Below are 72,089 nucleotides of genomic sequence, written 5' to 3' on the forward strand. Positions count from 1 at the left end.
AGAATGGAAGAAGGTGGTTAGTAGGAGGATAAATACCCCCTTGCATTAGTGATCTCCAGGAGGAAGAATGTCCTTATACCTTGTTGGTTGGTTGATTGAAGGATATATGCCACCATACATTGGTGGTCCCCGGGAAGAAGACTATCCCTATACCTTTTTGGTTAGTTGGAGGATACATGCCACCTTACATTGGTTGTCACCAGGAAGAAGACTGTCCCCTTACCTTGTTGGTTAGTTGCAGGATAAATGCCATCTCACATTGGTGCTCATCATAAGAATAATGCTCCCTTTCCATGGGGGTTAGTTGGAGGATAAATGCCCCGTTACATTGGTGGTCACCAGGAAGAATATTCTACACCTCCGTGGTTAGTTGGAGGATAAATGCCGCATTACAATGGTGGTCATCAGAAATAAGAAAGTCCCCTTACTTTGGTGGTTACTTGAAGGATAAAAGTCTCTTACATTCATCACTAGTAGATGATGCAAACCATTCATTGAAGAAGAAAAGAAAAGCTCTACTGATTCTGAGCAGCTCTGGTCCTGCTGAATGATGCCAGCTGTGGAACTATACAGATATCCTCAAGTGGGAGATCGATTGGCCCAACATTTGCACACATATAATTATACCTTCAATGTCTCCTAATTCTAAGGTGCAGCAACCCATAGAAACTAGTTGGATTTCATATTGTTCTGTCCTGATTTTAAGAAAGTGAATTCTAGTTGACTTTGCCCTAAAGAATCAATTATAATGAAAAAAAAAATCTTTATTATATAAAGTTGTATATCACACCATTCTAGCCATAACACTGACCTCCCCCATAGTGCAGACATTCAGAGCTATGGAAACCTTGTAAGTGATCTCTTGTAATAAACGCTTTAGGAAAACTGGTTGGGAAGATGAATGTCCCTATACCTTGAAAGATAAAAGCCATCTCACATTGGTGGTCATCATAAGAATAATGCTCCCTTTCCTTGGTGGTTAGTTGGAGGATAAATGCCCCCTTACATTGAAGATCACCAGGAAGAAGAATGTCCCTATACCTGTGTAGTGAGTTGGAGGATAAATGCCACCTTACAATGGTGGTTATCAGGAAGAAGAATGTCCCCTTACCTTGGTGGTTAGTTGAAGGATAAAAGTCCCCTTACATTGGGGGGTCATCAAGAAAAAGAATGTCCCCTTACCTTGGTGGTAACTGGGAGGATAAATGCCTCCTTACATTGGTGGTCATCACAAAGAAGAATGTCCCCTTACCTTGGTGGTTAGTTGAAGGATAAAAGTCCCCTTACATTGGGGGGGTCATCAAGAAAAAGAATGTCCCCTTACCTTGGTGGTTACTTGGAGGATAAATGCCTCCTTACATTGGTGGTCATCACAAAGAAGAATGTACCCTTACCTTGGTGGTTAGTTGAAGGATAAATGCCGCCTTACACTAGTCACTGGTAGATGATACAAACTGTTGATCACTGAAGAGGAAAGAAGAGGCTACTGATCTTGAGCTGCTCTGGTCCTGCCCAATGGTGCCAGCTGTGGAACTATGCAGATACCCTCAAGTGGGAGATCACTTGCCCCAACATCTGCACACATATTTATACCTTCAATGTCTCCTAATTCTAAGGAGCAGCAACCCACAGAAACTAGTTGGATTTCGTATTGTTCTGTCCTGATTTCAAGCAAGTGAATTCTAGTTGACTTTGCCCTAAAGAATCAATTCTAATGAAAAAAAAAATCTTTATTATATAAAGTTGTATATCACACCATTCTAGTCATAACACTGACCTCCCCCATAGTGCAGACATTCAGGGTTATGGAAACCTTGTAAGTGATCTCTTGTAATAAACGCTATAGGAAAAGTATTTCTTTTTCTTGGCACCATGTGCTGTGCCTCTCACTCGGTGTGTGTGATGCAAGATTTGTCAATATTACATGATAGCTTTATGGTACTCGGAGAGACCTGAGGATCACGTGCTGTTCAATGAGGCTTTAATGTCATCCCACGTGGCTTGGGTGGATGCAGCTCATTAAAGGATTAACAAAAGGGAACAGGAAAGTTTTCAGAACTCTGCTTATTCTGTATTGACATAACAAATGGATTGAGACACAACAGTCGCATTAGGAGAGAATTCTCTCTGTTCGGTTTAAATGAAGCACGTAAAAGCACAGACGTCTCCAGCGGCCATTTTGTTCATTTGAGACAAAGCAGTCTATTGGCTAGGTGACTATGACATCACTGAGGCTTCTTATAGACCAATTTTCAGGAGACTGCAGGTCGTGAAAGCAACTCTGTTGGCTACAAGTAAAGTAGAAAAGTAAACATAAACTAAACCGTGAAATCTAGCTATGTATTTCTTTTAATACAATTGAAATTCATCTGTTTTCTTTATTACCTTCCTGTAATGCCCTGCACAGCAGTGCTTAGACTGGTAGAGGTAATACCATTGTTCTGGGCCAGTCAGGCTCCACTGCTTTGCACAGTGTTGTCACTCAAACATAGGGAGTTTGCTGACAGGATAGGAATGCAGAGTGATGATCTTAGCAGTATGCTCCTCTTAGTTCATACTAGCAGCATGCCAAACACCAGGTTGTATTGCTTTACTGCAGTGAAGAAAAATGAGATTACCATTAAAGTTATATTAAAGTTTTTTTTTTTCTTTAAATAATAAACATGTTATACTTACCTGCTCTGTGTAATGGTTTTGCACAGGGCAGCCCATAGGTGTGCGCATCCTATTGCATTAGGGTGTGCACCCCAAAGTTCAAACAACAGAGGCAGTAGCTAGGCAGTGACAAATGCAAAGCACATGTGAATAAGTCCTCTTTTTTTTTTTTTTACATTTATTTTTTTTTACATTTTTTTAGATTTTTATTTATTTTTTTTAACATTTTTTAATTGCTCTTTGGGGGGGCTTTCGGAAAATATCAGGGTTCTAAACAGACCGCTGATGTCTTACATTAAAGACTGAAAAGGGGACTGAGGACAGGATGGAGGCGCAGATGCTAGAACCGATCCCCCTACAGCACAGCCGGAGGGAGGGAGAGGAGGAAAAGCCGGCAGCACTGCAGTGGGAGGAACAAGATCGATATCTGCAAAAAGGTAGTATAGCCAGTCCTCCTGCTTGGCAGGTGCTTGGGGCATGGGCCCAGTACAGGGGGGCAGGCTGTACTGCCTTATCATTGGCCCTGGGACACAGGATCATTAGGGTGTGCCCAGGCCTATGGAGCAGCCCCAATCCACTTCTGGGGGTCCCCCACTGGCACTTCTGGCTCCTCCCCCTTGACTAGTGCCCCACTTAGTAAGCCACTTGTCATGGGGGCACTGGTGCATGCTCATTCTTGAGCCCTGCTCTATGCATACATCAGACATAGAGCTGTGGCTCGGCCCGGCCTCCCGTTCTCTCCTCATTGGCTCACTGGCTGTGATCGACAATGGCTCCCGCTGCTGTGTCTCAGCCAATGAGAAGGGGGAGACCCGGGACAGCCGAGGCTTCCGTGCAGATCGAGAGGGGGCTCAGGTGGGTATTAGGCCGGGGGGAGCAACACACAAAAGGTTTTTTACCTTCAGCCTTTACAACCACTTTAGGTTGGACTGTCTAGTAGGGCTGAGGTGCTTAGATCACAAGATTGGCCAAACAGAATCTCATATTTTTGAACAGATGAGACCACACACATATTTGTGTTTTATATAGCTGTTTGCTTCTGCAATTAAAAAATGTGGACTTTAAAAGACAAGTGCGAGAATCAAACAAAACAAACCTACACGCTTACCTAGATGACTGATCGCTGAGTTCTCTGGTCCGGTCTGCTCCTCCAGCGCTCACTGGAGTGCGGGGCTGTGGAGGGGGAGGATGACGCTGGCTTAGTCTCCCAGCAGTGACCTGTGAGGATGAGTTGGCTGCTTGTAAGGCATCTGGGTGGATCCCGACAATATTGTCCGGGTGCCTGCAGAGCCTGGATCAGCTCTTTGACGCGAGCCAACAGCGGGTTTTAGCTGAATCTGGGTCACAGGAGTGCAAAACTAAGTGCACTCCTGTGACCCACACGAGAAGTAGGACCAAAAGGGCTTTGGTCCTACTTCTCCTTTAAGTGAAACTCTTTGTCAGCTAACTTAAGTTATTGCAAACTTTCGATATGCCTTGGAATTATTATTATACCTATTGAAGAAGGAATCTAATAGTGACAATACATGCTTCGATAAAGGATCGATTTATTTTCTGATGATTTTCTTCTGATTTGAGTAATTGATTCACAGTTGACAACCTATTTAATCGATATGTCACACGCAAGGAAGTAGATTTCGAATGATAGTTGGAAGAAAGAATTGTAGGTTATCTATTGCATTCTTGTTTCTACCTTGTTATCTCATAATGTGATTGATTAACATACGATTGTGTTCATGAAGAACGTATCTCAGTGACACCGATTGATGCAAAATGATCGATATTCTGCCCTGTCTGATCAGTTCAGTTTTAGTGAATGCAACCTAAATTGAGTCTAAATAGATTAGAAGTTAAGCCTTTTCTATTGTTTGCACATTTGATTGTTTTGATCTAATCATGCATCGATCATATAGAAACTTTGAAGCCATTAGTCATCCCAAAAGCTTGTATCTTTAATAATGTAAAGAAGAATTTCAGATGTTGTATTCATTTTATATGACGTCCCTGACCCACCCCTTCACCTTGTTCAATCACATTCATTGAGGTTGGTTTACTAAAGGAAAATAGACTGTGCACTTTGCAGGTGCAGTTGCACTCTACAAGGGCATTTGCTCCTGAGCTTAGTAAAAGAGGGGAAGCTTTGCCAACTTTAATCATCCAATCATGTGCAAGCAAAAATGTTGTTTTTTTTTCCTTGCATGTGATTGGGTATTCGTTGAAAAGTGAAGCTTTACCTCATTTACTAAGTTCTAGAGAAAATGCCCTTGCAGAGTGTAACTGTACTTGCAAAGTGCATAGTCCATTTGTCTTTATTATATTAACTCCAATTATTCTACTGCAGTGATTTCCAGATTCTAGAGCAGGGGTCTCCAAACTTTCTAAAGAAAGGGACTAATTACTGTCCTTCAGACTTAAGGGGGACCGGACTGAGGCCAATTGAAATAGAAAATTCCCAGTTGTTGGTGGTAGTAAGAAAACTACATAGTGCCTGTGTTTTCTTAGGTGTAGGAAGAAGAATAGTGCCCCATCGTTAATATCAGTGGGAGGAATAATGCCCCATCGTTGGTGTCAGTGGGAGGAATAGTGACACAATGTTGCTGTGAGTGAGAGGAACAATGCCCCAGTCAGTGGGAGTGGGAGGGTGTGTGTGGGAGGAATAGTGCTCCATCATTAGTGTCTGTGGAAGGAATTGTGTCCCGTCGTTGGTGTCAGTGGAAGGTATAATGCCCCATTGTTGGTATGGTGAAAGTGAATAGTGCCCTATTGCTGGCGTGAGAAGGGGGGAATAGTGCTCTGACCCTGGTATCAGTTAACCACTTGCTTACAGGGCACTTAAACCCCCCTCCTATCCAGACCAATTTTCAGCTTTCAGCGCTGACGCACTTTGAATGACAATTGCGCGGTCATACAACACTGTACCCAAATGAAGTTTTTATAATTTTTTCACCACAAATAGAGCTTTCTTTTGGTGGTATTTGATCACCTCTGCAGTTTTTACTTTTTGTTAAAAAAATGTAAAAACTGAATTTAAAAAATTTTTTTTTTAAATTTTTTTTATATTTTGTTATAAAAAATTTAAAACGGCTCATTTTTCTCCTTCATTAATGTACGCTGATGAGGCGGCAGTGATGGGCACTGATAGGCGGCAGTGATGGGCACTGATGGGTGGCAGTGATGGGCACTGATGGGTGGCAGTGATGGCCAGCACTGCCAGGTGGCACTGATTGGCACTACAGGTGGGCATTGATAGGTGGCACTTGTTGGCGTTGATAGGTGGCACTTGTGGGCACTGTTAGGTGGCACTGTGGGCACTGTTAGGTAGCACTGTGGGCACTGTTATATGGCACTATTAGGTGGCACTGATGAGGCAGATGTGCCTCTTCCACTTGGAGACCGATGTCCCTCACATCCGAGCCAGTGATCGGCTTTTTTTTCTGTCAGCGTGAGTAGAAAAAAAAAACGATTACCGATCTTTTGTTTACATCATGTGATCAGCTGTCATAAGGGGCCGGGACCGAGCCGAGTCGCAGTGACTCTGTGATCACAGCGCGCTCAGCACACGCGCGCAGGGAGCGTGCACAGGGAAGGCCGTCATATTACGGCCTCCCAGGAATTCAGGTCCGCACTGTGGCCGTCATTCGGCCATAGCGCAGATGTGTAGTGGTTAAAGGAAATGTGCCCAATTTTTTGTGTTAATGGAAGGAATGGTGCCACATTGTTTGGTGTCAGTGGAAGAAATGGTGCCCCATCGTTCGTGTCAGTGGAAGAAATAGTGCCTCATTGTTGGTGTCAGTAAAAGGAGTGGTGCCTCATTGTTGGTGTCAGTGGAAGGAATGGTGCCTCACTATTGGTGTCAGTGGGGGGCTGGTGCCTCATTGTTGGTGTCAGTGGAAGGAATGGTGCCTCATTGTTGGTGTCAATGGAAGGAATAGTGTCTCATTGTTCGTGTCAGTGGAAGGAATGGTGTCTCACTGTTGGTGTCAGTGAGGGGAATGATGCCTTATTGTTGGTGTCGGTGGAAGAAATAGTGCCTCACTGTTAGTGTCAGTGGGGGGGCTGGTGCCTCATTGTTGGTGTCAGTGGAAGGAATGGTGCCTCACTGTTGGTGTCAGTGGAAGAAATGGTGCCTCACTGTTGGTGTCAGTGGAAGGAATGGTGCCCCACTGTTGATGTCAGTGGGGGGGCTGGTGCTTCATTGTTGGTGTCTGTGGAAGGAATAATGCCTCATTGCTTATGTCAGTAGAAGGAATGGTGCCTCACTGTTGTTGTCAGTAGAAGGAATGGTGCCTCACTGTTGGTGTCAGTGGAAGGAATGGTGCCTCACTGTTGGTGTCAGTGGGGGGGGCTGGTGCCTCATTGTTGGTGTCAGTGGAAGGAATAGTGCCTCACTGTTGGTATCAGTGGGGGGGGGGGTGCCTCTTTGTTGGTGTCAGTGGAAGGAATGGTGCCTCATTCTTGGTGTCAGTGGGGGGCTGGTGCCTCATTTTTGGTGTCAGTGGAAGAAATGGTGCCTCATTGTTGGTGTCAGTGGGAGGAATAGTGCCCCACCCATCATTGGAGCACAGGTGTGTCAGGAGGAGGCTGTCTCTCTGGAGCTGCTGCAGATCCGTGTGAGAGGGGACTGGTGAGGAAATCTATCCCAGCTCTCCTGGCCCCTTTCTGGGGAAGCCATGGAGGCCAGCAGGGCCTCTCCTGCTGGAAGCTCACAGCCATCTCCTGGGCCGTCGGGTGACATGCCTGCCCCTGTACAAGCTGATCTCTCTACCCCTGGTGGGGATGAAGGTTCCGAAGCCATTCGGGAGCGAGTGGTGGCCGGGATTAAGGTCCTAAATAGGGAGAGGGATAAGCTTTACAAGCTACGAGCGGAGCTGAAGCGTCTGCGAAGGCAGCGTGAGGGCTTACACAGCCAGAAGCGTGGATCCATGGATCCGGAGATCCAGTTGGCCAAAGTCCGTGTGGACCATCAGGAGACCATTGTGGCCATGATGGAAGGCAGAGATGGGCCATTTAAGGAGAAGTTTGGAAATGACAGGAGGTTTGGAAGGATGACAAAGATGGAGGTGGAGGAGGAGACCCCCAGTTCTGACCCCCTGCCCCCTCAGGGAGAGGTAAGCAGCCCCATGCCTTCCCAGGACTCAGGAGGCATGCTCAGGGCCATCCAGGCAATGGAGTCTCCTATACGGGAAGATCAGTTGGTGTTCCATGAGGAGGACATTACTGATAACATGCCTGACAAGGTAAAGCCTGTCAAGCCCCATGTGGTGCATAAAACTGTTTTTGTGAACACTGTGACTGATACAGACAATGTGCCCAGTGACAATCAGGCTGCTAATCCCATTTGTAGCAATGCTGTACCTGCTGATGCTACAGTACAGCAAAGTTTGCATTTAAAAAATGACATTCCTGCAGATGAACTGCAGCATTCAGCAGAGCCAATTAACCCCCCTTCAGCTGAGTCTAATGCTGTTTGCCCCACAGCTGCTGAGGACTCTACAGCACAGCTTCAGGAGACAGCTGGTATTGCAGCAGAAACTGTGATTATTCCTGATGGGAATGTGAATGTTTGTGTGACTGATAAAAATCATCCCAGTACAAGTGTGATGAATAATGGTCCCAGTTCAAGTGTGATGGACAGTCCTACCAACTCCGTTCCAGCAGATAATAATAATTGTAATGTACAGACTAATGTAACATCAGTGTGGGGCCTTGGCCCTGATAAGCCTACATTTGCCCAGGTGGTACGTTCTGCTCCTGGTAGCTCCGCCCCCAAGAGGGTTTTCCCCCTGCGACCTACCACCTTGAGCACCCTGGGATCTGGTCTTGGGTCTCTGGCTTCTGCTGGGGGTCCAAGAAGAAATGTAGTGATTCTTAAATGGGAAGGTGGTGCAACCCCTCCAGCACGGCGTGCAGTGGTGGACATGATTTTGGAGATGGGTTTTGGGGCAAACGATCTGTATGCCCTAATACATGTTGCTGGGAGCCGGGAATATACTATTAGTTTCACCAGGCCAGAGGGTCTTGACCTGTTCTGGGAGAGATATGAGGCTCGGTGCAGGTCAAGACCCGAATGGGAAGGTCTGACTCCAGTTGCAGTTTCACAAAGGTCTACAGTGAAAAAAATCACAATTATTCTCACTAATGAGAGTGTTCCTGCTCGAGATCTAGAGGTCTGGTTAAAGAATTATGGTGAGGTATTGACTAAGCCCGATAAAATACTTGATGAGCGTAACATCTGGACTGGGGGTTGGTCGGTTACAGTCAGGTTGGCCAGGGATGGGAATGTTGTCCGTCACCTGCCCTCCTCAGCTTTTATAGGGAGGGATAGGATGACTATTTTCTACCCTGGTCAGCCGAAGCTGTGTCACCGCTGTGGAGAAAAGGGACATTTGAGCTCCTCCTGTTCAACATTGATATGTTCAGTGTGTCGGGGTCAGGGTCATATGGCCAAGGACTGCACCGAGATGATCAGGTGCAACCTGTGCCTGCGCCTTGGCCACCCCTATAGCAGATGTCCTGAAGCCTGGCACAATATGGAGAAGGAGGTAATTGATGACATGTCAAGGCTGGACAGGATGGAGGGTGATGCCCCTGGTGTACCATCCTCCTCTGTGGTGACCGACTCCCCTGGTCCTGCTCAGGATCCCTCTCCAGTTCCTGTGGCCACCCCTCCTGTGTCTGTAAGTATTCCTTCTGTATCTGTCTCTGTGTCCCCCCAGCCTACTGTATCCCCTCCTCTTGTGTCAGAACCTTCCAAGTCTGTGCCCCCCGAGTCAGTTACCCCCCAGGAGTCTACCCCTCCTAAGTCTGATTCAAAGGGAGCACCCCCCCCACCAGGAGTGGTAGCGGGTACTAAAAAGGTTGCTTCTTCCTCTATAAAGAAGTCTTCTGTAAAGACTTCACAGAAAAAAGTAAGAGATGAGGGCATCTCTGAAGCTGACCTGCAGTACCTGGAGGAGAGAAGGAAGGTTGGGAAGCGGAAGAAGCAGGTGGTGAGGACGGAACAGGCTCCAGTGCCTGTCTCCAACCGTTATAGGTCCTATAATTGGGAAATTTCTTCATCTGGAGCTTCTTCGGAGCGAAGTTCTGATTCTGAGATGGAGTTTGAGGCGGCCTCAAGAAAGAGAGAGGCTTCTGGTGATGAGCAGCAGAGGGGAGCTAAGAAGCAATCCACCCAATAACCCAAATGGCGGTTCCCCCTCCGTTAAAAGTGGTGACAATAAATGTCGCCAGCATTAAGTCAGTAAGAGCTCGTTCTATGGCCTTCTTTTTGTTCAGCCAATTAGATGCTGAAATTTTATTTTTGCAAGAGACTAGGCTCACCTCCTTGGCAGATATTCATATGGCCAAGAGAGAGTGGAGGTATGGTCCATCTTACTGGTCTCTTGCGGCCGAGCCTTACGGCGGTGTGGCGGTGTTGTTTAAAACCGGCATGGTAACTGTCCGGCGGGTTATTGAGGTGGAGATTGGGAGATGTATGGTCTTAGACGTCCTTGTGGGAGGGCAGGACCTGCGCCTAATTAATGTTTATGGGCCGCACACAAAGTGGGACAGGAAATGCCTTTTTACAAGGATCAAGCCATTTCTTTTTACATCCCGGCAAGTGGTCTTTGGAGGTGACTTTAATACAGTAACTAGGCCCAAGGACAGGAAGGACTTCAAGGACAGGCTGGGATATGATAGCGTTTTTTTAAATAGTATGGTTAGGGATGCTGGTCTTGTGGATGTGCACATTAAGCACCTCCCGGATGACACTGGGTTCACCTTTCATCGAGGTAATAGTCAGAGTAGAATAGATAGGTTTTTTTTGAAGGAGACCTCTGCTTTCTCACCCCCAGTGGTGCAGGCAGTGGAGTTCTCTGATCACTGTATGCTATCTGTGGTCCTGAATGCTTCAGACGCCCCTCAGAGGGGTAAGGGCATCTGGAGATTGAATTCGACTCTACTCAAGGAAGAACATGTTAGACAATCCTTTGAGGAATTCTTTCAGGCACAGGTGACCATCCTGGACTTTTGTAGCAGCAAAGCTGAGTGGTGGAAGCTGACCAAAAAGAGGATTGCTGGATTCTTCAGGGGCCTAGCCAATAGAAAGCAGTTTAATAAATACATGACCTACCAACGTTTACGGAGGAAGCTGGATATTCTTGTCTCGAGAGGAGGAGATCCTGGGGCAATCTCCGAAGTGAAACTCCTTCTCAGGAAGTGTCAATATGACCGGCATGCCTCTTTGGTTCTGGAGAGGGACTATGGGAAGTACCACTCGCCTGACCCTTACCAGAACTGCAAACAAGGTGTAGCTGTTAAAACGGTCGTTGGCCTTAAGGACAGTACAGGTTCCTTGACAAAGTCCAGGTCAGGGATTCTGGAGGTCGTGAGGTCCTTTTATGCTGACCTTCTTGGGAGGAAAGAGCTTGACCGTGACAAGATGGAAAGCTTTTTGGACTCTACTCCAGGTCTAAATGATGAAGATGTCCCATTGATGAATTTGACAGAGGAGATCACAGTTGAAGAGGTGATGAGGGCAATTGAACAGCTTGCCATCAAAAAGTCACCTGGACCGGATGGCTTGACGGCTGAGTTTTACAAAGCTTTTAAGCCTATTCTGGCCCCACATTTGGTAGAGGTTTTTAACAGTTGCCTTGCAGAGGGGGTACTTCCCCCTTCCATGAGGCACTCAGCTGTGATTCTTCTTTCAAAGGGTAAAGATCCTTCGATGATTGAGAATTGGCGCCCCATCAGCCTTCTTAATGTCGATAGAAAGATACTGGCAAAGATCATTTTCTGGCGCCTATCGTCAGTAGCAGAGTCTTTGCTTTCTCGTCATCAGCACTGTTCGGTCCAGGGTAGGTGCACCTTCACAGCAGTTTTAGCTGTCCGGGAGGCCTTGGAGCGATGCAGGGCTGCAGGCTGGGGAAAGTATTTGCTGACATTGGATCAGGCAAAAGCTTTTGATCGTGTTAACCACGAGTACCTGTGGTTGCTCCTTAGTAAGTACGGTCTGCCGGGTGGTTTTGTCAATTGGTTAAAAGTCTTGTATAAGGGGGCAGAAAGCTTTCCTCTTGTTAATGGTTGGGTTGGGCAGTCCTTTGAGGTTGGCTCCGGGGTGCGCCAGGGTTGTCCCCTGAGTCCCTTGCTCTATGTGTTTGCAATCGACCCCTTCATCAGGAGGCTAGAGAGCGGCATGTTGTGTGGGGTGCCAGTGGGGCTCCCAGGTGAGCAGCCTTTGAGGGTTGTTGCCTATGCGGACGATGTGTCCATGATTGTCACTGGGGCGGATGAAGCAGAGGAGGTGGTCTCTCTGACATCACGGTATTCTGAAGCATCAGGCTCCAAGATCAATCAGGAAAAGACTGAAGTTTTCTGGATGGGAAAGGAAGGTGAGGGTTTTGATCTCCCGGACACCTTTCCAGTGCCCCAGGAAAGAATTAAGATTCTAGGCATTGAATTTGGACCTGGTGATTATGGCCTCAAAAACTGGGAAGGCAGACTGGAAATTGCCAATACTAAGGTGGTCAGCTGGAAGAGATGGAAGTTATCTATGAGGGAAAGGGTTGATCTGATTAAGACTTACCTGATTCCGATCTTCTTGTATGTCAGCTTTGTCTGCATCTTGCCAGTGTCTCTCTATGCTAGGGTCAGTAGTGTGTTCTTCCAGATGTTGTGGGGGAACAGACTGAACCCCATCAAGAGGAATGTCACCTATCTATCCAGGAGGGAGGGTGGCTTAGGTATGGTCAACCCAGTTCTTTTCTTTTCACTGCTTTTTCTCAAGTTTAACATTGGTAATATGCTTGCAGTGGAACCTCCTGGATGGGTAGGCATCTTTAGATCTTGGTTTAGGCCTTTTCTGCGACTTTGGGAAGAGGGTGGCCAAGTGAAGAATCTCAGGGGTCATCGTGGTCAGCTACCAGCCTATGTCGCTCCGTGCCTGAAGTTACTACGGCAGTGGCGATTGTCGGCTGAAGATCTCAGATCGGTTCCGAGGAAAGTCCTTATGAGTCGAGTCTTGAGCGAAGTCTTTCATGACCCACTGGCCTTAAGGGATTGCCCAGGCCCAGTTTTGAGGGCAGGGTTAAGACTGATTAATTTGGACAGAGTACCTCCTAAATTTAGGGATCTGGCCTGGTTGTGCTTCCATGGGAGGCTCTATGTTAGGGGCAATTTGAAATTCCGCAGTGGGGTGGATCGTAGCTGTCCTCGGGAGGAGTGTGCAGGTGAGGAGGAGACTATGGACCATTTTCTGCTTCATTGCCCCTTTAACATAGAAGTGTACAAACAGGTGGGGCGGGCCCTCGGTGTCCCTTTCCTCTCCAGGCTGGGTTATGCTGAGTGGGTGTATGGAGCATTCAATACTGGTGGGCTTTTTTGTTTAGATACACTTTTTCTAGTTAGCCTAGTAGTCCGTTATTTCACTTGGAACGCACGGTGTCAGGTCTGCATTCGGCGTAAAATCCTTCCTGTTCAGGTGGTGGTGTATGACATTCTGCATGAGGTGGAGAAGATTCGGGTGCTCGAGAGAGACAAGCGGAGTCAGGGGGCTTGGTTGAAGGCGTGGAGGGGTTTCAAGCCTCCCTGACTGCCAGGAGTCTCTTTCCCGGGTGTGGCTGTCTGTCTCTTATCACCCTAGATTATTATTATTTGGATTTATTTTTTGATAAATGGCTGCGTACATAGGTGATGGGTTGTGCCTCTTAGGCCCTCTCTGCTGCTTTATGTAAATAATTTTGGTAGTGGATTATGTATATATTGTATATATTCTGAACATGGATGTGTATTCCTTGGATTTATGTTGAAGTTTTGTACTTTGGTTTTGTTTTTTACTTTTGTATAAAATTGGTTGCTTGATTCTTTTTAATAAAAGATCAATAGTGCCTCACTGTTGGTATCAGTGGGGGGGGGGGGGGGTGCCTCTTTGTTGGTGTCAGTGGAAGGAATGGTGCCTCATTCTTGGTGTCAGTGGGGGGCTGGTGCCTCATTTTTGGTGTCAGTGGAAGAAATGGTGCCTCATTGTTGGTGTCAGTGGGAGGAATAGTGCCCCACCCATCATTGGAGCACAGGTGTGTCAGGAGGAGGCTGTCTCTCTGGAGCTGCTGCAGATCCGTGTGAGAGGGGACTGGTGAGGAAATCTATCCCAGCTCTCCTGGCCCCTTTCTGGGGAAGCCATGGAGGCCAGCAGGGCCTCTCCTGCTGGAAGCTCACAGCCATCTCCTGGGCCGTCGGGTGACATGCCTGCCCCTGTACAAGCTGATCTCTCTACCCCTGGTGGGGATGAAGGTTCCGAAGCCATTCGGGAGCGAGTGGTGGCCGGGATTAAGGTCCTAAATAGGGAGAGGGATAAGCTTTACAAGCTACGAGCGGAGCTGAAGCGTCTGCGAAGGCAGCGTGAGGGCTTACACAGCCAGAAGCGTGGATCCATGGATCCGGAGATCCAGTTGGCCAAAGTCCGTGTGGACCATCAGGAGACCATTGTGGCCATGATGGAAGGCAGAGATGGGCCATTTAAGGAGAAGTTTGGAAATGACAGGAGGTTTGGAAGGATGACAAAGATGGAGGTGGAGGAGGAGACCCCCAGTTCTGACCCCCTGCCCCCTCAGGGAGAGGTAAGCAGCCCCATGCCTTCCCAGGACTCAGGAGGCATGCTCAGGGCCATCCAGGTAATGGAGTCTCCTATGCGGAGGAATCAGTTAATGTTTAATGAAGAGGACATTACTGATGATGTACCTGATAAGGTAAAGACTGCCAAGTCCCATGTTGTGGATAAGACTGTTTTTGTGCCTTTCAACACTGACAATGTGCCTAATGACAATCAGGCTGCTGATCCTGTGTGCAGCAATGTTGTGCCTGCTGATGCTGCAATGCAGCAAGAGTTACTTTTAAAAAATGTCATTTCTGTAGAACAGGGGTCTCAAATTGGCGGCCCCCCAGCTGTTGCGTAACTACAAGTCCCATCATGCCTCTGCCTGTTGGAGTCATGCTTGTAACTGTCAGCCTTGCAATGCCTCATGGGACTTGTAGTTTTGCAACAGCTGGAGGGCCACCAGTTTGAGACCCCTGCTGTAGAAGAACCACAGGTGTCAGCAGAGCCCATTAACCCTTCTTTAGGTGAGTCCAAAACTGTTTGCCCCACTGCTGCTGAGGACTCTACAGCGCAGCATCAGGAGACAGCTGGTATTGCAGCAGAAACTGTGACCTTTCCTGATGGGAAATTGAATATTGCTGTGACTGATAACAATCACCCCAGTATCAGTGTGATGGACAATCGTCCTGCTATGGATTCTGCCAGTTCAGTTCAGACAGTTGATAATGATGTACAGACTAATGTGACTTCAGTGTGGGGCCTTGGCCCTGATAAACCTACCTTTGCTCAGGTGGTACGCTCTGCTCCTGGTAGCTCTGCTCCCAAGCGGGGTTTTCCCCTACAGGCTACCACTTTGAGCACCCCAGGATCTGGTCTTGGGTCTCTGGCTTCTGCTGGGGGTCCCAGACGTAATGTTGTTATTCTGAAATGGGAAGGTGGTGCGATCCCTCCAGCACGGCGTGCAGTGGTGGATTTGATTTTGGAGATGGGTTTTGGGGCAAATGATCTGTATGCCTTTATACATGTAGCTGGGACACGGGATTATACAGTTAGCTTCACCAGGCCAGAGGGTCTTGACCTGTTCTGGGAGAGATATGAGGCTCGGTGCAGGTCAAGACCTGAATGGGAAGGTCTGGCCCCAGTTGCAGTTTCTCAGAGGTCTACAGTAAAAAAAATCACAATTATCCTCACTAATGAGAGTGTCCCTGCCCGGGATCTAGAGGTTTGGTTAAGGAACTATGGGGAGGTTTTGACCAAGCCCAATAAAATCCTTGATGAGCGTAACATCTGGACTGGGGGTTGGTCAGTTACAGTCAGGTTGGCCAGGGATGGGAATGTTGTCCGTCACCTGCCCTCCTCAGCTTTTATAGGGAGGGATAGGATGACTGTTTTTTACCCTGGTCAGCCGAAGCTGTGTCACCGCTGTGGAGAAAAGGGGCATTTGAGTTCCTCCTGTTCAGCCTTGATATGTTCAGTGTGTCGGGGTCAGGGTCATATGGCTAAGGACTGCACCGAAATGATCAGGTGCAACCTGTGCCTGCGCCTTGGCCACCCCTACAGCAGATGTCCTGAAGCCTTGCACAATATGGAGAAGGAGGTAATTGATGACATGTCAAGGCTGGACAGGATGGAGGGTGAGGCCCCTGGTGTACCATCCTCCTCTGCGGTGACCGACTCCCCTGGTCCTGCTCAGGATCCCTCTCCAGTTCCTGTGGCCACCCCTCATGTGTCTGTAAGTATTCCTTCTGTATCTGTATCTGTCTCCCCCCAGCCTACTGTACCCTCTCCTCTTGTGTCTGAACCTTCCAAGTTTGTGCCCCCTGAGTCAGTTACCCCCCAGGAGTCTACCCCTCCTAAGTCTGATTCAAAGGGAGCACCCCCCCCACCAGCAGTGGTAGTGGGTACTAAAAAGGTTGCTTCTTCCTCTGTAAAGAAGTCTTCTGTAAAGACTTCACAGAAAAAAGTAAGAGATGAGGGCATCTCTGAAGCTGACCTGCAGTACCTGGAGGAGAGAAGGAAGGTTGGGAAGCGGAAGAAGCAGGTGGTGAGGACAGAACAGGCTCCAGTGCCTGTCTCCAACCGGTATAGGTCCTCTAATTGGGATATCTCTTCATCTGGAGCTTCTTCGGAGCGAAGTTCTGATTCCGAAATGGAGTTTGAGGCGGCCTCAAGAAAGAGAGAGGCTTCTGGTGATGAGCAGCAGAGGGGAGCTAAGAAGCAAACCACCCAATAACCCAAATGGCGGTTCCCCCTCCGTTAAAAGTGGTGACAATAAATGTCGCCAGCATTAAGTCAGTAAGAGCTCGTTCTATGGCCTTCTTTTTGTTCAGCCAATTAGATGCTGAAATTTTATTTTTGCAAGAGACTAGGCTCACCTCCTTGGCAGATATTCATATGGCCAAGAGAGAGTGGAGGTATGGTCCATCTTACTGGTCTCTTGCGGCCGAGCCTTACGGCGGTGTGGCGGTGTTGTTTAAAACCGGCATGGTAACTGTCCGGCGGGTTATTGAGGTGGAGATTGGGAGATGTATGGTCTTAGACGTCCTTGTGGGAGGGCAGGACCTGCGCCTAATTAATGTTTATGGACCGCACACAAAGTGGGACAGGAAATGCCTTTTTACAAGGATCAAGCCATTTCTTTTTACATCCCGGCAAGTGGTCTTTGGAGGTGACTTTAATACAGTAACTAGGCCCAAGGACAGGAAGGACTTCAAGGACAGGCTGGGATATGATAGCGTTTTTTTAAATAGTATGGTTAGGGATGCTGGTCTTGTGGATGTGCACATTAAGCACCTCCCGGATGACACTGGGTTCACCTTTCATCGAGGTAATAGTCAGAGTAGAATAGATAGGTTTTTTTTGAAGGAGACCTCTGCTTTCTCACCCCCAGTGGTGCAGGCAGTAGAGTTCTCTGATCACTGTATGCTATCTGTGGTCCTGAATGCTTCAGACGCCCCTCAGAGGGGCAAGGGCATCTGGAGATTGAATTCGACTCTACTCAAGGAAGAACATGTTAGACAATCCTTTGAGGAATTCTTTCAGGCACAGGTGACCATCCTGGACTTTTGTAGCAGCAGGGCTGAGTGGTGGGAGCTGACCAAAAAGAGGATTGCTGGATTCTTCAGGGGCCTAGCCAATAGAAAGCAGTTTAATAAATACATGACCTACCAACGTTTACGGAGGAAGCTGGATATTCTTGTCTCGAGAGGAGGAGATCCTGGGGCAATCTCCGAAGTGAAACTCCTTCTCAGGAAGTGTCAATATGACCGGCATGCCTCTTTGGTTCTGGAGAGGGACTATGGGAAGTACCACTCGCCTGACCCTTACCAGAACTGCAAACAAGGTGTAGCTGTTAAAACGGTCGTTGGCCTTAAGGACAGTACAGGTTCCTTGACAAAGTCCAGGTCAGGGATTCTGGAGGTCGTGAGGTCCTTTTATGCTGACCTTCTTGGGAGGAAAGAGCTTGACCGTGACAAGATGGAAAGCTTTTTGGACTCTACTCCAGGTCTAAATGATGATGATGTCCCATTGATGAATTTGACAGAGGAGATCACAGTTGAAGAGGTGATAAGGGCAATTGAACAGCTTGCCATCAAAAAGTCACCTGGACCGGATGGCTTGACGGCTGAGTTTTACAAAGCTTTTAAGTCTATTCTGGCCCCACATTTGGTAGAGGTTTTTAACAGTTGCCTTGCTGAGGGGGTACTTCCCTCTTCCATGAGGCACTCAGCTGTGATTCTTCTTTCAAAGGGTAAAGATCCTTCGATGGTTGAGAATTGGCGCCCCATCAGCCTTCTTAATGTCGATAGAAAGATACTGGCAAAGATCATTTTCTGGCGCCTATCGTCAGTAGCAGAGTCTTTGCTTTCTCGCCATCAGCACTGTTCGGTCCAGGGTAGGTGCACCTTCACAGCAGTTTTAGCTGTCCGGGAGGCCTTGGAGCGGTGCAGGGCTGCAGGCTGGGGAAAGTATTTGCTGACATTGGATCAGGCAAAGGCTTTTGATCGTGTTAACCATGAGTACCTGTGGTTGCTCCTTAGTAGGGATGAGCTCCGGCGTGTTCGCATGGCGCACGTGCCGAGCCCGCCAGGAAGTCGGCACGGGGCAGCGCTAATCACAAGCAGTGAGACATTTCCCGATGTGCGGCTGCAGAGATCGGGAAATGTCTCACTGCTTGTGATTAGCGCTGCGCCGTGCCGACTTCCTGGCGGGCTCGGCACGTGCGCCATGCGAACACGCCGGAGCTCATCCCTACTCCTTAGTAAGTACGGTCTGCCGGGTGGTTTTGTCGATTGGTTAAAAGTCTTGTATGAGGGGGCAGAGAGCTTTCCTCTTGTTAATGGTTGGGTTGGGCAGTCCTTTGAGGTTGGCTCCGGGGTGCGCCAGGGTTGTCCCCTGAGTCCCCTGCTCTATGTGTTTGCAATCGACCCCTTCATCAGGAGGCTAGAGAGCGGCATGTTGTGTGGGGTGCCAGTGGGGCTTCCGGGTGAGCCGCCTTTGAGGGTTGTTGCCTATGCGGACGATGTGTCGGTGATTGTCACTGGGGCGGATGAAGCAGAGGAGGTGGTCTCTCTGACATCACGGTATTCTGAAGCATCAGGCTCCAAGATCAATCAGGAAAAGAGTGAAGTTTTCTGGATGGGAAAGGAAGGTGAGGGGTTTGATCTCCCGGACACCTTTCCAGTGCCCCAGGAAAGAATTAAGATTTTAGGCATTGAATTTGGACCTGGCGATTATGGCCTCAAAAACTGGGAAGGCAGACTGGAAATTGCCAATACTAAGGTGGTCAGCTGGAAGAGATGGAAGTTATCTATGAGGGAAAGGGTTGATCTGATTAAGACTTACCTGATTCCGATCTTCTTGTATGTCAGCTTTGTCTGCATCTTGCCAGTGTCTCTCTATGCTAGGGTCAGTAGTGTGTTCTTCCAGATGTTGTGGGGGAACAGACTGAACCCCATCAAGAGGAATGTCACCTATCTATCCAGGAGGGAGGGTGGCTTAGGTATGGTCAACCCAGTTCTTTTCTTTTCACTGCTTTTTCTCAAGTTTAATATTGGTAATATGCTTGCAGTGGAACCTCCTGGATGGGCAGGCATATTTAGATCTTGGTTTAGGCCTTTTCTACGACTTTGGGAAGAAGGTGGCCAAGTGAAGAATCTCAGGGGTCATCGTGGTCAGCTACCAGCCTATGTCGCTCCGTGCCTGAAGTTACTACGGCAGTGGCGATTGTCGGCTGAAGATCTCAGATCGGTTCCGAGGAAAGTCCTTATGAGTCGAGTCTTGAGCGAAGTCTTTCATGACCCACTGGCCTTAAGGGATTGCCCAGGCCCAGTTTTGAGGGCAGGGTTGAGACTTATTAATTTGGACAGAGTACCCCCTAAATTCAGGGATCTGGCCTGGTTGTGCTTCCATGGGAGACTCTATGTTAGGGGCAATTTGAAATTCCGCAGTGGGGTGGATCGTAGCTGTCCTCGGGAGGAGTGTGCAGGTGAGGAGGAGACTATGGACCATTTTCTGCTTCATTGCCCTTTTAACATAGAGGTGTACAAACAGGTGGGGCGGGCCCTCGGTGTCCCTTTCCTCTCCAGGCTGGGTTATGCTGAGTGGGTGTACGGAGCATTCAATACTGGTGGGGTTTTTTGTTTAGATACACTTTTTCTAGTTAGCCTAGTAGTCCGTTATTTCACTTGGAACGCACGGTGTCAGGTCTGCATTCGGCGTAAAATCCTTCCTGTTCAGGTGGTGGTGTATGACATTCTGCATGAGGTGGAGAAGATTCGGGTGCTCGAGAGAGACAAGCGGAGTCAGGGGGCTTGGTTGAAGGCGTGGAGGGGTTTCAAGCCTCCCTGACTGCCAGGAGTCTCTTTCCCGGGTGTGGCTGTCTGTCTCTTATCACCCTAGATTATTATTTTTTTGGATTAATTTTTGATAAATGGCTGCGTACATAGGTGATGGGTTGTGCCTCTTAGGCCCTCTCTGCTGCTTTATGTAAATCATTTTGGTAGTGGATTATGTATATATTGTATATATTCTGAACATGAATGTGTATTCCTTGGATTTCTGTTGAAGTTTTGTACTATGGTTTTGTTTTTTACTTTTGTATAAAATTGGTTGCTTGATTCTTTTAATAAAAGATCAATAGTGTCTCATTGTTGGTGTCAGTGGAAGGGATGGTGCCTCATTGTTGGTGTCAGTGGAAGGAATGGTGCCTCATTGTTGGTGTCAGTGGAAGGAATAGTGTCTCACTGTTGGTGTCAGTGGGGGGGCTAGTGCCTCATTGTTGATGTCAGTGGAAGGAATAATGCCTCATTGCTGGTGTCAGTAGAAGGAATGGTGCCTCACTGTTGGTGTCAGTGGAAGGAATGGTGCCTCACTGTTGGTGTCAGTGGAAGGAATGGTGCCTCACTGTTGGTGTCAGTGGAAGGAATGGTGCCTCACTGTTGGTGTCCGTGGAAGGAATAGTGCCCTAAAAGCAAGCAAAGACCCACTTTTGGACTGTGGGCCTCAGTTTGGAGACAACTGTTCTTGAGGGATCCCACATGTATGGTATATGCAGAGTTACATTGGTCCAAGATGTACCAGTGTAACTATGCAAACATATCTATACCTGGAATTCTTCTTGAAGTTAGTCAATAAAAAATATTGCCTAAAATCCAAGTTTGTGCACTAAAATCCATGTATCGTGCAATGGCTGGCATGATACAATACTCTTCTTCTTCCCCTCTACCAGGTCATTGTCCTAGAAGAGCAGGATTCAATAGCCGCTGAGATTGTGTGATAGAAAAGCTAACGAGCAGCGCAAACAAATTCATTTTTAATTTGGTGAACAAACAAGAGTCGTCCTCCCAGCTGTAATGATTCCTGTAGGAAGCTGTATTTCATTAAGTTGGCATGCTGCACTAAGCTCACCCCATTTCACCTTTGCCAGCACATTGCGACATTCCACCATTTGGTAACACAAAGCCTATTGTTCCAAAGCCTTCATTATGAAAGCAACTTCCGAGTCTCCGATTTAAGAATGACTCGCTCTGCTCCAGAACTTGCCCTTGGCAGAGTTTTATAGATATAAAATCATCAAACCGAGGGCAGATAAGGGCCAAGGGGCGCAGCCAGCCTGACAAGTCATTCATTTGTTACAGCTAACCTCCAGGTCAATATAGAAGAACCCACAATTTCATCTGGTTATGTATTTGGTAAAGAACAATTAACAACTGTATTGTCTCCCTTTACATTAGAAAGTGTTGTGCAAACTGTTGGTGCTATATAAATAATATGTTTTGGCTTGTTCCTAGGCCATGCCATCATTTTTTCAATTGCACCAGAGCTTAACTCTAGATGAGGGGGTCTCCAAACTATGGCCTGCTGTAAGATTTTATCCAGTCCTCTGATGTAGGAGGGGCCTCTGATAGGGACTCTTATGTAAGGGTGAACTCTGATGTAAGGGGGACTCTGATGTAAGGGGGCTCCGATTACGAATCTGATGTAAGGGGTACTCTGATAGGGACCCTGATATAAGGAGACTCTAGTGGGGACTCTAATCTAAGAGAGACACTGATGGGTACTATAATGTAAGGGGGACTCTGATGGAAGGGGCTTTAAAGGGGACTCTGATGGGTACCCTGATATAAGGGAGATTCTGTTAACTACCCTGATATAAGGGAGATTCTGTTGGGGACCCTAATGTAAGGGGGGATTCTGATGTGGACCCTGATGTAAGGGGGAACTTTGATGGGGACTATAATGTCATGGGGACTCTGAAGTAAGGAAAGACCCTGATGGGGCCCAATAAATAAGGAAGGACCCTGAGGGGACCATGAAGTAAGGAAGGACCCTGAAGAGGACCATGAAATAAGGAAGGACCTTGATGGGGACTATGAATTAAAGAAGCACTCTGATAAGTTGGAGACCATGAAGTAAGGAAGGACCCTGATGGGGACCATGAAGTAAGGAAGGATTTTGATGTAAGAAGAACCTGATGTAAGGGGGGACTCTGATGGAGATTCTGATGTAAGGGGTGACTCTGATTGGGGTTCTGATGTAAGGGGGGATTCTGATATGGACTCTGATTCCTCTTGTATTGAATTGTATTGTAACTGTACTGTCTGCTCTCAGATTCTAAAGTACTGTGCAAACTGTTGGCACTATAGAAATCCTGTATTATAATAATAATAATAATGTAAGAGGAGACTTTGATGTAAGGAGAACTCTGAGGTAAGGAGGACTCTGCTGGGGATTCTGATGTAAGGGGGGTTCTGATGGGGACTTTTATGTAGGGAGGATTCTGATATGGACTTAAGAGGATAATTTGATGTAAGTGTGAGGACTCTAATGGGTTGGGGACTATGAAGTAAGGAAGAACCCTAATGGGGACCATGAAGTAAGGAAGGACTCTGATGAGTTGGAGACCATGAAGGAAGGAAGTGTAGTGATATGAAGTATATAGTGGGTAATTAGTAGTTATTATAATGATGATGTAAGTACTCTTCCGCAGCAACCCAATTCTTCCAGAGAGATGCACTTTATTGACTTCCAACACAGAACAAGGTCCAATGTCCACAGATGACAAAAAATCCGACAGAGGAAATATAATTTAGAGTCCCATTTTTCCTAGGTCTGCACCTTCACAGTCATACACAGACAAGACGAAACTATAGACTGAACGCCATGTTATATTCACTAGACACTGAATGGCTGAGCAATTTGATTGGCCGTCTCCCTTCAGGCCTTTGATATACTTTAGTCTTTCAGACAGACAACAACCCCCAGCCGTGAACAGCTGCAGTCATAAACCGCCCCAATCTGCACTCCCGCATATCAACATCAACAAGTCCCCTTAGTTATGTGTAATTAGATTAGATTAACATATACCACCTGACATATTAGCACCCCAGGAGGGAGTTTCTGCTAGGTCAATATTGTACTGTATGTGTACATATATATAATAATATAATATCCCACATAAATCGGCGAACATATTACAACAGGAAGGACCTGATGGGGGCCATGAAGGACCTTGATGGGGATCATGAAGTAAGAAAGGACCCTGAAGGGGACCATAAAGTAAGGAAGAACCCTGATGGGGACCATGAAGTAAGGATGAACCCTGATGGGGACCATGAAGTAAGGATGGACCCTGATGGGGACCATGATGTAAGGAAGGACTCTGATGGGTTGGAGACCGTGAAGTAAGGAAGGACTCTGATGGGTTGGAGACCATGAAGTAAGATAGCACCCTGGTGGGGACCACGAAGTAAGGAAGGACCCTGAAGGGGGCCATGAAGTAAGGAAGTGGAAGAGCAGGGAGGGGGAGGCACCAACTAAGTGTGGTATAATGGTGAAAACGTTTAATACAGAAGATAAAAACACTTACAAATTGTAAGAGAAGTTCATGCCCATCATGGTGTACTCAGTCCTGGCAGCTTCTGTGCCGCTCTGCAGGCTCCACATGCGATCCTGGTGGCTGGTGGGGGAGAACGCCCAGTGAATGGCTGGATAGGAGTCCAGGTGTATCAGGAAGCTCCATGCTGACATGCTTGGAACGCGGATGCGACGTCCCCGGAACGGGGCAGGAAGTCAGAACTAGGGCTGTCAGTCTGGAAGGCAGGCTACGCGCTCGGAGCTCACAACTCCTTCTAATGTCCTACTGCTCACTGGAGGAGAGCAGCTTAAAAACCTTTACAACCAAGGGAAAAAAATATACCCTTTAAGGATTTGCACAATTGTTCCAGTATGTTTTATATTGCCTGACATGCCTCTGTGGCCTCTGGTATGTAGGGAGGACCACTCGCCCCCTGCACCAACGATTTGGTAAACATAGGTGATTTATCGAAAAAGGGTGTGATGGACAAAGTGTCCCCAGACACTTCTTGAGAGAACATCGAAAATCCACAGCGGGTCTCCAAGTTTGGGTCATTGAAGCCATCCCCAGGAGTCTTCCTGCTGCAGAACATTTTAAATGTTTATGTCAGCAGGAGACTTACTAGATATAGGACCCTGAAGGGGACCATCAAGTAAGGAAGGACCCTGATGGGGGCCATCAAGTAAGGAAGGACCCTGATGGGGAACATGAAGTAAGGAAAGACCCTGATGGGGACCATAAAGTAAGAAAGGACTCTGATGGGTTGGAGACCATGAATTAAGGAAGGACTCTGATGGGTTGGAGACCATGAAGTAAAGAAAGACCCTGATGGGGACCATGAAGTAAGGAAGGACCCTGAAGGGGACTATGAAGTAAGGAAGGACCCTGAAGGGGGCTATGAAGTAAGGAAGGACGCTGATGGGGACCATGAAGTAAGCAAGGACCCTGAAGGGGACCATGAAGGAAGGAAGGACCCTGTAGGGGACCATAAATGAAAGGAAAGGCCCTGATGGGGACCATGAATTAAGGAAGGACCCTGATGTGGACCATGAAGTAAGGAAGGACTCTACGGACCCTGATGGGGACTATGAAGCAAGGAAGGACCGCGATGGGGACCATGAAGTAAGGAAGTACCCCGATGGAGACCGTGATGTAAGGAAGGTCCCTGATGGGGACCGTGATGTAAGGAAGGACCCTGATGGGGACCATGAAGTAAGGAATTACCCTGATGGGGACCGTGATGTAAGGGGGTGATTGATGGGCTCAGGTTTATTTGGATTTCTTTGCTTCTGTTGCACTAAATTTATTGAAATTTGATTCTTTCATTTATAAAACTGATATTTTTCAGTCTGGGAATATTTGTAGAATGTAGGATGAGACCCTCATTCTGGAGAGTCTGGAGACCCCTGATATAGAGCATGAGATGAACTCCTTCCTATCGTCTGATTTTCTATACAATATAATCCTAATAGAAAACTCAGTAGTTTGCTGTAAGGTAACCTCCATGGGCTTTCTCCAATGATGACATTTCGGCTGGCGTTTTTTGTTTTTCGTGCGATAGCGGTAATATAAGGGCGGTGTGATGGCTGGAATGGCTGTAAGGAGATATGGAAGGACAGTGGAGGGGGGTCTCATAGCCGGCCCAGTTTCCCTTTAGTAAGTAAAAAAATATATATAAAATGTGATGATCATATGAACATAAGATCAGAGATTTTTGAGGCTTGGTCTGACTCATCCGGAGGGGATTAGACAGTTCATGTCAGGATAAGCGGCTGTTGTAAATTACAGATATAGAACGCAGTGCGCCACGGCCACTGTGTACCTCAAAATTAGCATGGTGCCCGCCGGTGACTCACTAGATAAGAGACTCATTCTGTTCTCATGGACACGTTGTGAAAGCAGCTGAATTATGGAAAAGGAATGGCTGAGATGTCACACCAGAACAAAGAAAACAGCATAGAGTACATGAATAATGACCTTTCATGTCAGGCAGTACTGTACTGTGTTCTCAGCCCACCTACACATTCACCTCATTTAAAGGGGGTCTATAGTGCTGAAAAAATATGATGTGCACAAGATCAGCTTAAATTTATTAATTGTAAAGATGAGCTTTCAATTAAATATATTCTTCTACAGCCACAATGGATATAAATCACTTTGTATGCACCATATGCCTTTGCAAGCCAAGTTATTACCTTGTAAAAAGTAGCTGTGACATCATCACTGTGCTGTACATAGTCTGTGCAGAGAGCAGAGCTGCGGGAGGGGCCAGCAGGCTCCACCTACTACAGACTGCCTGTGGAAAACTACAGGAGTGAGCGGAGACAAGACCAGTCACCCTGCACAAGGAGGGAGAACAGAGCTGTGGGAGGGGCCCATAAGGCTCCACCCACTACAAGCTGCCTGCAGAAAACTACAGGAAGGGGTGGAGACCAGGTCAGTTATCCTGTACAAGGAGAGAGAGCAGAGCTGTGGGAGGGGCCTAGCAGACTCCACCCACTACAAGCTGCCTGCAGAAAACAACAGAAGGGGGAGGAGACAAGACCAGTCACCCTGCACAAGGAGAGAGAGCAGCAGTGAGCGGTCTTTATTACAGGAAGTCTTACTGCACAGATCTGGAAGAAATACACACCGAGATTCCAGGAAGAATACACACGATGAATGGATTTAGACAATATTTGTTTAGCCCAGAGTTCAGCTTTAAAGCTGAGTTCTGGGGGGAAAAAACTTTTTTTTAAACATTTTTTATTTTTATTTTTTTACATTTCCCTTTTACAAATAAAAGACTACTAATGATGGGTGTCCCATGTTCTGCGTTAAGTAAAACATCATTTTACCTAAACACTACAGTAGGTAGGCGCTGAACTTCCAGCACTGAAAGTTTTAGGCACTGGCTCTAGTACCATGATGATAGAGGGTTGCTTGCTCTCCACCCCATCCATTCACAAAACACCTTGTATTCTTTTCACAGTATGCAGTACCTTGAAAAAGTATTTATACTTCTTGACATTTTACACATTTTGTCATGTTACAACCAAAAACGTAAATGTATTTTATTGGGATTTCCCCTTTCGTCTTTCAGGACAGCCACCATGAGAGATAGTCTCCTCCTCTTCCTCTTAGGAAACACTGCGCCAGCCCATAAATTCTCACTTCCCCCTGCCAGACCTCAGTATTAGTGTTTCCTCCGGTGGGGAGACACTGTGCAAGGAACCAGGCTTTTCAGTCAGGGGACTGTGGCTGTTATTTGTTTTTTTTTTTTTGAGCCTGTAAATGGGAGCAGGGGCTTCTTATGGGCATGGGGGGGACTTACCCCTCGATTCGGTGGCCACCACTTCCTTGCTGAGCGCAGCTTCAGGCTGTGGGGGTTCCCTATCGCGGTCACAGGGCTGCAGCAGGCTGGCGTCCGCCCTTCCTGTATACTTTACAGGCCGCTCTCTTTTTGGAGCTAGGCGGGCCGGACGACGGGCGACGTCATTTCCGGCGGAAGGGCGGGGGCTTGCCTTTGACCCGCGGCTTCCGGTTCCGGGTCGCAGGGCTGATAGGGAAGCCAGGCACAGGCTGGAGACGAGTCTGGGACGCGCACAGGCAGCGTTGGACTCGGTAGTAGCAACCACCTGCAAGTCATGTCGGAAGCGGATGCTCAACCAACGGACACTACCTCCAGCCTTCCTAAGGTAAGAGTGCCTTGGGGAAAAGTACTCTTTACCTAGGATTGTCCCTCCATGTATGGTTCCTGTCATGGGGGGGCAGATACCCTGGGTGGTCAGGGGAGGGAGGCTCAGATCCCCATAGATGATGGAGGGTCTAGTGCACTCCCAGGGTTGTATCCTTGTTTTTAAAAAAAAAAAAAAAAAGTGACAAAAATGTTTGTTTTTCCCTTCTTGTATTTCAGAAAGCTACAGAAAAATCTAAGTCTACCCATAGCTCTAAGAGGAGGTGTGCCTCTTGCAGGGACACATTAGGGGAGGCATGGACAAAGGTCTTGTGTAGGGAGTGCATAGACTCCCTTGTTAAGGAGAGGGACTCTGAACAGGAGTCAGGACTTGCAGCCTCAGTTAAAGAGCTCTCGTCCACCTTTTCTTCATTTAAAGCCTTATTTGAAAGGTTTCAACCTCCCATTAGTCCAGCTCCCCAGGATACAACCCCGCCTCAGGCGCAGGTCTCTGCTCCTGCCCAACCTGCAACTTCAGTTAGGGCAGAGGAAGCTCCAGGGCCTTCCGGAGTGGAACTAAGACAGCCAGATAGTTCCTCCTCCGATTCCCAGGATGGTTCAGAGGGGGAGGACCAGGACGGGGAGTCCAGGAGATCCTCCAGATATAAATTATCCCTAGAGGAGGTAGAGGACCTCTTAGGGGCTATTTATACAACCCTCGGTATTCAGGAGGACAGGAAACCCCTGACCCTTCATGACCAGATGTACAGAGGCTTGGGGGAACAAAAGAGAAAGGTTTTTCCAGTTCATGAAGTACTGGTTGAAACTATCAAAAAGGAGTGTCAGGATCCCGAAAGGAAATCCTTTTTTTCTAGATCCTTAAAGAGGAGATTTCCGTTTTCGGATGATCCTACATCTATCTGGAATAAAAATCCCAAGTTAGATGCTGCTTTCTCCCAGGTTTCCAGACACACTGACCTGGCTTTTGAGGACATGGGGGCCCTGGTGGATGTCATGGATAAGAGAATAGACTCTCTCCTTAAAAAGACGTGGGATTCAACAATTGGTAACTTGAAACCTGAGTTGGCTGTCACAGTAGTGGCTCGCAATCTGGAGCACTGGCTCTCTAAGATTCAAGAGCATATTGAGGCTGGAACGGCAAAAGAAACCATTCTGTCTTCCTTCCCTACGATTCTGCGGGGTATCGCCTACATAGCTGATGCCTCGGCAGAGTCAGTACGTATGACGGCCAGATCAGCGGCTCTGGCCAATTCGGCCAGGAGAGCCCTCTGGCTAAAAACCTGGCCGGGCGATAGCGCCTCTAAAGTCAAATTGCGCGGCATACCGTTAACGGGAGACCTTCTCTTCGGCCCAGGCTTAGAGACTGTCTTAGACCGCACAGCAGACAGGAAGAAATCCTTCCCGGTTAAGCGGAAAACCCCTGCACCTACAAAGAAGGGGTTTCGTCCGCAAAAGCGTAAAGAGACTCCAAAGCCGGAAGGGCAAAGGAAGTTCTGGGGTCAGAAAGGCAAGGGCAGAGGAGGGGCGATTTTTCGCCCTCCTGAACAGCCCCGTAAAAGTCAATGACTCCCCAACCATGGTGGGGGGAAGATTGGGGGCCTTCCTCCCACAGTGGGAGGCAATATCCCCCAATCGCTTTATCCTAGGGATTATAAGAAGGGGGTACCATATCGATTTCACGAATCTTCCTCCTCGGAGATTTTTGGTCACGCACCTACCCAGGTGTACGGCAAAAGCCGAGGCTCTGTTGGAAGCATTAAGAGATCTGGTAGATCAGAATGTGGTTCTAAAAGTTCCAAAAGCCGAGGAGGGAGAGGGGTTTTATTCACACATCTTTGTAGTGAAGAAACCCACAGGGAAATTCAGACTGATTCTGAATCTAAAGCCCCTGAACAAGTCAGTGACATACAGGAGATTCCGTATGGAAACAATTTTCACGGTGAGAACACTGTTGCCCCGCAACTGCTTTATGGTATCCCTGGACCTAAAGGACGCGTATCTACACGTTCCCATAGCAGAAGCCTCACAGAGGTTTCTCCGGCTAGCGGTAGATCTAGGTGGAACATCGGTACATCTACAGTTTCAGGCGCTGCCTTTCGGGCTATCCTCCTCGCCCCGCATCTTCACCAAGGTCTTGGCGGAGGTGATGGCCTTTCTTCGGCTCCAGGGAATATCAGTGATAGCATACCTGGACGACCTGCTCCTGTTTGCAGCGTGTCCACTGCAGTTAGTCAGGGATCTAGAGCTTACAAGAAGAGTTCTTACAGGTCTAGGGTGGCTAATGAACTTGGAGAAATCCAGTTTGATTCCCTCCCAGCGCATTACCTACTTGGGCTACCAGTTGGACTCAACACTTCTGAGAGTGTTTCTTCCAAGAGAAAAAATACTAAAGCTGGACAGGGCAGTGGCTGGTCTCCAGTGCAGCAGTCGGGTCTCTATAAGAGTTCTGATGTCGGCCCTGGGTCTTTTGACCGCGACCCTCCCAGCAGTGCAATGGGCAGGTCTGCACTTTCGTCCCTTACAGTCCTTTGTCCTAAGGGTGTGGGATCACAGCCAGAGAAGTCTGGATGCCTTGGTTCAGGTCCCATCCCAAGTAAAGAGATCCCTCTGGTGGTGGAGGAGGGTCTCAAACTTGTCGCAGGGTCGTCTGTGGTTCATCCCAGTCTCTCAGGTGTTAACCACAGACGCAAGCGGCAGAGGTTGGGGGGCGCACCTGGGTTCCCTTGTAGCACAGGACACCTGGGAGGGAAACGAACTCAGAAGGTCGTCCAATTGGAAGGAGCTGAAGGCAATCAGGCTAGCACTCAGGTTCTTCAAAAAGGAGCTACAGGGCCACCATGTACAGGTGCAGTCGGACAACTCGTCCGCCGTAGCTTATGTGAACAAGCAGGGAGGCACAAAGAGCGGAGTACTGCTGGCATTGGCATCAGACATTCTGAGCTGGGCCGAGACTCACACTCTCTCACTCTCAGCAGTCTACCTGAGAGGAGAAAAGAATGTGATAGCAGACTTTCTCAGCCGAACCAGGCTGAGAGAGGGCGACTGGATCCTCAACCAGGAGGTTTTCAATCTCATCTCAGAGAAGTGGGGTCCTCCAGAGGTAGATCTGTTCGCGTCAAGAAACAGCGCGAAAACCCCTTGTTTTTTCTCCCTAAACAGAGGGGAGGGAGCACGAGGGGTCGACGCATTGATCCAGGACTGGCATTTCAGAATCTGCTATGCCTTCCCGCCCCCAGCGTTATTACCAGCAGTTCTCAGGAAGTTTCAGATGGAAAACACGTCCCTGATTCTGGTAGCACCACATTGGCCAAAGAGGGCTTGGTTCTCAGTACTCAAGCAGCTAGCGGTCGAACCTCCCTTATTCCTGCCACCTCGAGAGGATCTCCTCTCACAGGGCCCAGTCCTCTGTCCACAGGTTCACCAATGGCAGTTAGCGGCCTGGCTACTGAGGAGGGTATGCTGAGAGCTAGGGGTTTTTCTGAGAAATTAATCTCCACCCTCCTCAATAGCAGGAAGAAGGAAACACGCCAGATATATAAAAAAATCTGGGTACGTTTCAATAAATGGTGTGCAGAAGGCTCCCTTGCGGTACATAGTCCCACAGCTGTGTTGGAATTCCTTCAGTGCGGGGCAGACAAGGGTTTATCCATAAGTACCCTTAAAGGTCAGGTGTCAGCACTTAGTACTTATTTAGAGAAACATCTGGCCACCAACCCCTGGGTGGTCAGATTCTTTAAGGCTCTGTCTAGACAAAGACCGGTTCAAGGTCCTCCCTTTCCCAAGTGGGACCTATCGTTAGTTTTGCAGGGCCTGACGGGAATCCCCTTTGAACCTTTAGAGGAATGTCTACTAAAGGATCTTACGCTAAAAACAGTTTTTTTGGTAGCAGTGACAACTGCCAGGAGAGTCAGCGAGATTGAGGCCTTATCTGTTAGACCTCCTTTTTGCGTTATTTTTCCAGATCGGATCATCTTTAAGACCGATCCAGCATTTTTACCTAAGGTTGCTTCTGGTTTCCACAGAAGTCAGGAGGTAGTTTTACCCTCATTTTGTCCCAACCCCTCGGGGGAAAGGGAATTAAAATTTCATTCTTTGGATGTAAGGAGATGTATCCTTAGATACCTAGAGCTGACCAAGATGTTTAGAAAGTCAGACTCTTTATTTGTTTTGTTTTCTGGGGCCAGAAAAGGATGCAAAGCGTCTCGACGCACTATTGCCAGATGGCTCAGAGTAGCCATTGGCCAGGCCTATACATTGGCAGGGAAAGAAATCCCAATGGGTATAAGAGCACACTCTACTAGAGCTATGGCAGCTTCGCAGGCAGAAAGGGCTGGAGCAACGCCAGAGCAAATATGCAGGGCTGCAACATGGTCCAGCTACTCCACTTTTGTAAAGCACTACAGAGTGGACCTGGTGTCGGCTAGTGAGCAAGCCTTTGGGCGAAAGGTATTGCAAGCGGTAGTCCCACCCTAAACTGGTAAGTGCTCGTTTATCCTCTCATGGTGGCTGTCCTGAAAGACGAAAGGGGAAAATTAGAGTTACGTACCGGTAACGTCTTTTCCAGTAGTCTTTCAGGACAGCCCTAGTTACCCACCCGAAATTTTTGGGGGGGTCTTACAAAAAACCAGAACGCAGCATGATAATGATATGGAATAGTATGTTATTAATGTGTTCTTGTGTCTCCCCAGCTGACCGGAGGTAATCTCGGAATATACTGAGGTCTGGCAGGGGGAAGTGAGAATTTATGGGCTGGCGCAGTGTTTCCTAAGAGGAAGAGGAGGAGACTATCTCTCATGGTGGCTGTCCTGAAAGACTACTGGAAAAGACGTTACCGGTACGTAACTCTAATTTTTATGTAATTGACTAACACAAAGTGACGCATAATTGTGAAGCGGAAGGAAAATGATAAATGGTTTTCAAATTTTTTTACAAATAAATATGTGAAAAGTGTGGCGTGCATTTATATTCAGCCCCCCTGAGTCAATACTTTGTAGAACCTCCTTTCACTGCAATTACAGCTGCAAGTCTTTTTGGGGATGTCTCTACCAGCTTTGCAGATCTAGAGAGGGACATTTTTCCCCATTCTTCTTTGCAAAATAGCTCAAGCTCTGTCAGATTGGATGGAGAGTGTCTGTGAACAGCAATTTTCAAGTCTTGCCACAGATTCTCATTTGGATTTAGGTCTGGACTTTGACTGGGCCATTCTAACACATGAATATGCTTTGATCCAAACCATTCCATTGTAGCTCTGGCTGTATGTTTAGGGTCGTTGTCCTGCTGGAGGGTGAACCTCCGCCCCAGTCTCAAGTCTTTGCAGACTCGAACGGGTTTTCTTCTAATGCTGCGTACACACGACCGGTTTTGCTGTCGGAATTAACTCCGAAGTTTTCTCCGACGGAATTCCATTCAAGCGGTCTTTTCTACACACGGTCAAACCAAAGTCCGACCGCCCAGAACACGGTGACGTACAACACTTACGACGGGACTAGAAAAAGGCAGTTCAATAGCCAGTAGCCAATAGCTTCCGTCTCGTACTTGCTTCACAGCATGCGTCGTTTTTGGTCCGTCGGAACAGCATACAGACGATCAGTTTTCCCGATAGGAATTGGTTCCGTCGGAAATATTTAGAACATGTTTCATTTCTAGGTCCGTCAGAATTTTCGAAAAAAGAAGTCCGATGAGGCCTACACACGATCGGAATAGACGATGAAAAGCTTCCGTCAGACTTTTTCTGTCGGACATTCCGCTTGTGTGTACAGGGCATAAGATTGCCATGTATTTGGCTCCATCCATCTTTCCATAAACTCTGACCAGCTTCCCTGTCCCTGCTGAAGAAAAGCATCCCCACAACATGATGCTGCCACCACCATGTTTCACAGTGGGGATGGTGTGTTCAGGGTGATGTGCAGTGTTAGTTTTCTGGCACACATAGCGTTTTGCTTTTAGGCCAAAATGTTTAATATTGGTCTCATCTGACCAGAGCACCTTCTTCCACATGTTTGCTGTGCCCCCCACATGGCTTCTTGCAAACTGCAAACGGGGCTTCTTATGGGTTTCTTTCAACAGTGGCTTTCTTCTTGCCACTCTTCCATAAAGGCCAGATTTGTGAAGTTCACGACTAATAGTTGTTCTGTGGACAGATTCTTCCACCTGAGCTGTGGATCTCTGCAGCTCCTCCAGAGTTACCATGGGCCTCTTGGCTGCTTCTCTGATTAATGCTCTCCATGCCCGGCCTGTCAGTTTAGGTGAACGGTCATGTCTTGGTAGGTTTGCAGCTGTGCCATACTCTTTCCATTTTTGGATGATGGATTGAACAGTGCTCTGTGAGATGTTCAAAGCTTGGGATATTTTTTATAACCTAACCCTGCTTTAGACTTCTCCACAACTTTATCCCTGACCTGTCTGGTGTGTTCCTTGGCCTTCATGATGCTGTTTGTTCACTAAAGCTCTCTAACAAACCTCTGAGGGCTTCACAGAACAGCTGTATTTATACTGAGATTAAATTACACACAGGTGTACTAATTAGGGGACTTCTTATATTGCCATGGGGCGGAGTCACCGGAGGCCCGCCCCTTATGATGTCATCGCCCATCATGCCCCGGGAGGTGACTGCATAAGGGGCGGGCCTCCGGATGTTGTCACTCGGTGACCCCCTCCCCATGCCAATATAAGTAGTGGCCAGGGGCGGACTGACCATTCGGCCACTTGGGCACTGCCCGAGGGCCCTGGGCCACTAGGGGGCCCCATCAGGGTTGCCAGCCTCAGTAAAACCAGGGACAGTATGTAAAAATCTGTGTTTTTTTTTTACACCTGTCTCTGAAATGTCCCTTACCGACATCTTTTTTGGTCTAAAAATCCAGAGATTATAGCTGCCCCACCTCTCCAGTACCTTCTTAGCCAATAGAAACATGTCTGTGTATACTGTGTGATTGTATACTGTGTGTGTGTATACTGTGTGTCCCCATAATCTTTGATTGCCTGGGGGCCCCATGAGTTGTCAGTCCGCCCCTGGTAGTGGCACACCGCGCACCCAGCATTAGAGCGTGAGAGAGCTTTGAGTCAACATCTGAAGAAGAACAGAAGGAGAAGACCCGGCAAAAGAGCAATAAGAGGGAGAAGAACCGGAGAGGGCTAGCAGACATCAGCGGAGAGCAGAGAAGACCCAGAGAGAGGAGAAGAACCGGCAGAGGCAGAAGACATCAGCGGAGGAGGCAGAAGATCCGGAGAGGGGAGAATAAATCGGAAGAGATGCCGGAGCTGCCTTAATAAATTACTTTAAAAACCTCTGTACTGCGTTTTATTTTTGACACTCTTTTTTTTTTAGGTGCATGGGTAGGGGTACAATGTACCCCATACTCATTCACATAGGGTGGGGGGCCCCCTTGTTAAAGGGGGCTTCTAGACTCTGATAAGACCCCGACAATCAATGACCAGGGTTTTCGGGAAGAGGCCCTTGTCCTCATCAACATGGAGACGAGGTAATTTGGGGTGAGGGCGCAGGGCACCCACCCCCCCATGTTGAGGGCGTGCGGCCTGGTACTGTTCAGGAGGAGGGAGGGGCGCTCACTCATCCCCACCCCCATTCCTGACCTGCTGGCTGTGTGCTTGGATAAGGGTCTGGTATGGATTATTGATTATTCCCCTAAATCCATACCAGATCCGAAGGGCCTGGTATGTCCCTTGAGGGGGAACCCATGACGTTTTTAAAAAAAAATTTGGCGTGGAGTTCCCCTTCAAGATTATCAGAGCACTAGTCGGATCACTTAAGACGGCGATCCGACTTAGATCCGACTTCAGTGATGTTCAATGGGCTGAAGTAGGATCAAAGTTGGAACAAAGTAGTACAGGGAGCATTATCAAAGTCGGACCGACTTGTGTCGGACCAGTTAAGTTGGCTCCCATAGGGAAACATTGATTTTCACACGTCATGCGACATGTGCTCCCAATGTCAGAGCGTTTGTTGTACCAGTGTGAACCCGGCCTAAATAAAAATAAAAGGTTTGCCTAATGCAGCAGCACATGTGACACTCATCATTAGCTGTGCAAACTTTGAATTTCAGGTTGTAATTTTATAAAAACATTTTTTGTGTAGATTTGACTTCCATGATTCAAACATGCTTGGAACAAACTTAAAGCAAGGTCCATAAAGACATGGATGAGTGAGTTTGGGGTGGAGGAACTTTACTGGCCTGCACAGAGTCCTGACCTCAACCCGATAGAACACCTTTGGAATCACACACTCTGCGAGCCAGGCCTGCGAGCCAGGCCTTCTCGTTCAACAGCACTTCTGGAAGAATGGTCAAACATTCCCATAGACACACTCCTAAACCTTGTGGACAGCCTTCCCGAAAGAGTTGAAGCTGTTAAAGATGCAAAGGGTGGGCCAACTCAATATTGAACCCTATGGACTAAGACTGAGATGCCATTAAAGTTCATGTGTGTATGAAGGCAGGCATCACAATACTTTTGACAATATAGTTTGTATACACTGTACAGTGCCTTGCAAAAGTATTCGCCCCCCTTGGCATTTTTCGTGTTTTGTTGACTCACAACCTGGAATTAAAATGGATTGTTTGAGGATTTGCATCATTTAATTTACAGAACATGCCCACAACTTTGAAGATGTTTTTTTTTTATTGTGAAGCAAACAACAAATAGGACAAAATAACAGAAAAAGTCAATGTGCATAACTATTCACCTCCCTAAAGTAAATACTTTGTAGAGCCACCTTTTGTGGCTATCACAGCTCCAAGTCGCTTTGGATAAGTCTCTATGAGCTTGCCACATCTTACCACAGGGATTTTTGCCCATTCCTCCTTGCAAAACTGCTCCAGCTCCTTCAAGTTGGATGGTTTTCACTTGTGAACAGCAATCTTTAAGTCTGACCACAGATTTTCTATTGGATTGAGGTCTGGGCTTTGACTAGGCCATTCCAACACATTTACATGTTTCCCCTTAACCCACTCAAGTGTTGCTTTAGCAGTGTGTTTGGGGTCATTGTCCTGCTGGAAGGTGAACCTCCTTCCTAGCCTCAAATCACACACAGAGTGGTACAGGTTTTGCTCAAGAAAATCCCTGTATTTAGCACCATCCATCTTTCCCTCAACTGTGAGCAGTTTCACAGTCCCGACTGGTGGATTGTGTTCTTTGGGTGATGTGATGTGTTGGGTTTGCGCCAGACATAGCGTTTTCTTTGGTCAAAAAGTTCAATTTTAGTCTCATCAGACCAGAGCACCTTCCTCCATACATTTTGGGAGTCTCCCACATGCCTTTTCGCAAACTTAAAAAGTGCTATTTTGTTTTTTGCTGAAAGTAATGGCTTTCTTCTGGCCACTCTGCCATAAAGCCCAACTCTATGGAGTGTACGGCTTATTGTCGTCCTATGTACAGATACTCCAGTCTCTGCTGTGGAACTCTGCAGCTCCTCCAGGGTTACCTTAGGTCTCTGTGCTCCTCTCTGATTAATGCCCTCCTTGCCCGGTCCGTGGGTTTTGGTGTGCGGCCGTCTCTTGGCAGGTTTGCTGTTGTGCCATGTTCTTTCCATTTGGTTATGATAGATTTGATGGTGCTCCTAGGGATCATCAAAGATTTGGATATTTTTTAATAACCTAACCCTGACTTGTACTTCTCAACAATATTGTCCCTTACTTGTTTGGAGAGTTCCTTGGTCTTCATGGCAGTGTTTGATTAGTGGTGCCTCTTGCTTAGGTGTTGCAGCCTCTGGGGCCTTTCAAAAAAGGTGTGTATATGTAATGACAGATCATGTGACACTTAGATTGCACACAGGTGGACATCATTTCACTAATTATGTGACTTCTGAAGGTAATTGGTTGCACCAGAGCTTTTTATGGGCTTCATAACAAAGGGGGTGAATACATACGCACATGTCAATTATCAGTTTTTAATTTCTGAAAAATAGTTTTATGTATATATTTTTCCAATTTTAATTCACCAACTTAGACTATTGTGTTCTGATCCATCACATATAATTCAGATAAAAAAAAAACATTGAACTAAAGGCTGTAATGTAACAAAATAGGTAAAAAGTCAAGGGGGTGAATACTTTTGCAAGGCACTGTTTATGGAAATTGGGGCAGACTCGATAAACCACTCGGGTCTTTTTTTCTGGTGTCACTCTTCTATCTTTCTGTGGGGAACAGTAAATTTTACTTTTAACTTTCAGTTTTGATCAGTTCACGCAGACTGATTCGAGTTATTTAAAATACCGATTACTCGTTTTTTTTCTCCATAATACACATGAGTGGTGTTCTATAGTCCACAGAGAAAGCTGGACCGATAACAGTTCAGCAGAAGCAGAGAACACAGGAAGATACCAGCTCACAAGATTTCTGGCAGGATCAACAGGTTTTTTTTTGCACTTGTCAAAGAGGTATAACACATCATTTTTAATTGTATATTTAGCAGTAGGGAGAACATTTTTAGCGTTAGATAAAATTTGAAACTGGTCTATGAAATAGGTTCAGAATGAACAAGCAAAATTATTATAGTATCATCAGCCAACTTCTTTCTTGTGCATATGCTGGAATTCATAATGAGTTTTTTGTGGGGGAATGCTTAATGTCTTTACTGTGGTTGGTGACCACAATGAGAGGTTTTTAGTTGAAGAATGGAGTCAGTAACCCTGGGAACACCGCGGCTGCTTTATTGCTCACTTATAAATGCTTCACCGCCATGCTTACAAGCTGTCTGCGGACTGTCTGTAGTCTGTTTTCCTCAATCATACATATTCATGATAATCTGCCTCCAAAGATACAAAAAATAAAGATATTTAAATAGAATATTGGGATGTCCTTCAACTGGCCCCCTCTGAAGGTCCCCGGTATATATATTACAAAGATAAAAAAATAAAAAATATTTAAATATATATATACATACACAGTGGGGACAGAAAGTATTCAGACCCCCTTAAATTTTTCACTCTTTGTTATATTGCAGCCATTTGCTAAAATCATTTAAGTTCATTTTTTCCCTCATTAATGTACACACAGCACCCCATATTGACAGAAAAACACAGAATTGTTGACATTTTTGCAGATTTATTAAAAAAGAAAAACTGAAATATCACATGGTCCTAAGTATTCAGACCCTTTGCTGTGACACTCATATATTTAACTCAGGTTCTGTCCATTTCTTCTGATCACCCTTGAGATGGTTCTACACCTTCGTTTGAGTCCAGCTGTGTTTGATTATACTGATTGGACTTGATTAGGAAATCCACACACCTGTCTATAGAAGACCTTAATGCTCACAGTGCATGTCAAAGCAAATGAGAATCATGAGGTCAAAGGAAATGCCTGAAGAGCTCAGAGACAGAATTGTGGCAAGGTACAGATCTGGCCAAGGTTACAAAAAAAATTTCTGCGGCACTTAAGGTTCCTAAGAGCACAGTGGCTTCCATAGTCCTTAAATGGAAGACATTTGGGAACGACCAGAACCCTTCCTAGAGCTGGCCGTCCAGCCAAACTGAGCCATCGGGGAGAAGAGCCTTTGTGAGAGAGGTAAAGAAGAACCCAAAGATCACTGTGGCTGAGCTCCAGAGATGCAGTCGGGAGATGGGAGAAAGTTGTAGAAAGTCAACCATCACTGCAGCCCTCCACCAGTCGGGGCTTTATGGCAGAGTGGCCCGACGGAAGCCTCTCCTCAGTGCAAGACACATGAAAGCCTGCATGGAGCTTGCTATAAAACACCTGAAGGACTCCAAGATGGTGAGAAATAAGATTCTCTGGTCTAATGAGAACAAGATAGAACTTTTTGGCCTTAATTCTAAGCAGTATGTGTGGAGAAAACCAGGCACTGCTCATCACCTGTTTTTCAGCTGCAGGGACAGGACGACTGGTTGAAATTGAGGGAAAGATGAATGCGGCCAAGTACAGGGATATCCTGGATGAAAACCTTCTCCAGAGTGCTCAGGACCTCAGACTGGGCCGAAGGTTTACCTTCCAACAAGACAATGACCCTAAGCACACAGCAAAAATAACAAAGGAGTGGCTTCACAACAACTCCATGACTGTTCTTGAATGGCCCAGCCAGAGCCCTGACTTAAACCCAATTGAGCATTTCTGGAGAGACCTAAAAATGGCCGTCCACCAACGTTTACCATCCAACCTGACAGAACTGGAGAGGATCTGCAAGGAGGAATGGCAGAGGATCCCCAAATCCAGGTGTGAAAAACTTGTTGCATCTTTCCCAAAAAGACTCATGACTGTATTAGATCAAAAGGGTGCTTCTACTAAATACTGAGCAAAGGGTCTGAATACTTAGGACCATGTGATATTTCAGTTTTTCTTTTTTAATAAATCTGCAAAAATGTCAACAATTCTGTGTTTTTCTGTCAATATGGGGTGCTGTGTGTACATTAATGAGGAAAAAAATGAACTTAAATGATTTTAGCAAATGGCTGCAATATAACAAAGAGTGAAAAATTTAAGGGGGTCTGAATACTTTCCGTCCCCACTGTATATACATACATATAGATACACTATATTACCAAAAGTATTGGGACGCCTGCCTTTACACACACATGAACTTTAATGGCATCCCAGTCTTAGTCCGTAGAGTTCAATATTGAGTTGGTCCACCCTTTGCAGCTATAACAGCTTCAAATCTTCTGGGAAGGCCGTCCACAGGGTTTAGGAGTGTGCCTATGGGAATGTGCATAGCTGAGAAAACCCCTCCTCCATGCCTTCAGATGAAGGGGAAAAAATGCCCATGAAGACCCGTGGGTTGTATGCCATTATATTGGCTTAGGCCAGAAACCAGGAAGCACTGAAGAAATGTATAAAAACATGTAAAACAAGTAAAAATAATATACCTTCCTATCTATTTACTAATGCTAGATTAAAATAGTTAATGTTGAATGAGAGTTTAGTTCCACTTTAAACCCTCAGTTTTCTGAAGTGGAACTACACAGCATCTGAGCACCACAAACCAAATACACGTTTTGGTTCATTTTTAATATTCAAAGCCAATCCCCCATCCAGCCATTTCTCCATGCTGTATTTTGTTGAGAAATCACCCCTCTAGCATTTATAGCTGTGGCCATCTTGAGTAAGGGCAGATGGTTCATGTAGCATTTACTTCCTGGAATCCATCTGCCCTTAGCTCAGGCATGCAGGCAGGAGGGTGTGCTTAGCTGAGAAAAACCCTCCTCCCCTCAAAGACTCCTGGGATTTATGACATCATTTTGGCCTAGGCAAGAAACCGGGAAGTAACCGAAGAAATGCAAAAAATGTTTTAAAACAAGTAAATATCATATACTTTCCTATCTACTGTATATATTACATGAGGATAAAAATAGTTGATGGTGTTATCTGAAACTGCATTACCATCTGATGACCTTTGTATATTATCCTCCCAGTATTGGAAAGTCTCTTGTTATACTTCGTTTTTTTTTTTTTAACTTGCATTTTTGAAGATGAATAAACATATTTAAAGTGTTACTAAACCCAGGACCCTGCATTCACTATATCTGGTCTCCCACAGTACACAGAGCATGGAAATGCAATTATTTTAGTAAATATAAACTGCTAAATACATTTTCTAATCAGCAGTATATAGCAGTCTTGCGACTTCTATCAGTGTCTGGTTAAAGCTTGTAGGAGGAGTTTTCATTCTCCTCTGACTGTCCTATGAGGCTGCATGACCCCTGACCCTCTGTCTGGACAGTGCTGATTGGCCCTGTGCTGATCACACACACACCATCCCTTAAAAAAAACTCTCTAGCGATACACACCAAACTGAGCATGTGCTACTTGCCCCCAATGCTCTGTTCTATCAGGAGATAGTTTGGGGACTGTGGAAAAAGGGGAGGATCAGAGAAGACAGAATCAAACAACCTTTTTACACAATGCACAGGATTAACCCCTTATTTTCCACAGTGAGTATAACAAGGAGGCTTTACTGCATATACAGACTGATTTTACTGTTGTGGGTTAAGTAACACTTTAAATACAAAAATAGTTCATGTTGACTGAGACTGTTTAGTTCCACTTTAAAATTGTTCATAGCCATGTGTATTTTCTGCTTTTTGAAACAAGTCTTAGCCTTTTTCTTAAAGCAGTCTACTGATATGGCTATAACTAGATCCGATGAAAATCTATTCCACATTCCACAGCTTGTGCAGTAAAGAACCCTTTCCATATGCAGACCTTTTTCTCATCACAAAGACTTTTTTGTGGTTATATTAACCACTTCAGCCCCAGAAGGATTTACCCCCTTCCTGACCAGAGCACTTTTTGTGATTCGGCACTGCGTCGCTTTAACTGACAATTGCGCGGTCGCGCGACGTTGTACCCAAACAAAATTGACGTCCTTTTTCCCCCCACAAATAGAGCTTTCTTTTGGTGGTATTTGATCACCTCTGCGGTTTTTATTTTTTGCGCTATAAACAAAAAAAGACTGACAATTTTGAAAAAAACGCAATATTTTTTACTTTTTGCTATAATAAATATCCCCCGAAAAATATATAAAAAAACTACTTTTTTTCCTCAGTTTAGGCCGATACGTATTCTGCTACATATTTTTGGTAAAAAAAAATCCCAATAAGTGTATATTGATTGGTTTGCACAAAATTTATAGCGTCTACAAATTAGGGGATAGATATATGCCGTTTTTATTATTCATTTTTTTTATTAGTAATGGCGGCGATCTGTGATTTTTATCGGGACTGCGACATTATGGTGGACACATCGGACACTTTTGACACTATTTTGATACCATTGTCATTTATACAGCGATCAGTGCTATAAAAATGCACTGATTACCGTGTAAATGGCAGTGAAGGGGTTAACCACTAGGGGGTGATGAAGGGGTTAAGTGTGTCCTAGGGAGTGATTCTAACTGTGGGGGGGGTGGGCTACAACACACATGACAGCGATCATTGCTCCCGATGACAGAGAGCAGTGATCTCTGTCCTGTCACTAGGCAGAATGGGGAAATGCCCGCAGCACTGCTTCTTAAAGGGGACGTACCTGTACGCCCTTTTGCCCACCAGTGCCATTCTGCTGACGTATATTGGCGTGCGCTGGTTGGGAAGCAGTTAAAGGAATCTACTTTGTACTCAGTTTAATATATAGGCTATTTATGTATTTATACAAGGCTGTCAAATCCCTACTTAAAGTATAACTAAAGGTAATTTTTTTTTTTTTGGATAGAGTGGAAAAGGATTAGAACCCCTGTCAGGTTTTATTGCTGTCTGTGTCCCCATTAGGGAGATTCACCCTCTCTGTTTATCCTATTTACCGTTATCACTGACAGTGAAAGGAAATCCCACATTTTGAGTCGTCACCAGCACAGGAATAGAGGGGAAATCTTCCAATGGGGACACCAGTTCTGGTGACAACCAGGGATTCCCTCATTTTGGAGGGATTTCCTTTCACTTCCAGTTTTGGCTATGGGATAGAAGGTGAATGGTAATCTCCCCAAATGGACAAAAAAAAAACAGGGGTCATAAACTTTTCTTTACTCTATCCAAAATGAAAAAAAAAAAAAAGTTGCGCCTTTAGTGCTACTTTAACTGCCTCTTTTCAAGGGTAGATACATTCATTTCAGTTATCCGGGTGTTCTGACTTGTTGCATGCTTGTTCCAGGCATTCGATCTAGAGCAGTGGCCTCCAAACTGCTGCCTGGGGGCCAGATGTGGCACTTTACTTATCTCTGTCTGGCTCTTGGGGCATAATTTCTGCCACTGATGCCAGCAATGGGCCCTTATTCCTCACATTGACACCAACAATGGGCCAGTTTTCCTTCCATTGACACCAATGATGGGGCACTATTCCTCCCACTGACACCAACAATGGGCCCGTATTCTTTCTATTGACACCAATGATGGGGCACTATTACTCCCACTGACCCAACAATGGGCCAATATTTCTTCCATTGACACCAATGATGGGGCACTATTGCCCCAGCTGACACCAGCAATGGGCCTGTGTTCTTCCCATTGACACCAGTGATAGGGCACTATTTCTCCTAGTGACACCAACAATGGGCCCATATTTCTCCCATTGACACCAATGATGGGGCACTATTTCTCACAGTGACACCAACAATGGGCCCATATTTCTTCCAGTGACACCAACAATGGGCCTGTGTTCTTCAAATTGACATCAGTGATAGGGAACTCTTCCACTGACACCAACAATGGGCCCATGTTGGTGTCACCGATGGGGCACTATTCCTCCAGCTAAAACCAACATTGAGGTACTACTCCTCCCACTGACACCAATGATGAGGTGCTTTGCCTTCCCCTAATACCAAAGATGAGGGATTGATTACTTCCAATGACACCAATGATGGGGCACTATTCCTCCCACTGACCCCAACAATGGGCCAATATTTCTTCCATTGACACCAATGATGGGGCACTATTCCCCCCACTGCCACCAACAATGGACCTGTGTTCTTCTCATTGACACCAGTGATAGGGCACTATTTCTCCCAGTGACACCAACAATGGGCCCATATTTCTCCCATTGACACCAGTGATGGGGCACTATTCCCCCAACTGCCACCAACAATGGACCTGTGTTCTTCTCATTGACACCAGTGATAGGGCACTATTTCTCCCAGTGACACCAACAATGTGCCTGTGTTCTTCAAATTGACATCAGTGATAGGGCACTCTTCCACTGACACCAACAATGGGCCCATGTTGGTGTCACCAATGATGGGGCACTATTCCTCCCACTAACACCAACATTGAGGTACTACTCCTCCCACTGACACCAATGATGAGGCACTTTGCCTTCCCCTAATACCAAAGATGAGGGATTGATTACTTCCAATGACACCAATGATGGGGCACTATTCCTCCCACTGACCCCAACAATGGGCCAATATTTCTTCCATTGACACCATTGATGGGGCACTATTCCCCCCCCCTGCCACCAACAATGGACCTGTGTTCTTCTCATTGACACCAGTGATAGGGCACTATTTCTCCCAGTGACACCAACAATGGGCCCATATTTCTCCCATTGACACCAATGATTACTTCCACTGACCCCAAGACACCCCCCCACACCCCACTGGCCACAGTCCGACCCCCGTAACATGTTAAGGACAGAAAACTGGCCCTTTGCTTAGAAAGTTTGGACAGCCCTGATCTAGGGGATCAGCAAGATGGCAAGGGCAAACATGTTCAGGATAAGGTCCGCAGGGCAACCTCCATATTGACCTTACGTGAATCATTGTGGCACTGGTACACGGAGCATATAAAATGGTCCACTAGTTAAAGTGGACCTTTAGTGATCTGTACACTGTAGCAGAGTGAGCTGAAGCAGGAGCTGATCTGTGTCAAACATTTGTTAACACAGCCAAAAACTGCACTGGCACTGGGATTTACATGGCTCAGCCATCATCTCAGTCTTGAAAGTAGATGGTGACACTAGACGATGGCTCTGTCCTTCTGGAGAGAAAAGCAGACGAAGGCATTGTTAATTAACAAATATCTCTATTAGCACATGCTTAGCATAAAAAAAATATATATATCTGATGTTTGGTCCACTTTAAGAAAGTTCTGCCATTAACTTCAGCAATGCGATGAGCCGTATCACCACGCAGCCTTCGCTTCTATTATCCAGTTAGTTATTACACAGGTTGTGGCTGGATGGAAGTTTCCCCCTGCGGTTTCTGCTGTCCTCTTAGATTTAGGTTCTGTGCGGTGAAGTGTAATGAGCGGGGTGGGTTTGCAGTGGAACAGCTGGATTTGATGAGAGCTGGAATTTCTGGGGCGATCGCGGCGCGCTGCTGAGTAATCAGAGAGCTCAGAGACAGACTGACCTGCCCTTTAATAGTCCAACTACAGGTGGGAGTTTAAAGAGGACCCGTCCCGATCAGGTTTTTCCGGGAATCTGCCGACAGTCTCAAATTATTTTAATTTTGCCTAATAAAAGAAATTGTATTTACCCCCTTCTTTAGCTTTAACCTGGATCTAGCCTTATATACAGGTTCACTAATGCTGAGTAATGTGTCAGTGTAACACTTCCAGGTGTTTATTATCTCTCACAGAGATCACAGTATTCCCCCTGACAATACCTTACATTTGCTTTACTCTGCAGTAGGACAGCACCATCTTTCCATCCATGTATGGCCAGCTTTATAGTTCACTTTCTTTAGAAAGCAACCACAGCAGTAGAAAAGCCAGTTCCCTGGCAGAATGCTCTCTGTGGAAGCAGTGGTCTCTCCTTGCAGAAGTCTGCCACGCCCCCCCTACTTATCTAATCAGAAGGGGGTGTGAGCTATAGGTCTGGCTCAACATCATACCACCCAACTTTTTGAGATGGGAATACCTGTCAAATCCAGCTCCTAGTCCCAGACTGATGAAGTCGACCCACTGATGAAGACTATGCTTAGGACGACACGCGTCTGGAACTAGGAGCCAAAACCCTTGGATATCACTATGCGGTCATCATTCTTGCTGAATGATGAGTTTGTCGGGACTCTCTTATACATCTGCTTGATACGCTGGCATGGCCGCGTGCCTTCTATGTGAGTTTTTTACCTGTTAATTATTCCTCATTAAAGTTTTAATACAGAGAGCACTAGATAGTACTCATTTTGTTCACATATGCCGCTGATTGGGAACCCACACCACTGATAGGAGTCACTGGAGACCCGGAACAGAGAGAAACATGTAGTATATCTTTCCCTGATTAGGGAACTGCTTACTTAGACCCACTAGTCAGGACTCTGTGCAGGCCAATCAAGTTCCTCCACCCCAAACTCGCTCATCTATGTCTTTATGGACCTTGCTTTGTACACTGGTCCAAATTATTTGGCGGAGGCGGGATTATGGTGTGGGGTTGTTTTTCAGGGGTTGGTCCTGGCCTCTTAGTTCCAGTGAAGAGAACTTTTAAGGCTTCAGCAAGACATTTTGGACAATTTCATGCTCCCAACTTTGTAGAAACAGTTTGGGGATGGCCTCTTCCTGTTCCAACATGACTGCGCACCAGTGCACAAGGCAAGGTCCATGGATGAGCGAGTTTGGGGTGCAGGAACTTGACTGACCTGCACAGAGGTACGTGATTTCACTCAGGAGGGCCGCCCTGCCGCAGTACAGTATATCTGCATGGGGTGGTCCTTAACAGGTTAACCTACCAGCATGTCTTTGGAGTGTGGGAGGAAACTGGAGTACCCAGAGGAAAGCCACACCTAGACGAGCATGACATCTCCTTTGCTCCTGAAGCCTCCTGAGATATGCACGTCACATATCCCAGGAGGCATCAGCTGGAGGGAAGGGGACCTGCTGCGCTTCATTAGGGGTTCTGCTGCCTGAACCGGGAAGAGACAGCTGACTCCTGGTGACATCAGAAACGAAGATGGTGGTGGAAGGGCCAGAGTGCAGGATCACAGCAGGACAACACTGCAATCGATGGGTACCTGAGGATTATTTTACAACCACAGCAAAAAAAGGTAAGAAGTGAAGCAAAAAAAAAAAATATGGGGGTGGAGGTAGTGTTCCTCTTCAATATCATTCTGAAACAAACAAAGAAGGAAATAAGAAAAGTTTAAACTGTTGAGCGTATCCTTGAAATTTCTAATCACACGAAACACATAATTCCCTTACACACCAATACCAAAACTACACATACAAAAACCTCAATGGTATGCAATAAGAAAAGTTCAAGTTTACCTAAGGTCAAAACTTTTTCTGTTTTAGTTTTGGATTTGTAGAAGGGTCAGAACCACTGTCAGTTTTATTTTCTTCTTTTGTTAAAGGATTAGAAGTAAGTAAGAATGAAATTTTATGGAATATGATCTGAAAGAAAATAACTATTCCTGTATTATATTCACTTAAAGTGTAACTAAAGGCAAAACTTTTTTCCCATTTTGGAAAAGGGAGGGTTATAACCCCCATCAGTTTTTTGGGTTTTTTTTGCCATCTGTGTCCCATTGGAGAGATTTCTCTTCACTTCCTGTCCATCAACCAAAGCAGGAAGTTAGAGGAAATCCTTTCAACGTGAGGAAATTCCTGATTGTCACTTGGGTTTGATATCACAGTAGGCAGCCTGTTGCAGTATAGGGATAGGCTCCGCTGCTTGTCCAGGCTGACCAGTGGCACTGATATAAATTGCAGGAGAGGGTGCTGACATCTTTTTTGAGGAGCAGGATCAGCAGCAATCAGGGGGGAGAAGCACTGGTACAATGCCCACCTTGTGCTGCTGGCAAAATAAAGGAATGTAGTGAGGGAATAGACCACTCCTTCCGAGGTTTAAACCCTGCGCCCGGGGCATGTGCATCAACCCCCCCCCGCCCCATCCTTGTCCTAGCCTTGCCAGCTGGCCCTGTTCAAGTGAAGCTAAACCGCCAATAACTTCTCTCTTTTGGTCTGTTAAATATACACTATATTGTCAAAAGTATTGGGCTGCCTGACTTTACACGCACATGAACTTTACGGGCATCCAGTCTTAGTTCGTAGGGTTCAATATTGAGTTGGCCCACCCTTTGCAGCTATAACAGCTTCAACTCTTCTGGGAAGGCTGTCCACAAGGTTTAGGAGAGTGTCTATGGGAATGTTTGACCATTCTTCAGGCACTGATGTTAGACAAGAAGGCCTGGCTCGCAGTCTCTGCTCTAATTCATCCCAAAGGTGTTCTATTGGGTTAAGATCAGGACTCTTTGCAGGCCAGTCAAGTTCCTCCACTTCAAACTCTCTCATCCATGTCTTTATGGACCTTGCTTTGTGCACTGGTGTGCAGTCATGTTGGAACAGGAAGGGACCATCCCCAAACTGTTCCCACAAAGTTGGGAGCGTGAAATTGTCCAAAATGTCTTGGTATGCTGATGCCTTAAGAGTTCCCTTCACTGGAACTAGGGGGCCAAGCCCAACCCCTGCAAAACAACCCCACACCATAATCCCCCCTCCACCAAATGATTTGGACCAGTGCACAAAGCAAGGCCCATAAAGACATGGATGAGCGAGTTTGGGGTGGAGGAACTTGACTGGCCTGAGCAGAGTCCTGACCTCAACCTGATAGAACACCTTTGGGATGAATTAGTGCAGAGACCGCGAGCCAGGCCTTCTAGTCCACATCAGTGCCTGACCTCACAAATGTGCTTCTGGAAGAATGGTCAAACAATCCCATAGACACACTCCTAAACCTTCTGAACAGCCTTCCTGGGAGAGTTGAAGCTGTTATAGCTGCAAAGGATGGGCCAACTCAATTTTGAACCCTACGGACTAAGACTGGGATGCCATTAAAGGTCACGTGCGTGTATACGGAGGCGTCCCAATACTTTTGGTAATGTCGTGTATATGCAGGCCAGTCGTGGTGCAAATTTTAAAAGTGTCCTGTCTGGTTTAGGTTCAATTTTAGTGTCAAATTCGCACTTTAATCGCACCTGAACTGCTGAATGGAAACCGTACTGGACTTTGCATCAAACCCAGACTTGCATATATGTGAACCAAGCTTAAAGGTAATTTTAGTTCACAGAAACACAAGCACTTACTTAATATGTTGGTGAAAAATAAAAAAATGAGGGTTCGTCGAATAAATAGATGCCCAACATGTTAAACTTTGGTACCCAAAATTGCCCATAGGTGACCCTTTAAAAGCCCTCATAGGTCATTAGTCTGGAGTTAACTGTGAATTTCCTAGTGTGAAAATATATACTAAATATATACGCTCGCGCTAATGGTGTATGAAACAACAAAAAATAAAAATGAAAATTCAAAATGCAGCTGCTATACACAATGTGCTAATCACTTGAAAAACATATAAATATAAATATTGCGCTCGCAAACACAATACGTGAAAATATGTTGACCAAAAAGGAAACAAAATCCAAATACAATAAGTGAAAATAAAGTCCAAATAAAGTGACTAAAGATGCTCCAATCCAAAGTGAAGGAAATGTAAGGTGCTTCAGAAAAATTCAGGTGTGCAACACCCCCTCATGTATCCCCACTCACCAGATCAGAACGACCCCCAGCTTTTCAGTCTGGTGGGTCATTTAAAGCTTGGTAAAGAAATCTTGGGATGACGGATATGGTGATAAGTCTTCAGGACCAGAATTCCTTTATGGAGTTTCTCAGCCATAAACAACAGGTACCCTTGCTCAAAAGTCTGCAACACGGGTCATGCAGGATAATCTCATGTGTCCATAGACTGACCAGTCCTTGGTCTTGTAGTAAGTGTCCTTACAAACGCAAGTCCTTTATATCCATGGAGACACACTCTCTCTCTGGAGAGAGAGTGTGTCTCCATGTGAGGAGACATCTAGGAGCATGGCTCCTCATACCTGATATTATAAATAAAGGACTTGCGTTTGTAAGGACACAAGACCAAGGACTGGTCAGTCTATGGACACATGAGATTATCCTGCATGACCCGTGTTGCAGACTTTTGAGCAAGGGTACCTGTTGTAACTGGCTGAGAAACTCCATAAAGGAATTCTGGACCTGAAGACTTATCACCATATCCATCATCCCAAGATTTCTTTACCAAGCTTTAAATGACCCACCAGACTGAAAAGCTGGGGGTCGTTCTGATCTGGTGAGTGGGGATACATGAGGGGGTGTTGCACACCTGAATTTTTCTGAAGCACCTTCCTTCACTTTGGATTGGAGCACCTTTAGTCACTTTATTTGGACTTCATTTTCACTTATTGTATTTGGACTTTGTTTCCTTTTTGGTCAACATATTTTCACTTATTGTGTTTGCGAGCGCTATATTTATATGTGAATTTCCTAGGTCAGGGGTCTCCAAACTGCGGCCCTCTGCTAGCCTTGATCTGGCCCTTGGGGTACTATTCCTCCCAATGATATGAAGCATGGTTCCTCCCACTGACACCTACTATGGGGCACTATTTGTTGCACTGACATCAATGAGGGTGTTGTATTCCTCCAGCTAATACCAATGATGGGGCAATACTCCTCCTCCTCCTCCTGCTGAACATCAACCCTGCGGCAATGTTTATTCTCACTGATGTTGAGCATGGGACATTTTCTACCCCCACTGGCCACATTCCGGCCCCCTAAAATCTGAAGGACAGTAGACTGGCCCTTTGTTTGAAAAGTTTGGAGACCCCTGTCCTGGGGTGACAATGCTGCCCCTCCATAGGCATAGCTCCACTCTATCCCTGATGTCCTTCTGTCCCTCATTCCTCCTCATTTGTCCCTCATTTTGATCTGATCTATATATAGTTGTATATAAAATGTACTTTTTATCTATCAAAAAGTGTTTTCCAGCACTAAACCTTTCATCTAATTTCTAAATTGCTGCATTTGTAAATTCTAAAAGCCAATATAAAGGAAGAGTAGTGGTAAATAAAGCACTTGTGGGTTGAACCAATCTTTTATTTTTTTGTACAATTCTCCTTTAAGGGGGCGTGACAAGGGGTGTGTCCTATTCCTGCATACTTTTGCTGATAGGTGTCCCTCATTCCCATCCCAAATAGTTGGGAGGTATGCATAGGTACAGTATAGTGAGTGTTGTCACCCTCGGACAGGAAGTGTGTTATTGGCAGAAACACCAGAAGAAAATAAAAGAAAAAAGCCTAAAAAAAGAAAACAAATTTAACCACTACATCTAAATGGCTCATGCACACTGCATCTCAAAGAAGCTACTCCTACAGGCTTTTGAGGTTTTTTTAAGCTCTTAATTTTTTTTTCTGCCTGATAACTCCCCTTTATGTTAGCCAATGTGTCCATGCACACTATGGCTTTTTCAGGCGTTTACAGGCAAAGACTGGTAAATGGGTGATATATTACATTTTTGTTTTTATGTTTAAAAATTAGATTGTGGTGTCTGTTACTTTGTTGCCCTATTTGCATAATTTAAAATCAATATCATTATTATTATTATTTATATTAAAATGTATTATTTTCATTTACATTAATAGTTACATTGTTACATTAAATGGGTGATATACAGTATTACATTTATAGGTGATATATTACATTTTTTGTTTTTATGTTTAAAAATGAGATTGTGGTGTCTGTTACTTTGTTGCCTTATTTGCATAATTTAAAATCAATATCATTATTATTATTACATTATTATTTATATTAAAATGTATTATTTTCATTTACATTAATAGTTACATTGTTACATTAAATGGGTGATATATTACATTTATGGGTGATATATTACATTTTTTGTTTTTATGTTTAAAAATTAGATTGTGGTGTCTGTTACTTTGTTGCCCTATTTGCATCATTTAAAATCAATATCATTATTGTTATTACATTATTATTTACATTAAAATGTATTATTTTCATTTACATTAATAGTTACATTGTTACATTAAATGGGTGATATATTACATTTATGGGTGATATATTACATTTATGGGTGATATATTACATTTTTTGTTTTTGAATTTAAAAATTAGATTGTGGTGTCTGTTATTTTGTTACCCTATTTGCATAATTTAAAATCAACATAATTATTATTAATACATTATTATTTACATTAAAATGTATTATTTTCATTTACATTAATAGTTACATTGTTACATTATTTAACTGGACCCATTATCTGCCACTCTGTTGGAAACATTTAATTCTTTCTATCAAAATGATTTCTGGGAAACCAATCAAATTCTTTGATAAATCCCCTCCAGCAAGTGCTAACCTAGAGAAAGTGAAAGGTCACAAGTCTGGCATCATATGTGAATTTCACTTGTGTAAATGAGGTCATGTGAGATGGGTAAATATTTAATCACAGGGACCTCTCATCTTCTATGGTTAGCATTTTTGATCTTTGCTGGAAATGTAGAATTCCCCCTGAGCAGATATCAGAGTGAAGGGAGGAGGAAGCAGATCCCGGCTCACATGGACGGAGTGGTGACTGTCGGTGATTGGGAAGGACAGGCTGGGTCTGGGTGTTGAAGAAAACACAATCCATTGCTCAATCCGTGCATACCCTGTATACCAAAATAGCATTTCCTATAATCGGTGCCGGCAAGCTTACTTTACTGCAAACTGGGTTGCAACATACTCCATTACTATCATTGCAATGCCTATAATTGTCTTGTCTGGAATTCCTATGAACCCTTTCGCTATAAGAGCTGTTTTTGTGTTTTGTTTTTTTTTTGCTACACATGCTTAAAAATATTTTTTTTTGCTTTAAAGTTGAATTCCAGGTTTGAACTAAATAAGCTTAAACCTGCTCCCAGCCCACTCCTAACATAAGGTGACCAGATTTTTAAAATGAAATCCGGGGACATTTTTTTTTTCACTAGTAATGGCAGCAATCGACGACTCTTTGCCCGTCTCCGCCGCCGCCGCCCGCCTCACAGCCTGTCAAGTCTAAGGCCCCATACACACTATCAGATTTTCTGGTGATTTTTTTCCTTCAGATTTACCAAAACCATATAATATGAGGTCAAACCTTAGGAGTTTCAATTTGTATGCAATCAGGCAGGCCCTTGCACTACATGGTTTTGGTAAATCTGAAGACAAAAATCAGCAGAAAATTTGATAGTGTGTATGGGGCTTTACTCTTCGGGCCCCAGCTACTACTGGGTGGGGAGCAGAGGAAGATCACTCCACCAGGGAAGGCAAGGAGAGCAGGCGGCTGGCAGGGACTTGAGCCAAGGCAGAAGAACATGTGAGTGGAGCTGAATGGGCATGCGCCCGAAACAGAAGAAATAGTCCCTCCGCTCCGACCAGCACATGATCATCAGAAAGGGGCACAGATAATGGAAAAAAATAAACCCCCATAAGCTAGTAGGAGCGGCAGAGGAGGCGGGGGGTTGCAATTCAGAATTTTTCTTTTTATTCTGCAGGGGCTGTCTTTGAAATTGCCCCAGCCCCTGTTCAAATCCAATTTGGGGACAAAACTGGGGACAGACTTGGTCCGGGGACAGTGTCCTCAATCCGGGGACTGTCCTCAATCCGGGGACTGTCCCTAGAAACCGGGGATGTCTGGTCACCCTATCCTAACGCCTATTCCAACAACCTTGTAGAAGGCAGAATCTTATACTTACCTATTCTCAGGGCAGTCATGGGATCGGCTCCCAGCCAGTCCAGTTCAGTCATGGGATCGGCTCCAGGGGAGAGGAGGGACAGCCAACAATGGATGGCCCACAGTATGCCTATGGGTGACGTCACTGCCCAGGCATTCCATCTGTTCTCTGTGCTCTCTCCTCTCTCTTAGAGCCGGCCACTGGGGAGATTGTGTGACCAAGCTTAGTTAGAGATATCCTGGAATTCTACTTTTAGATTAGCGAAAACCCCCATTATATATTTTCCAAAAGCAGAGACCCTGGAGAATAAAACAGTGGTAAATCCAAATTTTTATGTCACATGATATTAACGCAATTGTTTATCAAGCACAAATTTTAGGGCACATAAAGGCAATATAGACAATAGTGGTTTAACTACCTGAAGTAACAAGAGTGGGCCTCATACCAAATGAATCGAGAAAAAATTGGAAGGGTATGCCCCAGGGATTGTATGGGCAAGGGATAGATCCAGTGAAAGAGTAGAAAACGTAGTAAGCAAGTACAGTGGAACCTCAGTTTGCGAGTAAGGCGCTTAATGAGCGTTTCGCAAAACGAGCACTGTATTTCTAAAAATCCCAACTCGGTTTGCGAGTGTTGTCTCGCAAAACGAGCAGGATTCAGGCCAAAAGCGGTGTGCAGTACTGCTTTTGGCCTGAGGTGGGGGGGCGCCAGAGCCGAACAGCACCAATCGTCGGCGTTCGGAAATGCACGGAAAGGCCCGAGGACAGTTCGGCTGACCTCGGCAAACCTCGGAATGGCTCGTGAACGGAGTCTTTCCGAGGTCAGTCAAAGTGTGTTCGGGCCTTTTCGGCCATTTCCAAGGCTCTCCGGCGCCCCCGCCTCTGGCTGCATGCAGTATTGCATCCCATTGAAGTCAATGCGGAACAAATTGTTTTCGTTTCCATTGACTTCAATGGGAAAACTCGCTTTGATATGCAAGTACTTTGGATTACGAGCATACTCCTGGAACGGAGTATGCTCGTAATCCGAGGTTCCGCTGTATAGAAAAATATATCAAAATTTTATTATACAAACAAATTAAATATAAAATCTTGATTGGTAAAAACAAAACAGAAATATGGTTCGGTTATAATATATATACAGCTGACACCTGAAACATACGACAGGTCTCACTATGGAAGGCCAAATCATTTATTTGAATTTGAATTTGAATCATTAATTTGAATTTGAAGCCCAACATGCTTCAGAATAAATTGTTGCATTCCTTCTTCAGGGGTAATTAAAAGTAAGCTGTATTATCTATCATAGAGATAAATGAGTAAGATTAATTATAGTAACATATTCAAACATACTGAATGGGAAATGTGGGATAACATGGCGAACAGTTACAGGGCCATTTACCAATCAAAAAGTACTTACAAACCAGGCAAGCATATTGAAGACCACTTTCATCTCAACATCCATGTCGGTACCAAGCCATGTTTCAAGGTAAAATGTTTATTCAATTCATCAAACTGCAACACAGAGGGAGGAGAAGGAGTGTAGTTAGCCACTGGTGGGGTGGGGATGGAAATGCAGGGAGCGCAAATAATGGCTGAGGAGTCCACAAGGGTCGGATGATGCCATAAAGGCAATATATTGCTTAATTTTTTGATAAAATATAAATGATGAGGTTGCCCTGAGTAAATAGATACCAAACAGGTCAAGCCTTAAAATTGCATGCATTCACGAAACAACACTGAACTTTGGTACCCCATATTTTCCCCTACCACTGACCGCCGCACGCCGATATGCGTCCTAAGTTTGAAGAGGAATATCATTGTTATGGCAGCAGCTAGCTGCCATAAGCCCGGTATCCTCTTCTTCGGCCGGCGGTCTGCTTTCAGATAAAAGTGGTCTCTATGGCGTATTCGCCGCAAGATCACTTTTATCGGCGGCGAGAGAGGCGCCCCCCCTCCCGCCGCACTCCGGTGCCCTCCGCCACTTACCGGAGCCGTCGGGAGCGGCGGAGGCGATCGGATCCTTTCACGTCAGAGGCATTGAGACAAGTGAGGGGAAGATGGCCCCCACCCGCCTCTATACCAATGTCAAAACGTCACTTCCGCACATAGCTCTTAAAGGGACTTTTTTTTTTTTTAAATGACAACATTTTTTTTTTTTTGCATTTAAAGTGTAAATATAAGATCTGAGGTCTTTTTGACCGCAGATCTCATATTCATAGGTCCTGTCATGCTTTTTTTTTATTAAAAGGGGTGTTTACATTCCTTGTAATAGGAATAAAAATGACACAATTTTTTTTTAAAAGAAGAGAGTAAAAATAAAAAATAAAAGGTAAAATAATTAAGAAAAAAAAATGTTTTTTAAACACGCCCCGTCCCGCCGAGCTTGCGTGCAGAAGTGAACGCATACATGAGTAGCGCATATGAAAACGGTGTTCACACCACACATGTGAGGTATTGCCGTGATCGGTAGAATGAGAGCAATAATTCTAGCCCTAGACCTTCTCTGTAACTCAAAACATGCAACCTGTAGAATTTTTTAAACATCGCCTATGGAGATTTTTAAAAGTAAAAGGTAAAAGTTTGTCGCCATTCCAAAAGTGGGCGCAATTTTAAAGCGTGACATGTTGGGTATCAATTTACTCAGCATAACATTATCTTTCATAATATAAAAAAATGGGCAAATTTTACTGTTGTCTTATTTTTTAATTCAAAAAAGTGTCATTTTTCAAAAAAAAGTGCGCTTGTAAGACAGCTGCGCAAATACGGTGTGACAGAAAGTATTGCAACGACTGCCATTTTATTCTCTAGGGTGTTAGAAAAAAAATGTATAATGTTTGGGGGTTCTAAGTAATTTTCTAGCAAAAAAAAAAACAGTTTTAACTTTTTTTAAACAACAAATCTCAAAAAGAGGCTTGGTTCTTAAGTGGTCAAGCCCCTACTGGTTATTCATTTAGAGCTAGCCATGAATAATAACCATAGAATTATTGCTTTCACTTCTGTTTGCACAGCCATATGTAATGTGAAGTGCAATCAAAGCTCCACAGCTTCCTCTCGCCGTGAGGGAGACCGGAGTGTGCACATTGCTAGAGAGACTGAACCCTTTAGGAACTGACCATACAGCCATCTATTAGCCTTATTGCTGCCTGCAGGTTTGACTGGGACTATTCTCATGTGCACCAACTGTACAACTGGGCCCCAACATTAGCTGACTGAAGCGTTAAGACCAGGGCTTTTTTTCTCAAACAATAGGTGCTGGAACTTAACCACGGCCCCACAAAACCCCTCCCCCTACACACACCCTCCAAATCACATCAAATAGTGGGTGTGTTCAGTCAAATTTCACAAAAACAGTAGGAGAGTTTTAAAGGGGCATTAAGTACCAAGATTGCACTACATACAGAGTGCAGAGCTGTCACTTGTAAACACAGAAACCAGACTTCTGTGTTTACAAGAGATTGTGGTGAGCAGGCAACAAAGGGTCTGAGCCAGAGGTGGTGGAACTGAGTTCCACCAAGTTCCCCCTGAAAAAAAGCCCTGGTTGAGACTAAAGACTGTTCTGTTACAGCTGCCTGCTACAAAAAGACCTTTACCATTTGCTTGTGCTAAGAGACATTCCACCATATCATAGCCATCCTCCTAGAGTGTAGACTACTTATAATATTACATACCTCCCAACTTTTTGAGATGGGGGACACCTATTAGCAAAAGTATGTAGACATAGGACACACCTCCTGCCACACCCCCTTAAGGAAGAATTATACAAAACAAAATTAGTCAAACCCACAAGTGCTTTTTTTTACCGCTACTATTCCTTTATACCGGGTTTTAAAAATGTACAAATGCAACAATTTAGAAATTGGATGCGTGCATAGGTTTTATTTGTATATTGGAACGTCAGATCTCATTGTTCTGTACATATGATTCACATGGCAGTATTTGCCAGCTGGAATTTGATGTGTTCAGCTTTCAGCACCAAGAGAGAATTTTCTATAATCTTCATTGTCTTGTCACTGGTTTCACTCTCTTGCAGCACTGTGAACACAGCTGAGCCTCAATGATCTTCAGCCTGTTGAACGCAATACATCATAACCAGCAACACCCCAGCGATCAGTCACGCCAAAATGGATGAGTTAACGTGCTTTGCATTATTGTGCCTTGACATGCATATCAGATGTGTTGTGTACTTGAAGGACTGCCTATGACAGCCTGCAAAAGCCATGCTTATTTGTAAAATGTTGCAACTTCAAATCGCCCAGGGCTCTTTTTACTAACAGCCCTGCACACTAAGGCTGGTTTCACACCTTTGCGAATTGGATGAGGGATTCCCGCATCCAATTCACAATAGCAGGAGATTTTGACCGGCTCTCTAGGGAGCCGGTTCACATATCCCCACAGCAGGTCCGGTACATTTTGCAGAAAAATGCTGTGCGTCTTTTGATTTGTTTCAGGTCCGAATGCAGCCCAAAATTCGGGCTGAAATCAGACCTGAAATGTTGAACCGGCACGCACCAGACTCCTGCTGTGAGCCGCATGTGGCTCATATGTGAACCAAGCCTTATGCCCTGTACACACGATAGGATTTTCCGATGGAAAATGTGTGATAGGACCTTGTTGTCAGAAATTCCGACCGTGTGTGGGCTCCATCACACATTTTCCATCGGAATTTCCGACACACAAAGTTTGAGAGCTTGCGATAAAATTTTCTGACAACAAAATCTGATCGGTTAAATTCCGATCGTGTGTACACAAATCTGACGCACAAAGTGCCACGCATGCTCAGAATAAATTGAGAGACGAAAGCTATTGGCTACTGCCCCGTTTATAGTCCCGATGTACGTGTTTTACGACACCGCGTTCAGAACGATCGGATTTTCCGTCAACTTTGTATGACCGTGTGTATGCAAGACAAGTTTGAGCCAATATCCGTCGGAAAAAATCCATGGATTTGACTGTCAGAATGTCCGATCAATGTCCGACCGTGTGTACGGGGCATTAGGGTTTGTTCTCACCAGTGCAATGCAGTAATGCATGCAAAACAAAATGTGCTGCCCCTTTGCAGACATGCGACAGCGCCATTCATTCTTGCTGACACCCCCCTCGCATCTTGGAAAGTACATGCATTTGTGGGCATCATAATGCATGGTACCGCAGTAACAGGTGGCGCAGGCACCATTTTTGAGCCCTTTGGATTTAATGGGCTAAACACAATATGTGGGAAAGCCCAGAAATGCGCACGTGGTCACACCTCTGTGGTGTAAACGCCACCATAGGCACCTCGCACACTGGGCATCTAGCTGCCGTGCCTCCAATCTCTGCGTTTCAGTGAGCATGAAAAGGATAGGTGCAACATGCAGCCCCGCTAATTGCAACCTGTCAAAGTCTATGACATTCTGAACTACGCTGTGGCTGGATGGGGCTGAATGCTGTACTGAGTGGTTTTAGAGCTTAGGATCCAATGTGTTCAATGATGAATGCCCAGGATACAGAATAACTGCTTTCCAGGCATTTGACCCTAAACACATAGGACCGTAAGCAATGCAAAGTGAAGAAGTATAGTTTTAGAGCTAGTCTGTTGGAAAGACTCAATTTAGGAGCCACATCCTTTATTGCAAGAATAACATAGAAAGAGAAAAATTGGGACTTTTAAAGCACATATACAAAATTTAGAAAAATAGAAAATATTTATTGAATTAAAAATACATATGTGAAAAAAGGGTAAAACCACAGTACATCAGTAACAAATATCAACAGAAGTAAATTATCTCTCTACATGTTTTGCCGTTCAAGGCTTCTTCAGGAGTTTCTGTTACAATAAACTCTGTGTGTACAGACTGAACCCTATAATAGAAAAGTATAAAAATAAAAAAACACAATATAGAAAAAAGAACATACAAAAACAAAGCAGCAAACAACAATCCATATAGATTTTAGTATCATAGACTGATAAACAATGAACAGTAAGCATGTTCTAACCAACCTTCAAAATTTCAAAAATACAGTCATCAATAGTGGAGGAAGGGCAGCCAGGGCCAATTGGGAGCATCATAGAGAAGGGTAATAGACTGGGAAGAACAGAAAGTTAATATAAATTGAAGGTAATGATGCAAAAAACATGAGTATAAATAAATATTTAAACATTTGGACAGAAAATAAAGGGAGAGGGTTGCAAAAGCAAACTGCCTAATAATAGCCTACCTCAATAAATTTTGAGCCAAAGTGAATGCAAAGCGAAATTAGCTTAATAATAAAATTGGCTTTGCTTATAAACAAAGGTTTAGAGCTTATTTACATTAGCACATTGCGATAATGGGATGTAAAACACACCACAATGTGCTACACTGTGCATGCTTTAGTGCAGGGGTCTGTGGCCATTGGGAGTAGAAAAGGTCCCAAAGTCAGTGGGAATAAACAGAGCTCCATCTTTGGTGTCAGTGAGAGGAATAGTGCCTCATTATTGGTGTCATTGGGAGGAATTCTGCCCCTTCATTAGTGTCAATGGGGGGAATTATGCCCCATTGTTGGTATCAGTGGATGAAAATAGTGTCCCAAGGGACAGATAAAAGCAAGCAAAGGGCCACATCTGGCCCCCGGTCAGCGGTTCAGAGGCCACTGCTTTAGTATATTGCAGTGTCATTTATTTTGAATGCCCCTCCCAAAACATATCCAGAACATACATTGCCTTGAAAAAGTATTCATACCCCTTGAAACTTTACACATTTTGCCATGTTACAACCAAAAACGTAAATGTATTTTATTGGGATTGTATGTGATAGACCAACACAAAGTGGCACATAATTGTGAAGTGGAAGGAAAATGATAATTGGTTGTCAAATTTTTTTACAAATAAATATGTGAAAAGTGTGGTGTGCATTTGTATTCAGCCCCCCTGAGTCAATACTTTGTAGAACCGCCTTTCTCTGCAATTACAGCAGCAAGTCTTTTTGGGGATGTCTCTACCAGCTTTGCACATCTAGAAAGTAACATTTTTGCCCATTCTTCTTTGCAAAATAGCTCAAGCTCTGTCAGATTGGATGGAGAGCGTCTGTGAACAGCAATTTTCAAGTCTTGCCACAGATTCTCAATTAGATTTAGGTCTGGACTTTAAATGGGCCATTTTAACATATGGATATGCTTTGATCTAAACCATTCCATTGTAGCTCTGACTGTATGTTTGGGGTCAATGTCCCGCTGGAAGGGGAACCTTCGCCCCAGTCTCAAGTCTTTTGCAGACTCTTATGCCCCGTACACACGGTCGGACATTGATCTGACATTCCGACAACAAAATCCATGGATTTTTTCCGACGGATGTTGGCTCAAACTTGCCTTGCAAACACACGGTCACACAAAGTTGTCGGAAAATCCGATCATTCTGAACGCGGTGACGTAAAACACGTACGTCGGGACTATAAACAGGGCAGTAGCCAATAGCTTTCATCTCTTTATTTATTCTGAGCATGCGTGGCACTTTGTGCGTCGGATTTGTGTACACACGATCGGAAATTCCGACAACAGATTTTGTTGTTGGAAAATTTTATAGCCTGCTCTCAAACTTTGTGTGTCGGAGAATCCGATGGAAAATGTGTGATGGAGCCTACACACGGTTGGAATTTCCGACAACAGGGTCCTATCACACATTTTCCGTCGGAAAATCCGACCGTGTGTACGTGGCATAACAGGTTTTCTTCTAAGATTGCTCTGTATTTGTCTCAATCCATCTTCCCATTAACTCTGACCGAAGACTGAAGAAAAGCCTTCCCACAATATGATGCTGCCACCACCATGTTTCACGGTGGGGATGGTGTGTTCAGGGTGATGTGCAGTGGTAGTTTTCCACCACACATAGCATTTTTCTTTTAGGTCAATAAGTTCAATTTTGGTCTCATTTGACCAGAGCACCTTCTTCCACATGTTTGCTGTGTCCACCACATGGCTTCTCGCAAACTGCAAACGGGATTTCTTATGGCTTCCTTTAAACAATGTCTTTCTTCTTGCCACTATTCCATAAAGGTCAGATTTGTGGAGAGCACGACTAATAGTTGTCCTGTGGACAGATTCTCCCACCTGAGCTGTGGATCTCTGCAGCTCCTCCAGAGTTACCATGGGTCTCTTGGCTGCTTCTCTGATGAATGCTCTCCTTGCCCGGCCCGTCAGTTTAGGTGGACGGCCATGTCTTGGTAGGCTTGCAGTTGTGCCATACTCTTTCCGTTTTCGGATGATGGATTGAACAGTGCTCCGTGAGATGGTCAAACCTTGGGATGTTTTTTTATAACCTAACCCTACTTTAAACTTTTCCATAAATTTATCCCTGACCTGTCTGGTTTGTTCCTTGGCCTTCATGATGCTGTTTGTTCACTAAGGTTCTCTAGAAAACCTCAGAGGGCTTCACAGAACAGCTGTATTTATACAGGGATTAAAGTGGTTGTTAAGCCACTCTAACCTGTATACACCATCAGCACTGCCTCCTATTGTAGTATCCCCCTCTGTGTGTGATTTATGAAAATAAATACTGCAAATACCTAATTTCACTGCCGAGATTGCGATCACATGACTGGCCAGCTTTCTCCTTTCCTCCTCTGAGAGATGCAGCGGGTGGGGCTGAGATTCTTCTGCTGATGTCAGTCTAGAGGAGGAGAGGAGGAAAGAGCTGGCTGGTCATGTAATCACAATCTCAGCTCTTAAATTAGGTATTTACAGCATTTATATTTATAAATCATTCACAGAGGGGAACACTGCAATAGGAGGCAGTGCTGATGGTGTATTCAGGTTAGTGTTATGAGAGCAGCTGGAGGGGGGAGGGGCAGCACACACACAGACAGAGAGGGGAGGGGGGAGGGGGACACAGGAGCAGAGAGGAGAGCAGATAGCAGGCTGCTGATGACTGATGCAAGTAAACTGACCACGGTGTCTGGTCTCAACAGCCATGATACACGGTGGTCAGTTTACAGAAGGGTTGGGGAGAAACTGGCAGTATGGGGAGAAACTGGCAGGATCAGCCAGATTTTTTAGGCGTTACAGGGGGCCAAATGACACAGGACAAGCACTGTGTCATATAACATGCTTTAACCACTTTAGCCCCAGAAGGATTTGCCCCCTTCCTGACCAGGCCATTTTTTGCGATACGGCACTGCATCTCTTTAACTGACAATTGCACGGTCGTGCGACGTTGTACCCAAACAAAATTTATGTCCTTTTTTCCCCACAAATAGAGCTGACTTGGTTAAATTGATGATAGGCAACTCCTATCCTCATATTGATTAGTGGTTCCAAATTAATAATAACTACTGCAGTAGGGAACAGACACAAAAGATACACTCAGCATCTTTCCAAATAACTGTTCTGCTTTATTATGACGCAATTGAAGGTTTTTATGCACATGATTACGTAGGTATCACATTAATATTACAATTGTACGTTTATGGTAACAAGGGGCGTTACATAGGCAGGCTAATTCTAATCAGGACTCGAAAGAATGTAAACATTTACTGAAAACATTATTAGTGCCATGTGCACAGTGAGGGCAGTGTGCAATACATACAAAATACAATACAATTATATACAGAACTTACAAATTTCCATTACAGAGCTTTCTTTTGGTGGTATTTGATCACCTCTGCGGTTTTTATTTTTTTGCGCTATAAGCAACAAAATAGTGACAATTTAATATATATATATATATATATATATATATATATATATATTGTACTTTTTGCTATAATAAATATCCCAAAAAAGCAAAAAAAATAATTTCTTCATCAGTTTAGGCCGATATATATTCTTCTGCATATTTTTGGTTAAAAAAAAAAATCGCAATAAGTGTATATTGATTGGTTTGCACAAAAGTTATAGCGTCTACAAAATAGGGGATAGATTTATGGCATTTTTATTATTATCTCTTTAAGACGCTAAAGCGTCTTAAAGAGCCGACGTACAGCTATGACGGCTCACGCAGGGGAGCCAACCTGCTGCAGGATAACTGCGGCGGCTGGTTGGGAAGGGGTTAAAGGAGCAGGATCCATTTTTTTGGGGGGTTAACAAACGCTTTAAATTACACACAGGTGGACTCTATTTACTAATTATGTGACTTCTAAAGGCAATTGGTTCCACTAGATTTTAGTTAGGGGTGTTAGAGTAAAGGGGGCTGAATACAAATGTACCCCACACTTTTCACATATTTATTTATAAAACATTTTGGAAAATCATTTATCATTTTCCATCCACTTCACAATTATGTGCCACTTTGTGTTGGTCTATCACATAAAATCCCAATAAAATACATTTATGTTTTTGGTTGTAACATGACAAAATGTGAAAAATTTCAAGGGGTATGAATACTTTTTCAAGGAGCTGTACCTGTTTTCTGCAGCAGCATACAATGCATGATATGTGTTATGTTTTGCTTTCCTGCACAAAAATACAACAGAACCCAAATTTTCATGTGTTGAGGTACCTTACGGCCTATTCATTTTAATTTTGGGCTGCTTAAGGCTAGGTTCGCACCTGTGTGTGTTTTAGCGCATTTTCAGAAGCACAGGAAAGCACAACAAACAAATTTAGCATTGTTTCCAATGGATCCTGTTCACATTTATGCAATTTCCTACAGTGCATTTTTGAAAGAGGTGCAGCAACTTTGTTTTACGCGGGAAGGTGAATGTTTGGGTCCATAGACTTCAATGGAACTGCATCAAAATTGCAAAAACACATCAAAAACACATGAAAAGCACAAGAAAGGTGGGAACTTCGCCTAATGCAGTGTGCCTCAATGTGATTCAAAGACCAAAATATGTGTACTATGGTGCATTGTGATCAAGTGTGATAAATTGTGCGACATGTACAGAGAAGTACAAGAAGCAGCACTATTTCATCCAATCAGGATCTTAGTAAACACACCGAGGTTACCTTTATTTATGACACCATGACCAAAACTATTACTACAGGGCTGGTGCAAGGATTTTTGACACCCTAGGCGAAACCTCATTTTGCTACTCCACCCCCTTGACTCCACCCCCTTTGCCCTGCCCATGTATACCCCACCTTTTTAATGAAGTGCCTATCAAATGCAGCTTTACCTGTTCCTATCAATGAATGTTTGCTTGCTTCCACTCATTCGGGAGTCGGGACACAGACACAGTCCTCCGCTGCGCCTCTGACACTATGTACGACCGGAGCGGCGGCTGCCTGCTGATGCTGAGACTTTTGCCCCGTACACACGGTCGGAATTTCCAACAGAAAAAGTAAGATGGGAGCTTTTCATCGTATATTCTGACCGTGATGTATGCCCCCATCTGACTTTTTACGTCAAATATTCAGACGGACCTAGAGAACATGTCCTATATTTTTCCGAAGGAACAAATTTCTATCGGGAAAACTGCTCGTTTGTATGCTGTTCCGACGTACCAAAAATGATGCATGCTCTGAAGCAAGAACGAGACGTCGTACGTGTTGTCCCGTCGTACATGTTGTACGTCACCGCGTTCTTGGCGGTCGGAATTTGCTGTGACCGCGTGTATGCAAGACAGAGTTTATTGCAACGGCAAAACCGGTCGTGTGTACAGGGCATAAGTTGCTTGCTGCAAAGAAAAGAGAGTAGGGACACCAGTGGCCGGGCGCCCTAGGCAGCAGTGCACCCAAGGTGGCTGCCTAGTTTGCCTAGTGGTAGCACCGGCCCTGGCAACAAATGTACACTTCTCTTTCAAACAAGCGGAAGTGAAGCAGACAAGAAGAGGTTTGGGAGCTCATGAAGGACATTACAAAGGAGGCAGAAAAAGACAGTAAGAAACTAGGGTTGCCAGTGTCGCCCATCCAGGATTCACTCAGACAGCCCAGGTTTTGAATTATGTGTCTGGGTTTCAGACCGCCTGAAACCTCCCCAAGTAACCAAATACCACAACCGCCAAGTTCATAAGCGTGCACTTGGGTCGGGTGTGCCCTACTAGGGTACCTAGGCAACCCTAATAACCAGGGTTGTCAACTGTCCAGGGGGCTGCAGTTGTCTAAGCTGAGAGCCAGTACAGCCCCCCCTCCCCCCACAGACAGGAGAGGAAAGAGGGCTTGATCTGCTCCTCCTCCTGCCATTACTCCTCTGTGATTTCCCGCCCACACTCCAATCCCCTGCGTGCTGTGCCTCAGAAAAAGTATGTGTGGATGAGGAATTTGAAGCCCAGCAGTCAGCAGATACAGTACATTGTAGATGAAAGGTTTTGATGTCTGAGCCTCCATCCTCAGGTGAGTGAGCGCACCATCCACTGTCTGTGACTGACGTCTCCCCCCCTCCCTTCCTTATCACTCCTGCCTTCAAGCAAGTGAATACACTAAGGTAAGGGGGACTCGAATGTAAGGGGCACTGTGCAGATTCAGATGTAAGGGGGGCTTTGGGAGCCCTGATTTAAGGGGGAATGCTTCCCCCCCCCATAAAGAACAAAATGACTGTGCGACAAAAAAGTGTTTGGGTTTGGCTTAAAGTAAAGGTGGCAATCCTATAAGAAAATTTCATGGAAAATAGCATACAGGGCCATTGAGCAGTGGATGTGTATTGATTATTTTTGGAAAATAAGGATATTGTTTACTGTTATTAACTGACAGTTTCCTCTATCTTTCGGAGATTTAATTGGTATAATCTCTGCACACCTCCTGTGCCCATTATGAGGGTTCCCAGCACCTTTTTTTTATTTGTTTTATATTGTGTAGAATGTAACAGGAGGAGCTGGAACACAAAAGAAGGTTGGAAGCACCTAAAACTCCCAAGAATACAGGAATGTGGGGATTATGGTGGAGAGACCTTGTCGGAGAATCAAAGACAAATGAGGAGCCATGGGCTATCTTAGCATGCGCCGTCAGTACGAATGCATGATGGGATTCCATTGGCATGAATGGGGACAGCAGTGTGCATGCATCAAAGAAGCAGGGCTGCACTGGGAGACTTTTAAAGCAGCGACTGTTCAGCTCTATAGCAAAATTTTTACTGATTTGCAGTGATTTGGCTGAAATTTGAGCAGTGGTTGCCATTGTTGACACCACAGGGCTCAATAAAGGTCGACGGAAAAGTCGGCCTTTGTTGAAGGAGCTGGATGGAAAATATTGGGCCCAAGAAACCTGCATCCCAGTTTGGCTGTTACAGTACAGTAGCCTGCAGCCAGAGATTATACCATCCAATACAATTTGTTTTAAAGTTAGGAATCTATCACTGTATGGCCAGCTTTAGGCTGTGGATTGCCAATTCAATCTGCAGACATTCAGAACTGCATTATGCAATGGACTAGACTAGCTCTTTTGGATCCATTGATTTCTCATACAATATTTATGGGAACCTTGCATGCTAACCCACAGACCTCCAGGCTCAGAGTGGCAGGATTTAAAAAAAAAAACTCTAATGTAATAAAGACTGTTGGGCAGATTCCCTGTTCCTTTCAATACAGTGTACCCAAGGCAATGCCCAATAGCAAATTATTTCACAGAGGCAAGAAATCCCACAATCTTTTGCAACTCCTGCTCTTAAAAAAGGAGGGATCCCTACTCATGGTCCACTGGTGGAGCATGGTCCACGGGAGAGGTGTCCAAAGGTGGAACATGGTCCATGGTGGGAAGGCACAGATGGAGCATGATCCACAGATGCATCAGGGTCTACAGTAAAAGGGAAGCCACAGGTGGAGCATGGACCACAGGGGTGGGAGGGTTCCACAGGTGCTGCATGGTCAATGGGAAAGAGGAAGGGTCTACAGGTGAAATATAGTCTAGGGGGCGGTCCACAGGTGGAGCATGGCCCATGGGAAAGGGGAAGGGTTTACAGGTGGAGTATGGTCTATGGGGGAGTCCACAGGTGAAGAATGGTCCATGGGTTAGGGGTCCATAGGTGAAGCAAGGTCCACTTGGGGGTCCACACGTGGCATATGGTTCACAGTGGGAAGGCACAGGCGGAGCATGGTCTACAGTAAAAGGGAAGCAACAGGTGGCGCAAGGACCAGAGGGGTGGGAGGGTTTTAGAGCATGGTCCACATGGGGTGGCGCTCCCTAAGTGCCACCTTAATTATTTCACTCTGTGACGGCAGAGTGGGTGTGCTGAAATTCATTCAACATTGTATCCAATTCGAAATGTACAAACAAAAGGAAAGCATCTGTTTTTTGCTGGGATGCAGTGTCTGGAGATTCCCTTTAAAAAAGAAATCTGAACAAAATTTTGTCTGCGGTATAAATGATCTGAGTTTCATGCAGTTTGAGACGTAGCCCTGTATGAGGAATGGAGACACCATAACAATCTTATGTGATAGGTGACTCACACGCCAGGCATGTAAATGTATTAACTCACACTGTACATCGGTCCTTTGGAGACATAGGAGTTATAGGCTGTTATATGTCAGCCGGCACCAGCTGTCCTCTCTCTGGGGTCTGTGCTGAATCACACTGCAATAATTGCCCTTATTGCAAATTAAATGCAAAACTGACTTTCAAATGACTCATTCAGTAAATATTCAGACTTATGTATAGCTCCCATAAATACTATACACATACAGTACATAAAGATCACGAATATCAGACACATATAGGGCTCTTAGGAATATCAGACAGATACTCTTATCTCTTGAACAAAAAAACACATTTTTATTGGGTAGGAATAAGTCTGCCTAGCATTACTGGTCATGCCTTAAAGCAAACCTGTAAAAAAAAAGCTCAACCCCGCCTGAGAGAGAATGGCTCCAATGGCTAAACTTTCCCTTGGCACTCCCCCACTTATGCTCCATTCCAAAATGGGTCATGGATCATCCATCATGGTAAGAAGGGGGAAGAGTCAGCTACTCAACTCATACCCAGAAGTACAGCCAAACTGAGCAACAGGAAAGCAAAGGGAAAAGCAAGAAAAAGCAGCAGGGAACATCTTACATTAAACTGGACCTGTTCTTGTCCCTGTATTGGCAAAGCATATGTTCATTTTAAAGACACCCTGTCAACAGACCAAAAATTTCAACAAAATGTACATATAAGGGCAATTATTTTAGTGTGATATTTACCTGTAAACACCTCCCTTGTGTAGACGTCCAATTCCATGAGATTGTTGGGTGCCACCACTTTGGATTTAATGTCAAGAGCTCCAGCAGACTCAGAGCCGACCCTCAATAGCAGCCTTTCTCAATCAGGGGTCCGTGGAACCCTAGTGTTCCTCCAGAGGTTGCTAGAGGTTCCTCAAGCAACTTTTGATATGTACAGTAACTTACATAAGTAACCTCTGACAGCATTGATCATTTTAGCTATCTGTAAGGGGGGGATTCTTCACAATGACCACAAATGCAATCAGCATTCTTCACAGTGACCACAAATATAAGGAGCAACCTTCCCAGTGACCATGCCATTAATGTACGATTGTCAGAGAGGATCTCTGTTCAGGACACTTGCTGGGCACTCTGGAGTGCGCCGCGTCGCGCTGGCGCGCACCCGGGCGCGCTCCCGTGCGGGCGCGTGCGGGTGCGTGCGGGTGCGTGCGGGTGCACGCGGGCGCGTACCTGGGCATGCCGGCGCGGTCGCCGTGTTTGGCGCCGGTTGCCCTATTTAGGTTGCTGGGATGCTGTGCTCGGTGCTGTTCAATCATCAGCTTCCTGTTCCCATGCTTCCTGTTTCCTGTGTACTGTTTGATCTCTCTGTGACCCGGCTTGTTTACTGGACACTGCTCTGCTATCTGCCTGCATCTGACCCCTGGCCTGCCTCCGACTTTGAACCTGCCTGACCCCTCTGTACCGTGCCGACCGCCTGCTGCCAAACCTGCTTGTGACCTGGACTTTGTATCTGCCTGCTCCTTTTGTACCATGCTGACTGTCTGTTGCCAACCTTGCTTGTGTTCGGATCTGCCTGCTCCTGCTCTGCACCTGTAGCTGACCTACAGCCTACCTATCATCTCCTGCCAGCTTGCATCAGGACTTTGGGCCTCATCCCTGCTAACCACCCGCCAGGCTCTCATACCATTCTGTGCTCCCGTGCCTTCTGTGTGCTCTATCAGGGGCTGGGAACCAGATACGTACTGGAGGCCATCCTCTGCTATATCGGGTTCGTCAGTCTGATACGGGTAAGTCTGACAACGATGAACTGTAGATAGAGTGATTATTAGCAGAGATTATTTCCAGATTTCTCCAGTCACGATTTAGCCTGCATTTCCTGTCTGTGTAATTCTTACCTCTTTGCTGCAGTGGCTCTGCTAGACCTCTCATTCTTTTCACGTGTTGTTTGGCTTCTTTGCTCACCTATGGGCATTGTCTGCTATACTGTGGATTTTAATGTCCTTCCCTTCTATCACTTCCTGGCCCACTTCCTAGTTGGCTTCCCTATTTAAGACATGCTCAGTGCAGCCTGCGATGCCCGAGCAACTTCCTAGTTCTCTGAGCTCCTGTTTGCCTAGTGTTTTGTGCATTCAGTGTCTGACTTTCTGTGTACCAACCCCGGTTCTCGCCTTCCATTTGTGCTTGTCTGCTGCCTGTTTTGATCTGGGCTTGTTTCCCAGGTGTTCTTCTGTCTCCTGCCTCTGTATTCTGCATACGCGAGTGGTCTTCGTATCATCAGCTTGGTGTACCCGGAGGCCGCGACCTGGTTCCAGTTTGCTGTAAGTCTATCCCCACCATCATGGGCCCAGCTGGAAAAGCAGGGTGGGGCTTAGACTCTGCGCCCTGTGGAACACTGAGTTGGTGTTCTACAAGGGCACACTACCACAGAAACCTGATATCTCCCATGGTAAAAAAGGTTGCTCTTATAGCATTCCCCGTTGCTCCCCCACCGGCAGCCATGTAAAAAGTTATGAAGGGAGGTCAGGGGAGGGGCAGAGGACTTGGACCAGCACAGAGAGTAATTTGAAACTTCCAGAAAAGGAGGGTGCTGTATTAAATTAATTGACTCTTCTTGGAATAGTCAAATTTTCTAGTTCAAAGGTACATTGCAAGTCAATAAAAATAATTTATGGAGACGAAAAACGCTGCAATTGAACATTTGAAACATTTGATTTTTCCTGTGCTTTTACCTGTATTTTTTTTTTTATTTAAGTCAATGACAGAGTCTCTATGATGCACCACTCACACTTTGCTAACTTTTCCTGAGTTGAGATTTTCAATGACTGAAGCAAGCAGGACCCTGCGTGATAAGGAAACATGAAAGACTTAGGTGGAACCTCCACATTCCTAGCCATTGCATCATAGCTGCGGGGTCAGGATTTCCTCAGAAGATTTGCAGCGCTCAGTAATTGTCCAGTCAGCTGCCCTTGTCTAAGTCTTTTGATTTACAAGAAGTTGGAAGAGTTTGAAACTGTTCCAGCCGATTGGCACATGGCCCCATTCACAACTTACATACAGTGCGGGTTTAGCATGTTTCACTTCTATAGAGGGAAACATCTGCACTCTTCCCCATCCCATCGCTGTAATGGAGCCATGATTTCCTCATCTCTCCAGTTCCGCTTTCATATTCAGACAGGTTCAATATCTTTCTATTGAGCTTCATCATGGAAACTCATGACACAGGGGAAGACCCTGCGGTATGAAAATTGAATGTAATCTGCATATTGCATAAGCAATGTTATTATTTCCATTGCGGATAGCACTTTATACCGCCTACATTAGGTATCTGTGAACGTAAGCATTTTTTTATTGTGTCTCTCTTGAAAGTACTAACCTTTTCTACGTGTCCTGCAGTGCTCACTGGCTCACCAGTGCCATACTCTTCAAATGGGTGTGTGTGGGTCACGGGTGCAAAATAACTCTTGATTGTGTCAAAAAATATATATAAAAGCTGGTTGCTGCAGTCAAAAAAATGTATTCCTCCAATAGGTGAAAGAAAATTAAAAATAAAATGAAAATAGTGTTGGCTGCGCTACCCCCAATAACATGTCATAAAATATACCACTTTTTTTCGTGAAATAGGTCATATAAATGACATAAATAAAAATGAAATATAAATATTATCGCTATCACATACTATCAGTCTTTATCATAACCAAAAAAAAATCAAAATATGCTTCAAAATAACGCCACATAAACTTCCGGTATCTGTGGGTTAAATTCTATATTATAATGTCCAATTTTTTGCTAGTGCTTTGCAATGTGCCAGTTAAACAGTGAATCCCTGTGTGGACTATCCACTGTGAATATGCTATTCCTGTGCTCTTAATTCCTCATCCGTGATTAGTTGTGACCAGGGCTTATTTTCAGCAGGAACTAGGGGGAACTCAGTTCCACCACCTCTGGCTCGGGTCTTCTGCTCCCTGCTCAGTCACCACTATCACTTGTTAACACTGAAGTCCAGGTTCTGCGTTTACAAGTGATAGATTATCTCAGGTGCCCAGGGTTCAGTGTAGTCATGGGCAGGAGAGGGTGCGTGGTAGGTTGCACCCTCTGTGGTCTCTATTTTTTCCCTGGTGACCAGTTGTTGATGCTCCTACTGCATGATCTCCCTTGCAAGTGACTGTAGTATAGTATAGTATGCTGGGAGGTACTACAGCCGGATAGGTGTTTCAGCTTAATATTGCAACAAAGGTAAGACATATGACAGATGGTGGAGCTTTTAAGGAGGGGGGAGAAAATGAGGGCAGTGGAGGGAGGGGGTTGTATGCAGAGGGAAGAGCTACTGTTTGATGCCATTTGGCAGGTATGTGTGTGTGTGGCAGGCATGGTTGAGTTTCTGCACCTATTCTCTGAGAACAAAAGCCCTGGTTGTGACTATTCCACCACTTCAGTGACAACACCACCACCACATGGATTGGCCACTCACCAGATAATGGTATAATTATATGACCTATTTCACGAAAAAAAGTGTTGTATTTAATGACATGTTATTGGGGGTAGTGCCAAACTCTTGCCAGGTGGTAGATGGCATTCCCCATGTAAGGCTGCCTATAGGGGTGTAGAGTAGGTCTTCCTGTACCGGGTCCAG

The sequence above is a fragment of the Aquarana catesbeiana genome, linkage group LG05 (assembly GCF_042186555.1).
Source record: "Aquarana catesbeiana isolate 2022-GZ linkage group LG05, ASM4218655v1, whole genome shotgun sequence".
Lineage (NCBI taxonomy): Eukaryota > Metazoa > Chordata > Amphibia > Anura > Ranidae > Aquarana > Aquarana catesbeiana.